This window comes from Pinus tabuliformis, chromosome 2_2, assembly GCF_031772625.1.
Source record: "Pinus tabuliformis cultivar Carrire ecotype Pingquan chromosome 2_2, CPIR1, whole genome shotgun sequence".
NCBI classification, from domain to species: Eukaryota; Viridiplantae; Streptophyta; class Pinopsida; order Pinales; family Pinaceae; genus Pinus; species Pinus tabuliformis.
The window spans coordinates 1,141,920,298-1,141,992,386 of NC_142300.1; the positions used below are offsets into that span (position 1 = coordinate 1,141,920,298).

Genomic DNA, 72,089 nt, shown 5'->3' on the forward strand with positions numbered 1-72,089 from the left:
AAAAGACAGCTTGCGTTAAACTATAATATTAACGACTAATACTATCACAATGAGAAGTTTAAAATCAACCTACAGAAAAAGCTAGAGCAATTGTAATTTTTTCATTTCATAAACTTCAAAATCCTAGTATTTCTTAAACCATCACCTCCAAACTTCAAACTTAATAATGCTGCAAACAAAACCAACCAACCCACCTTGCTCTTTTTTCACTACCTTTCAAAAACCAGGAAAAAAAAAAAAATTATACCAAATTAACTTCTTTTTTACAAAATGCTTAATATAAACTCAATATCCCTTTTCCCAAAACACTTCTAAAATAAATAAATTAAAAATAAAAATTGTAATATTGTGTTTAATAGCATATCATATAAAGTTTTGAAAATTTAAAAATAATTGAGTTTCATTGTGATGCAATCAGTAGATTCATTTACCCATAAATGATTAAATAATCAAATATTTTGAGATGCAAATGATTTTTAAATGAAAAATTTGAGGAAAGGTTTGCACTTATAGAGATTTGATTTCTCTTGACTATTGGTAAATCTATAGATTTATATTGATAAACTATTTTAACTATAAATTTTTGACATTAAATTATTTATGTTTCATATTCTCTACTTTAAAATGTGAATAAATGCCACATATTTGGAAATAGAAAACATATATCCATAAGGTTATATATATAGGCTAATAAAAAATAAAAATATAAGAAATTTTTTAATTTAAATTATTTTTTTTCTCTATATATAAAAAATTATGTTTTTAATATGAACATGAAAATATTTTACTTATAATTATCATAAATAAATAAAAGTAAAATAATCAATATGTGAAAATGTTTTGGTGAAGCATTTTTATAGGATAAATGAAGAAATGTAAATAACCAAAATAAAATATTTAAATAAACTTAGTATATATTAAAGAAATAAAGTGATACTACAATTATTTTAAGGTATATAAAAATAGATGAACGAAATTATAAATTTCATATTTAAATTAGGATAGAACCATTTTGAATCAAGATTTACCAAGCACATAGAGAATCAAATCTGTCAAATTGCAAATCTCATTCTAAGTGTAAAACTTGAGTAAAGGTTTACATATGGAGCTTTGATTCCTCTAAGCTCTTGGTAGATCTAGAATTATGATGAATCTATGCTAATATTGAGCAACACAATAGTAAATTTTTAACTTAAAAAAATTATTTTTGTTCACTTGTCTTATATAATATATACCAGTGTTAAGATGAATCTATGCTAGTTTTGACCAACACTCTAATCAAATATTTTAACTATAAGTTTTTTTTTTTTTTCCACTTGTTTTATATAATATATAAGTAGTTCACATTAAAATATTTTATTTATGACTCTCAATCTCCACATTAAAATGTCATTACATATAAAAATCTAGTCGATATGATCTAATCTCTCTCCCCATATATATATATATATATATATATATATATATATATATATATAAACCAAGGATTGAGAGGGATCAAATATCTCAAAATGCAAACATTTTTTAATGTAAAATTCAAGGAAAATTTTGCACCTTTAGAGATTTTATTCCTTTGGACTAGTATTGGTAGATCCATAGTTAAATGGATCGAGGTTGGTTTTGGGAAACACACTAAAAAAATGTTTTAATTATAATATTTTTTATTTTCACTTGTTTTATATAATTTATAAGTAGTTGACATTGAAATATTTTATTTATGATTCATATTCTCCACATTAAAATGTTAATACAAAGAGAAAACATCTATCTTTATAAAATGCTATACATTTTTCTAAAACCCCAAGTTATTATAAATCCAAGGCAATAATATTAAACCCAAGGGATTAATATTATAAAACCAAAGCAGATAAACTGAAATATAAATATTATAAACCCTAAAATAAATATGGTTGACCATGGTTCATTTTCATATTCAGAAAATATTTGTCACAATGTGGCATTCGACCATGGTTGACCATTCTTGAGCATGATTGATTTTCAAATCAAGCCAATCTTTGTGACAATTTGATGTTGGGCCATGGTTAATTTTCATATTGAGAAAATCTTAGTCACAATGTGACATTGTGTTGAAAAAGGTGTAACTAGGTTCAATCTTCATAATGAAATGATCTTTGTAAATGATGAAATAAAAGAAATAAAATTATTTTTGTATGCCTTGTTGCATGGGTTTCATGAGCAATAGGTTTTTTTGTTAGTGGCTCACATTGAGAGCCTTAGGATTTATTATTAAGTCAAAGAGTCAATTTCATGTACGAAGAAGCTCTTCTTGAGCATATGTTTAATATATACAAGTCTATAGAAATGTCAAGAAGCCCTCCAAATGATAAGCACAATCTTCTTCGTCATGTCGGCCTGCAAAATGAATAAAAAACAGTCATGTCGGCTCAAATAAAGAGACACAATGGTTCCCTCTCTCATGTCTGCATATATACAAGGCAAACCACTATATATAGGCGTGAAAAGGATCTACATTATAAGAAGGATAGGAACTCGGATCCTTTGAAATCTTGGACAAGTACAGTGGTTCAGAAATATCCGATGAGTACAGTAGTTCAGTGTTGTGGATGAATAAGGATCTCTATGTTTTTCAGTGATGTCTCAGCCTCCTCATAGTCTTAATGAAGTAATGTCTCGACATACTAAGATGTAGTCCCATTGTCCACATATGTGTAATGAAGATCTCTCAATAATATACTCTTGGCATACCTTTGTCTCAACATACAGTCTTGACATTCTTGTGAAGAGGAGGATCTTAAACTATCACTCTCTGTCTCGGCATACATTTAAGATGCAGCTATAATTTGAGCATAGAAGTAATCATAGTTAATACATAGTCATAAGTATGATGAAGATCTCGGTATATATATACATATCTTAGTATAAAGATCTCAGTGTTATGGTGAAAGTCTCAATGGAGGAGCAGCAATGATCTTAGTGGAAGAGTAGCAATGATCTCAATAAAGGTGTTGCAATGGTGCAACTATAATGATATATGCGGTGCAATAATGATGACCTCAGTGAAGCAACAGTGATGATGATGATCTTAGCAGCGACAAAGAAGAGGATTGGTGTCTTGGTCTTGGAGTGGCCTAATAGGTCAAGGGTAATGGTCTTGGTATTCGCCAATCGGAATCTCTATAAGAAAAATTTTGTGTGCTGGGTTTTCCTCTTAAAGAGTGAGAGGTTTTGGCGCTGGCAGAAAGCCAACATCTTGTGTCCTTGTCTCTTTTGTTTTGGTAACTATTGATGAACTAAGAATGCACTTTAATAATAGAAAGCGAAGATAGTGCTAATAAGAAATAGTTAAAAATACCTCAAAAATAGTTATCCTAGTGAGAAGAATCTTATTAACATAATTTTCCCTAGATTCTTCAACATGGTATCAGAGCTAAGGTGCTAAAGTCAAAGGAAGGGAGGCAAAAAGAGATATTCAAGGATCATTTTTCAAGAAGGGCATCAAAGAAAGTTGAAGGGTTTTTTGTTTCAAAACCTACTTCAGGGATTGAAGGATCAGTCTATAATAGCAGTATACAATGGTAAGGGATTTTGTCTATATAATTAAGGAGAAAGTCTATAACAACAAGACAATTTAGCCCTACAGCAAGGCTGATTTGGATCCTCATCTAAAGTTCTAGGATCAAGTAATCTTAGTCAAAAGATGAAGCGTTCAAAACTCGAGTACATATCAACAATTTTGGTGTCTCCTACAGTTTCAGTCTATGTTATACAATGATCTCAATAATAACATGATGGCATCATAATAGTGACAATCACTACCTCGGATTGAATCATTTTCTATAAAGAATACAGTCTTGACAGCTCATATTCATGATACTCGATGGCATATTGAAGCAGATCATCTGCAACATAGCGCTCAGAAATAGGTCTAGGTACTATAAGGTGATCATAGAAAGTAACCTTTATATTCTATGATTCTACATGATGATGAATACTACAAGGTTCACATGTGTGACAACAAGAATTCCTGGATGTCTTTCTGAAAAAAATTATCGGGCTTCCCACAAAAAGAGAAATTGATTTCAATATAGAGCTAGTTCCAGGAGCTACCCTAGTGTCAAAATCCCCTTACTGAATGAGTATGCTTGAATTAACAAAGCTTAAGATGCAGTTACAAGAGTTGCTAGATAAAGGGTACATCCGCCCAAGTGTATCACCTTGGGGAGCCCCAATGTTGTTTGTGAGAAAGAAAGATGGGAACTTGCACCTATGTATCGATTATAGGCAACTAAATAAATTAACTATTAAAAAGAAGTATCTGTTTCCAAGAATCGATGATTTATTTGATTAAGTCAAGGGAGCGACTCAGTTTTCTAAAATTGATCTATTGTCAAGGTATCATCAAATCAAAATAAAAGTGCCAGTAATCTGCAAGACAACATTCTGAACCCATTATGGTCATTATGAATTTGTCGTCTTACCGTTTGGGCTTACTAATTCCCTCACAACTTTCATGAGTTAAATGAATAGTATTTTCACCTTTACCTAGATAAATTTGTTTCGATTTTTATTGACAACATTATTATATACTCAAGGAACTTAGAAGAGAATAAGGAGCACCTTCAGATAATGTTGAAAACCTTAAGAGAAAATTAGCATTATGCTAAGTACAACAAATACGACTTTTGTGAGGATCCAATTCAATATTTGGGACGGAACAAGTGAGTGAACACAAGCTATTAAGTGACGGATAAAAACAAATAAACATAAGTACCTTATCATTGTAGGATAGCTACTATGATTTCGAGGAGGGAGGCTCTAAAATGAAGCGAAGGAAAAATTTTGAAAGGTGATTGTAGCTGCTACAATAGGATTTTATAATAGGCTTGCCCAAATCCAGAAAGAAAAATTATTCTATCATGGTAGTGGTGGATAAGTTGAGAGAAAAAACTCATTTTTTCCCTATCACATATGCTTACAAAATTATTGAAATTGTAGATATATTTATGAGGGAGATATTTTGGTTGTATGGCATGCCAAAAGTAGTTATTTCCGACCAGGATGTAAAATTTACTTATGTATTTTGGAAATCCCTTTTTACTGGGTTAGGCACTCATATTCAATTCAGTACAACATACCATCCACAAATATATGGGCAGACCGAACAAGTTAATCAAGTCCTAGAAGATATCCTACGAATGTGTGTGATGTAATAACCAACCAAATGGGAGGAATACCTTCACTTTGTTGAATTTTCATACAAAAACAATTATCATGAATCTTTGAAAATGAGTCGTTATGAAGTGTTGTAGGGAAAAAGGTGCAGAACACTTACAAATTGGAACAATCTTGAAGATAAGTTAATCCTAGGGCTTGATATGCTTGTGGAAATGGAACAAACAGTGAAGAAAGTTTGATAGAATCTGAAGGTTGCCCAAGATAGGCAAAAAACATATGTTGATAAAAAAAAACACTTATAAAGAGTTTCAGGTAGGAGAGCATGTATACGTGTGAATTAAAGCCAAGAAAAGTAGCTTAAGGTCGGGTGGAAGTGCAAAGTTAGCGGATCAATATTTGTGTATATGAAGTGTGGGTGTAAATTTATGAATAATGAGAGTAAAGGTGTGCATTTGTGTACCTTCATCCAGACTCAATTGTATATAAGGAGAGAACTATGATATTTCAAAAATTGTAGGTAAAACAAGTGACTACAAGTTTTTATCCAATGAATTTCTAGGAGGGATAAAGAATCACACTTGCAATGGGCCCTATCATGGTACTGATGGTACTAGGTATATTAAGTTACAATCATGACTTCAAGGCATGTAACACAAATTATCATTTTGAATGGGCTATATCATGGTACTAGGTGTATCAAGTTACTATTATAAGACAACATAATTATTATGTTTATTAACTCTCTTTTTTCAAGTCTTTTTATTATTAGCCATTGTCATAATTTTGATTTGTTGGAAGTAAAATTATTTAAGCTTGCTATTAGTTCATTTTCTTTACATTAATTTTTTATATAGTTTTGAAAATTATATATATATATATATATATATATATATATATATATATATATATAGTCTCGAGGGTTAATTGGTTGAGTCCTGTTATTAAAGTACCATAGTTATTGAGATGTCACTTGTTCAATTCTTTTAGCATTCTCGAGGTCAGACTCTGTGGTTGAGTCGACAAGAAGTGATCCCTTTGGGTGGATTTGCATGTTACAAATATTCCATGGACGTAGCAGTTTTGTTTGTTACAAATATTCCATGGACGTAGCATTCACCGATCTCCACGGTTCATCAATTCTTTCTTGCCATTGTTTGAAGAGTATATTGATGGGATGTAAATCCTTAAATGACCAAGATAACTTGTAAGAGTAAAAAATCATAAGATAGAAATCATTGAACATGTTTCTTTATGCAAGAATGACATTTTGATATAACTTGAAATTGCATTAGAGTTATTTTTGTTTCCAGCACTATCAACCATGTATTGACATATTTGAAAATGGATATAAGCTCTCATTTTTCCTTGCAAATTTTTTGTTCATTCTTTAAAATGTAGTTGCAACCCTTAATGTTCTTACAAGTTACTTTGTGGCCTTGATAAATTCCATGGATTTGTGGACTATTTTTTATTGAGGGTAAAGTAAACAACCAAAGTTGAGAGCTAGGGTATCCCACTAGGCATAGAGTAAATAGTGACACGGTGCTATGTTAAGGCACTTCATGGTGTAAGGTCACTGGTTCGAAACTCTGTGGGCAAAAGTCCATACATGCTAAGAGTTGGTGTGGCCCAAGCCACGCGTGATCCCTTAGTAATTTTGATGACTTAGATGCCTCTAGGTTGTGGCTACTCAAACCATAGATTAGTCATGCAAGTCACAAAAACTAGCAAACAAAAAGTTGAGAGCTAGAGCGTACCAAGATTGTCATTGGCAATGTCAAAGCCAATATGGGAATCAATTTAGGCATCATTAATATGGGCATAGCTCATAATGTTGATGGAAAAGTAAATCTCATTTATAAGGAGTTGTTGATGATTTTCAATTACGGGTGAACACTTTCCTAGTTTGAGTTTTCTTTTTTTTATTGCTCATGTATTTTGGTATCTACCTTTGTTATTTTACATAATCTATTTTTTTTTATATTGTGGGGTTTAAACATTTTCCATATATGTTTGTAGTAAATTATGAATCAATATTGTCTTTGTGTTATGACATGAGCATTGTTGGATTGTTTATTTCAAAATAAGAGAGAATGGACATTTAAAATGTTCAATCAATTAAAAATTCCTTACCAAAGAACTAGCTTAAAGCTATTTTTTTTTTTTCATTTGAGTAACTAGAATGCATGCTCGAATTAACTAGAATTCAAACCTTCTAGATCCATCTTTGGTTCCAAGCCCTTATCGCATCATAATATCCTTTGCCCTTATATATTATTATAGGGTCATATTTTTATTGCACAATCAACTTTGTTCAATAAAATTAGGGCATTGTAATTTCTAGCACTCCAAAAATTTATATAGCTTACATTACATCAAGAACTGTATAAATCTAAACATGAAGTGAGATGTGTAACTCTCAACCTAGCCACTTACCTTTTCATTATGATGCACCCATTGAGGCAATAAGTTGAAATATCCAAAATAAAATAAAATTAGTGAAGTGCTTATTCAAAAAGCCAAAAAATCTAAACATGAAGTGTGATGTGTAACTCTCAACCTAGCCACTTACCTTTTCATTATGATGCACCCATTGAGGCAATAAGTTGAAATATCCAAAATAAAATAAAATTAGTGAAGTGCTTATTCAAAAAGCCAAAAGTCTTGCTTCTGATACAAATGGACAATCAAAAGTCTTGATTTGGATATAATTCGACAATGGAATTTTACTTTAGTATCTACAACATGTTGGAGGAGGATTTGTTGAGGGTTAAGGAAAGATAATGGAATTTTATTTGGGTATCTATAACATGTATTTTAGTAGCATAGATCTATCGTAAGTACGAATCTAACATGAGCTAAGAGGGGTTAAATTTCTTCAGGTGCAAACTTATTTTAGAATGCAAAAACAATGTGTAGCATTTCATTGTCTAATTGTATTTTTGAATGCTATAGAGATTACATAACTTAAACTCGTATGTCCAAAAAATCTTTGTTGGATTTGAACAAATATATATATATATATATACACTAAAATGTAAAATACTAACACCATACCACTTCAAACTTTTTATTTTTAAGTATAGTTCAATATTAATTCATATTAAAATATTATTTTCATAATTCACATTGGATATTTTATTATATACAATAGTAAAGTTTTTCTTTTAACATTTTTTTTTTCGTATACAGATATATATGAAGTTTCAAATACCATTGGTTGTCAAAACTTGGGAACCCAATAACAAAGGTTAAAATTTCATATATATATATATATATATATATATATATATATATATATATATATATATATATATATATATAATGTTAAAAAAATATTTTAATGTTGTGTATAATAAATATCTAATGTGAGTTACTAATAAAATATTTTAATATGAATTAATATTCAAGTATACTTAAAAATATATTAATATCTGTATTCAAGCTTCTGTGATCCATAATAAATTAAGCAAAGTCTTTCGGTAGAAATCACATAAGAGAAATTTTTAGCACTTTGCTTCACACTGGCTATAAAATGAAGATATTTTGTGAATTTTATGAATTACTATTCACTTAGAATTAAAAATATATTAATAACAAACAAAAACCATTTTAATGTGTGTTGGTCTATGTTGGTTATAGCCAACATTGCTTTTATATTTAGAGAATATTTTATTTTTATTTTAAGAGGGACATGTGTCAACTCCAAATTGAGCTCGGACATACTTACACATAGCCCATTGTTAGAGGAAGATTTGTTAACGGTTAAGGAAAGATAATGTTAGTTTATTTGGGTTTCTAATGTAAGTTTATTTGGGTTTCTATAACATGTTGGAAGAGGATTCGTTGGGGGGTAAGGAAAAATGATGGAATTTTATTTGGAAAAGATAATGGAATTTTCTTTAAGTTTCTATAACATATTGGAAGAGGATTTGTTGAGGGGTAAGGAAAGATGATGGAATTTTATTTGGGTTTCTATAACATCTTGGAAGAGGATTTGTTGAGGGGTAAGGAAAGGTGATGGAATTTTATTTGGGTTTCTATAACATGTTTGATGAGGATTTGTTGGGAGTTAAAGAAAGAGGCAAAGGTTTTTCTTCAAACACACTTCGACAATGAAATTTATTGGGGTATCTATCACATGTTGGAAGAGGATTTCTTGAGGGTGAAGAAAAGATAATGGAATTTTATATGGGTTTCTATAAAATTTTATTGGAGACTGATTTGTTGAGAGTTAATTAAAGAATCCAAAAACCCTAAATCTGACATTTAAAGCCCTATTTCTAAAGAAAAATCTTTTGAAATCTTTCGAGGACTATAAACTAATTTCTTAATTACTCAATTTATAAGATCATCACAAATATCCTAACAAATAGCTTGAAGAATGTATTATCATAGTTATCTTGGAAGAATAATTTGGATTTCTCTTCAACCAAGAAATTCAAAATGTTATAGGGTCATCTTAAGATGCTATAGAGTCATCTTAGGAAATGAGAAACTATGTGGTAGGAATGATCCTTAAATGAGATGCTCTATACAATGGAAGTTTCATGAATCTTAGAAAAATGACACTTTGTCAAAATCAAGATATTTTCAAATTTGTATACATTTTGTCAAATCAATATATTTTCAAATTTATACATGTAAATGCTTAGTGTTTAAATTCCTAATATATATATATATATATATATATATATATATATATATATATATATATATATAATTAATTTTAAACTAAAAATATTTTGTAGAAGACCAATAATAAGATGTTATTTCTTCTTCATTATTCTTTTAATTCAAAATCAACAACTTAATAATAAAAAATTATAATAAAAAAATTTCACTAATATTTTTTAAATATTACATCCTATTTTTTATTTTTTTTAAATAATTATAATATTTTTATCTAATTTGTATTGTTTTCACCCTCTCACATAATTGTTTTTTGATCTTATTTTTATTTTAACTGATTTATCTTCTTCCACTTTTATCTTAATATATAAATTAAAAATAAAAATTATAAACCCCTTTTATAATTAAAATTTAATATTAAATACATATCAAATACAACATCTCTACATACGACTTTAAATGATCATCATTTCTCTCTTTTTTATTATCGATTACAATCTGTTTTAATTTGCTTAAGCCTTCATAAGCTAAACCGTTTCTCTTACTACTTATCCATAATAATCTATTTTAAATATGTTCAACTGTTATCTCTGATCAAAGTACAATTTATTTTAAATTGGTCAGAGATTCCATAAGCCAAACGCTGCAATTTTTGGTAAACTCCAAATTTACAGTGTCGTTTGAAGGATGTTCAACTATCAACTCAGAACTTTTCTTAAATCAAACTTACCTATACTTTCTACTTTACAAAGTATCATAAAAAGCAGACTGGCTCTATCAATTCAAAACGCCCAACACTTTTCTAGCATGATTGTCAACCTGTGTCTAACTGCAAAAATATAAATAAAAGCGAAAGAGAGCGAAATAAGATCCCTCCAAGAATAAAACAGGCCAGTAATTCCATGTGATTATGTCTTGTTCCTTTCTTTTGATGATCAGAGATGGCAGATGGTCAGTGGAAAGAGAGCAACAGCGGTGAACGTGAAAGGAGGGCGTGAGGTAGGTTAATGAGTTAGGGCCAAAAGTGGGCGTAGAAGCCATGCCATCTGAGATCTGCAAGAAGCTTTTTTCGCATTTTGCCTGGTGATCTTACCAAGTAGTTCCATGTCGATGGGTGATTGTAGTGAACCTCCACAAAGAGCTCGTCCACAATGAGAGGCATCTCTGGATTGCTGAGCCATCGCCTCAGAATCGGCCACTCGCTTCCCTCGATGTCCATCTTTACAACCACTGTATCAGTCGCTTTCAATTGCAGCTCCCCTTTCATAAACCTCGTTATATTTATGACATTGCTGGCTTTATCATCTCAGTCTGACACAAAGCTGTAGTGCAGCTGGTGCGGAGGTTGGGGAGTGGCCTTTACAGTGAGGGAGGAGGGATTCGTCTGTGCCACGTTACTCTTTGTCAAAACCAAGCGGGCTCGGCTTTTGCAGGAGCTTGGAATCGACTTCGAATGCGTGAATGTCGATGAAATCGAAGGGGTACATGTGAAGAAACCAGGCTAGGCTGGTGCTGAATGCATTAGCACCCAGATCCAGCAGAACCCGTCGCTGTCTGCGATGGAGATCGATCGCCTTGGAAGGCAGAAGCCACGACAAGATGTGCGTTTTGTCCTGCACATCGTTGGAAAATCGGAGGGCGAAACCTCTGCGGAAATTGTTGCGATCGTCGAGCTTCTCAATGAGATGACCTTTTAGAGGGCAGGCAGCTGCCTCCTATCCACTTCATCTGCCGCCATGGATTCTCAACCTGATCTTAATTTTTGTCCAAGAATCCTTCTCTCGTCCCGCACAACTCGCTGTTGTTTCTGGCCATGGCTTCCCATTCATTATGCTTAAACACTTGCGTAGTGAAGCCTTGGTGTTTGCAAGTCACAGAATCGCCAAACCCAATGCCAAGAAAGCCAAATCTGTGCATGTGGTTCACATAAATATCAAGAAAAATATATATGAACAGTATGAGGACCAAGGCGTAGAGCAGCTACAGATGAATCGTTTTGCTTTTTCTGGTGCCCTCTGTGTCTGAGAATGAGAACGAGAATGAGAAAAGCAGATACATTGCAAATTTTCATAATGAATGCACATAAATTCAAATTTCAAATTGATCCACTTTTCAGCGCCCGCCCAATGCGTCCGGCCCACCCAATTCGCGTCAGTGTTTTCCGGTACGCTGGAGTCCTTTCCCGGCCAGAGAGTTGTCCCGTTAAATGCCCATGCATGCATGGTGAAGTTGTCCCGTTACATGCCCATGCCCATGCATGGATGGCCGACTTGAGATCCCATCATAGTACTCTTAAACTACATTGAATACCCAATAGCATAGGAAATATTGCTCGCGGGGATCGAAGCTTCTAAAGCGTGTCACTTTGGGGGTTTTGGAGTAAAACCCATGAAAAATTGAACGTCTTGTAGGCTTGTACTAGATCTGATTTGTCATTGGCTTTGAAGACCAAGATTTGCTTTGATGGAATCATGATCCTAGTGGTTGCAGTGCAAGCCCAAGCTTCTCAATGGGGTCCCGTCAATTCAATCTAGTGATTATCCCTCCTGGAATAGACCAGTCCAGCCTTATCTTGCTTCGCTGATATAACTGTCGATCTAACAAACCATTTGGGTTCCGGTGGCTAGAATCAGGGGTTAAATTTGACGCCCGTCTGCCCATTTTTAGGTATTTTACACGTAAAATACGTTCTAATTTCAAATATCCATGTCAGCGGTAACGTGCTATTAATTTTTAATACCGTCAATATGACGGGCATGTTTGAAAATTAAAAGTTTTAAGTTTTTTTTAATAATTTTTTGATATATATATATATATATATATATATTTAACATCCAAGTCGGGATCGGTATAAATAGTGAAGACTGAAGTGACTGTAGTCTGTGGACAGTGGCTCACTGGCTGTAGGCTGTAAGTTGGCGGCCCGCGGGCGGCGGGGGCAAGTTGCAACTGCCGTTACCCAGAGACTACAAATGCGTGACGCGTCACGCGTCCACCAACTTTCACGAATGGAAATAAATTCTGAGCCTGGAGCATTTACCACTGGTGACTGTTCCGCCGCCCGCGTGTTCAAGTCTCAAGATATGGAAAGATATCATATCATGTGCCGATGATTTAGAACCTCGAACCATTAACTGTCAACTTTCAAGTCATATTTTTATACAAGCAAACCATACGTGCGATTTTCTGATATATTGAAAATGTATAGCTCCTACGGTTTGGAGCGAAAAACAAATTGCAATATTACAATTAATAGTGCTTCGGTTTCTAATATGAAGATCCTACTTACTATTCTGGTGCGTCCCTGCAAGGGCTTTTGTACCCCAAATCTGGCGGCCTGTTGCTTATCCCCGGGACCTAAATATTTACATTGACCCTCTGCTTGGCTCGTTGCAAGTTATATGGAAACAGGAAACTTAATTAACAAGTTACAAGCCTCTTACAAGGTGAATCGAGATTCAGAATGTATGCTCGAGCGGCGACTGCGAGGCCGAGTTGATCATAGATGCTACTGTGCTACACAGTGAAAACCAACATCAACCCTGGTCCCCAACAGAGTTCTGGTCGTGTGTCTGGTGCGATTTCTGTTGGGTTTTCAGCTTCTGTCATCAGTTTATATACATCACCGATTCGCCAGCGTTGCCAGGTTTTTGAAATCCCTCCCTCTCTCTCTGTACAAATAACAATAACAATTACACCATTCCAAAAACATGCATCCTGAAAGTCCACAATTTCAGTATACATTTAATGGGTATTTTATTCTTATTAGAAGTGAAAAATTTGCAAAATTTTGCCCCGGAATGCCAACTATTAGTGTTTAGGTTTGTAACAGTTTTCATTATAAATATCTACTAAGTTTGATTTTTTTTTAACCGCTCCTAGATTTAATATATAAAAAAACCAGTACAAACCTCAATCCATGTATCCTACCTGTTGGGAAAGGAGCAAAGGACTTCCCGCATCCTTCCTGTAAGATGGTTGGTTCGTCAGAGAAAACGAGCGACCCATCAGCCGCTGTCCCCCAAAATAATGGCACTGATCCATCTCCATCCTGCCAACAAATACAAACCCAAACCAATTGTAGATTTTGGAAAATTTCAAAAATATAATGGAAATCAATTCTCTCAATAACTTATTTCAGTTAGCTTTATCATTTTTTTGAAATATTCCTAAATTTAAAATAGTTATTAGCTTCAATTAATATACAGCAAATTTATGAGGCTAGCCCCTGCCCCAACTCAGCCTAGTGAGCCTACCAAAGAGAGAAAACGATGCCATAAAACTTTAAAAGCAGTACTCACCAATTAAAGTTATGTTTTTCTTGGTTGTTTAAGATTTATTTTTCATATAAAAATGAATTTAGTTTTTGAAAAACCTAAAGCATATAATACATACAAAATTCAGAAATCAAATTTGGAATGTCAACAAATTTATACTAGAAAACCACCCAGTAGTAGAACAATGAGACCTAGGTAGACTATGGCAAAATTTATAAACAATTACACCAAATTATCAGAACTTATCTTAAATTAATATATTCTGAATACTGATACACTTAACTCATAATAACCTTAAGTAAACAACATCTCCATAAAATGACAGGCATTATAAAATATAGGATTAAGTAGGGTTAAGATAACTCCAAACAGAGGCACACCCCATAGTCACCTAATTTGCCAAAACTGTCCAGGAATAGAACCTGGTTCTAATTCCCTGCAATATTATGTGACTCTGTCAGGCGATCAATCTGCATTTTGATTACCATCTTAAACGATCATCAATTTTGTTGTCTGGAATTAAAACAATTTGTTATTATTACAGAGATTGCATGCTTGCAGAAATCTTCTCAACACATTAATATTCTGTCACATTTATTATTATTATAGGTAAGCTCTGTCCTCAGACGCATGACCTTTTTGTTGGTAATTCCCCTGGGCCCTAATTCACTGTTTTGTTTCACTGGCACTGGCCCCCTACAATAAAAACTTATAAATGACCTCTCCTTGTAACAGCTGTTATATTGTTTAGTTTTGGATTTTTGTTGTAAAATTTCATTTGTTGGATTAGTTAATTGAATTTGTTAAAGATGTATTTTTATAGTTTTATTAAATGATTTATTTAGATTTATTTTTAGTGTTTGTGATTTTCAGTAGCGTAACAGTGCAATATTAATTTTTTAATATGGTTTTAGTTGATGAAATGAAATTCATATATACTAAATACTTTATTTTTTTTATATAGGTATTATATATCAAAAATGTCTTCAAAAAAAGGAAATCAACTTTCTATCAAAAAAAATTTTGGATGGTCTAATACATCTCAAGCTTCATTGCCTGATAAAGAAGATCATGATTTTGATCTAAATGAAGATTTAGATGTCTTGGGGCATAATGAAGAATATGATATCTTGGAGCATAATGAAAAAAGTGATGAATAATTTCACCACGGAGAACCTACCACCCAAAAAAAAAGAAAAATGAAAGTAAAAAGAGAGTTTCGTGATCAGTGGAAAACTAAGTATAAGTGGTTGAGAGAGGCAAAGCATGAAGGAAAAACAGTTATGAAATGCATATATTGTGAAATGCATAAGGCAATGGGGCCATGGGGAATTGGGACTGGTTTCTCTACATTGCAGCATGATTCTATAATTGTTCATGCTAATTCAAGCATTCATAAACTCTCACAGGCAAAGTGGATATGTGGAAATGAGAAGAAGGCGAAGTCTATTACAGAACACATGGCATGCATTGATGATATGAACAAAGAAAGAGTCATCACTACTATGAAATTAGTATATTGGATGGTACAAGAGGATCTACCACTTTCAAAATATGAATCTCTTTGTTTGTTTACAATGTCTTTACACACGCCTAATATGCCAAAGAACAAAGAGTACACATCATATACAAATCACATGGCTGCAAAAGAATTCCTTTTTGCTATATCTCAGTACCTTGAAGAGCTACAAACTTCCAAAATGCTAGATAGCCCTTTTTTTTCATTGATGTTAGATGAAAGTACAGACCGTAGTTTAGAAAAACATCTTGTGGTTTATGCCACGTTTTTAAACTCAAAAGGATTGGGTCCTCCAATTTCACAATTTTTAAAGCTCATAAATGTTTGCGATGGAAGAGGGAAAACAACTTATGATGCAATCAAACATTTAATGGAATCAAGGGGCCTTTCAACAGAAAGATTGATAGGAGTTTCCACAGATGGCGCTTCTTCAATGGTTGGTAATGAAAATGGTTTTATCACTTTCTTGAAGAAAGATGTACCTAATCTTGTAGGTGTTCATTGCATTGCTCATCGTGAAGCCTTAGCTGCATCAGATGCTTCAAAAAAAATACCTGAATTATTATTTGTTGAGAAATTAGCAAATAAGGTATATTCTTGGCTGCAAAATTCTACGAAAAGAAATAGTCAACTTATTGCACTACAGGAACTTATGCAACTTGAAACTCTTCAAGCTCTTCAAATCCATGGAGTTAGATGGCTTTCAAGGGGACAGGTCATTGAAAGACTTGTTGCACTTATGCCTCCCATATTAACATTGTGGAAAAATGAAAGAAAAGACTCATGGTATGATAAGGCAAGAATCTTTTCAGTACAATTTTGTTTACATATGCTTGCAGATATAATGTGTGAATTAAACAAGTTGAACAAGCAATTCCAAGAAGAGTACATTGATGTCAGCTCTTTAGGGGCAGCCATAGATGTCACGGTAAACACTTTGAAAAGGTGGTTTTTAAGAAGCGACACATTTGCAGATGGCACATGTTATTTATCTAAATTTATAGATGCCTCTAAATTTGGCTTTTTAGAAATTTGTGATAAGGAGGGGCTTGTTCACAAGCATGAATTACGATTTGTATCAATTCCACATGCATATGATGATTGTGTTGATATACAAAAACAATCATGGAAACCGTGTATTGAAGGTTCAATAGAAAGTTGCAAACAACTTGCAAAAGATTATGTTCAAGCTCTTGTAGAGAATTTGAACGGAAGATTCCCTGATCTTGCATTTTTCAACTCAGCAAAATTGTTTAGCCCTTGCCATTATTTAGAGGATGTTCATGGCAGAGAACGAAATTCAAAGCGTTGGCTCGAAAAGATTTTTCAACACTTACAACATCCTTATTATCAAAGTGAAGAAAACAAAACTACATTTGATTTTGAGGCTTGTTTGAAAGAGTTGCATCCATTTGTTGACACTCTTCGTGTTAATTGTGAGGGATCATCCATGAAAGATGCATGGAGGATTTTTTATGTTACAGGGTTGCATACAAATTTTCCTCACATGTCAAAATTATGGCAGGCGATACTTACTATTCTTGCAAGTACAGTTGCTTGTGAGAGAGGATTCTCAAGACAAAACATAATAAAGGATGTCCGAAGAACAAAGCTATCATTAGTTGCATTGGATGCCTTGATGCGGGTGTCTCTAACAGGGCTTGATTCATCTATGGTGGAATGGGATAGGGTATTTGACATCTGGAAAGATGCTAAAGAAAGGAGAATCTTAAATATTTAAAGTTTTTGCTTTTATTTTTATGTTTGTAATAGTGGTGTTTTCACAATTACCTCTTTTGGTGACACTGTCCAAAATTTAGTTTGTGTACATGGTGATATTGAATCTACTTTTTGAACATTTACATAGTTCATGCACATTATGTTTTTGGTTTGAAAATTATTTCAGAACTATTGTTCTTTTAATGGGATTAACATGGTAGACTTACACCACTTCACTTTCCCACGAGATTTTTTTGGGAGGCAAGACGAATAGATTCAGTCAAAGTTCTTTGCACCTGCATAATTGGAGGGGGCATTATAATGGGCAGGAAGATATATTTTTATAAAATGCTGCTGCGCTTCAAATTCTCATGCTTGCTCCTTTTCTTCTTCTTTTGGCTTCGTGCAAGCTTCCTCAGCTCAGGTTTGAAATCCAATAACACCCTTGTTTCTATTTTATAAGTGAAATCAATGGTTGCAGTCTGATATTCTTTATACCAAAATACACTGTTGCAATCTGATGTAAGTGAAATCAATGGTTGCAGTCTGATAATTCTTTATACCAAAATACACTGTTGAAATCTGATGCTGAAATTCAAACTTATACAGGTTTCTAAAAATATTGATTAAAGAAAAATATTGATCAAAAGATCTTAGCTTGAGTGATTTGATGAAAAATTTGTTTTTGAATTGTTTGGTTCATAAAAATATTGATTAAAAGATTTTAGTGTGAGTGGTATGGTGAAAATTTTATTTTTAGTAAAGTGATTCAAGATTTTCAAAGACATATTGTGACTGACCCATTTGTAAGCTTTATAAAATAGTTGTATTTGATATAAAGTCAATTTGAAGTAAACTTCAATGCCATACGAAATTACAGATTCTCCTAAAATACTCATTCTGATTAATAATAACAAAAAAAAATGATATCCTACCTGAGTGGTAGAGGTGCTCTGCATTCTGTCATGTGCTGAGCTGGGTTGATCTCCTTGATAGCTCATGTTTAATAAGTAGTATTTGAAAGTGCAAAATCAGAGGGTTTTTTTTGAATCCCATGAGTGGTTATCCAGGTTAAGATGTATCCATCTTCTGTTTTTTTATTTGAGATCCACTGTTAACCAAAGGCCGAGTAGTTTGAGAAATTACCTTATGCAACCTGAGCAAATGCCAGAGTGTCTTGAAAGTATTCAATTGAAATTTGATGGTAGTGATTTAGCAGTGATGGCTGTAACTACCTGCGTTCAATCCACTGAGTGGTCTGTCCAGAACGATGCGAATACCACCAAACGTTTCATCAAAGCTTCAGATACCTCTTCGTTATTTCAGATTGTAAAGGCGATTGACGGAGATGGTTACAATCTTTATTTGTGCCCTTGCAATTGCAGACTTGTTTGTAGCCCAGTCGGAATTTACGTTGACGATGGTGGGAACAGATGGCTGCTTATCGGTAATTCAGCGGAGTCTCTGCGAGTCCACTTTCATAAGAATGAATGAATGAGAGACAACCGATTAAAAGAGAGTCGTGGTGTCGTAGAGAGCTGTGTATATGTTGTTAGTGCTATTCCACCAATAAATAATGCGCTCTGCAGTTTTTTTGGGCATGTAAATGTCTAGAGAATGACCGTGTGGTCATTCTCTATTTATCCAATTTACAATAATAAGAAGAGATTTCAATTAAATTTATATGATAATGATTTCTTGTTTTCGTTTTCTTAAACGGTGGGAAACCTATCAGATTTGAGCAGTTAATCTGGCCCAGGAGAAGCAATTTAATGATTTTTATTTATAAATTAAAAAATAATAAACTTAATTAATTTAAAATTAATAATATTTAAACTAAATAAAATAATTTTTTAAATTTGGAAGAGAGATTGAAGCATCCTTGGTACTACCATAACCGCCGAGTAAATGCCCCTCCTGAAGTTGTCATCCTCTGTGAAAAAGCCGCATACAATTGGCAGGGATTCATGATCAGCAGGTCTCAAAACAAAGTGTAGCAATGAGACTTGAGCCGAATTGTACAACAAAAAATGAAAAATTTGAACAATTATGAGTACAATTTGAAATTAGATAAAACTTGTACAAATAAATTTTAAAAGTCATAGGATGGGCACTTTAAAAATAAAAACGTCATAAAAAAATTCCTTGATAGGTAGGGTTACCCGTCAAATTTAACCCCTGACTAGAATAATCAGTTGCCATGCTACCATGGCCTCCTCCCTAAGCTTCATACTTGTAGTTACCAGTATTACATGCCTCCTACTCCTCCCTAATATTCATACTTGCAGTTACCAGTATTGCATGCTTCCTACTTGCAATCAAACATGGATATGCCTACTCTATTTCAGAAAAAACAAGGATTTTGAAATACATACCAGCAATGTCACTGATGGCGATCTCGCACTGTCTCTAATAGTTGCAGGGGGAAATTCCACAACATACACGAATTTAATTGTCGCTGCATAATTGCTGCACCATATCACTCCACATGCGATCGGTCCAGAATGCGAGGAAATTAAGTAAAATCGCCCTTCGCCTTTTGGGAATTTTTTGATAATTCCAAAACAACAATGAATAGAGAATAATGCTCTGTTTTCAAGACAGAAAACAGAGTTTTTTTTTTACACAAAAAAAACTTGTATATATTAACAAGACTGCTGTTACAAACGATTCTAGACCAAGTAAAACGAGGTTTACATTATTCCCAATATAAACCTAACTCCATATCACCATATCACTCCATATGCAGTCGGTCCAGAATGCGAGGAAATTAAGTCCAATCGCCCTGCGCCACGCAATAGACGTTTTTCACCCCAACAATGATGCGCTCAAGCTCCTCTGCGTCCTTGTTTTCGTTGTCTAGATACGTTGGAACTACCTTCCGACAGCATGTCAACAATTTGCTTGGCCAACCAGGGGCCCGTGACCTTCCAAAATCGACACTTCGTCCTTTGTTGCCTCTCGGACTCCAAACGTGGATCGGACTTGGTCAATGAGGGGTCGGTGACTATATTCCATCATCAAGTAAGTCTCTTGGAGGCTTTGAACTTAATTATTTCCGAACAATATGTTGTCTATCCTTCTTCGTTGCACATATTTATGATTAGAATCCTAGTCCAAATGGCTCTAGCTAAAATTCTAAATCCGTTCTTTTAGAAGAGATTTACCGTTCGAATCCTCATGACTAAATTCAATCTAACTGGCGCTGACAATCATGTGTTCTTGCTTCAAGGCTTAGTAACATTTTCATCATGCCAAATTATACAATTTAAATCCATTGAAATCAAATCTACAGTTCTGTCAATTTATAATTTGCCTAATTTGGCCTCTGGTAGCTCCATTGAAATCAATCTACAGTTCTGTCAATAATTTGGCCTCTTGTAGCTCCAATGAAATCAATCTACAATTTTGTCAATAAACATAAACATTCTCATTCTCAGTGCTTTTCCCTTTAAAATTGTACAGTTTAACCTCTTGTAGCTCCAATGGAATCAATCTACAGTTCTGTTAATAAACATTCTCAGTTCTTAAGTATGGGGTTTTACGCAGTGCATTATATTAGATATCATTTTTGGGATTCAAAGTCATACAGACAAGTAAACATTCTCAGTTCTTTTCCCTTTAAAATTATACAGTTTAACCTCTTGTAGCTCCAATGAAATCAATCTACAGTTCTGTCAATAAACATTCTCAGTTCTGTTAAGTAGACATGGTGCAGTCTACTTTGAATTAGATTCAAAGTCATACACGCAAGTAAACATTCTCAGTGCTTTTCCCTTTAAAATTATACAGTTTAACCTCTTGTAGCTCCAATGAAATCAATCTACAGTTCTGTCAATAAACATTCTCAGTTCTGTTAAGTAGACATGGTGCAGTCTGCTTTGAATTAGATTCAAAGTCATACACACAAGTAAACATTCTCAGTTCTTTTCCCTTTAAAATTATACAGTTTAACCTCTTGTAGCTCCAATGAAATCAATCTACAGTTCTGTCAATAAACATTCTCAGTTCTGTTAAGTAGACATGGTGCAGTCTGCTTTGACTTAGATTCAAAGTCATACACACAAGTCAACTTTGAATTAGATTGAAATTCAAATCTAATATTTCTTAACCACTTGTTTTTACGTAGTTTAAAATCAAGAAAATTCGGTAAGATTTTCTAGGGAGTTTCATAAATCTAAATTATAATTGTTAAGTTTTAAAGTTTTGGATGCTCTAAAGATAATTGATGGTGCTGAATCCATTTTCACCATCAAAAATATAATTCAAATATTACCAATGCAAAAAATTTTAAATTTTTTTACCAAAATTCCAACCATTTTTAACTATCCAAACAATTCCTCCACAAAAACCCTCCCTATTTTAATCAGACATTTATCATCAATAGTATCTATCGTAGTCAGTAGTATCTAGTTTGCCCAATATGACTTGCTTATATCCCAGGTTTATCGTAGTCAGTAGTATCTAGTTTGCCCAATATGACTCGCTTATATCCCAGGTTTATGTAACTGTTTTACTTAATATAAAACTGAAGGGAGGGAAAAAAATAAACACGCAAGCAGTCCACATTGATTTCGCTTGTAATCATTGGAATGCCATTGAATCCCTACATTGTGGGTGAGATGCACATATTCATTGTTTAATTTTTTTAAAATCCTGAAATCATCAAGTTTGATATGTAATTTTATATAATAGAATAGTCTAAAAGAGTTTTTTTAGGGTATTGAATTCATATATAAAATCAAAAAACTAATTTAAATAATACAAATCAAAATTTCTGGGACATCAAAAAATCCAAAAAATTACATTAAAAACAATTTTTTTTATAACAAATATTATAAATTGCAAATAGATAATCAATTTAACTAACACAAATTAAGATTTCACTTTAAATTTGAAACATCAAAAATCCAAAAAAAACTATATAAAAAACAACTCCTTTTATAACCAATATTAAAAATTGCAACAATAGAACCAGAGTTAATTGGCTGGTCATGCAAAACATAAATTTAAACAAATACTTGATGAGTCATGCAATCGCTGGTCGTTAAATTTAAGTCATGCAATACTTAAATTTAAGTCAGTTTGCTGACGGAACAGCTGGCTGTATCATGCAACAGCTTCGGTTCTCTGGTAAGCGATGCAAAACGTAGAATGGGCAGAATCCCACCAGTGACAACATCGCCTGCCGTCAAATTCTTGCTTGCCACGTAGTCCGCCCAACACAAAAGATCCGCTGCTTGTCCATGGCCCGCTGCTTGTCCATCGCCTGAACCTCAGTCCAATTCTTGGCCCTCCAATATTTCCTTTGCCATCACCATCCATATCAATTATCGAAATCCTGCATCCGTTGCCTTCAGTGATATCTCGCTTTTGCAATGAAGTGAAGAATTCCAGACATGTGTGGGCTGAATGAGTTGGAATAATTAAGTGGCTGAACCTTCTATTTGTGTCACTGGCAGTCAAAGATTTTGAAAAACCTGTCCTCAATGATATCAACTTTTGGTGCACAAAATCTACACAACTTCTCTGCTCTGAGTTTAAAAATATAGTTTAGATAACAAAAAATACAATTTTACTCGATTTTTATTACTATAACTAATAAAAAACTTTAAACTTAACTTTGATATGAATAAAATCATTCAGTTCCCCAATGTTTCATGCAAAGTCGTTCTGACAAAGTTAAATTGAAACGCAAAACATACCGTTAGGAGAGTTTTTCAACGCCAGATTTTCTTGAGTTGGGTGGTTACATTGTGTTTTATTTACAACATTGTGTTTTGCCATATATAAAGTAGTTTTTTTCCAGATATTTTATAGGATAGGAAATAAGTTTAAATTCATTTAAAAAAAATAAAATCAAAAGTTAGATAAAAATGATAAAAAATTTATATTTCTATGAATTAGTAAAAAAAATTATAGCATTATTTAAAGTCTTTTAAAGAAAGTTTTGATTACTTTGTTAAGGCATTCCTAAATGTGAATTCACTTTTCAATTTTGTGTCTTATTCAGGTTTCATTTTTGGATAGCCTCACCAACCTAAGTTATAGAAAAAAAGAGTTTGTTAGGCAGCTAAATCTATCACTATTGGATAGAAGATTCACTACACTTCCATAGTTTGGTTGAGTTAACAAGTTAGGAGGGTGGATATTGTTATAGATATTTGGAAAATGATATTTAATGAGTAAATAGACATGGAATTTTATGTGAAAGTTCTTCCCATATTCCACCTTTTTAATATCACAAATATGACAAATTCTTTTATTCCATGTTGTTCTAGGGACAATCTACCACATTGTTTGGTTATGAAGCTTATAAGGGTTTAAACTTATTTTAACTATGACAATTTTCCTTCTTAAGTTACTTAACAAAAATATGCTTTTTCTTTTTTATATTGGAGTCGACCACCTCTTTACAATATCTTCAGTTTCTAAAATTCACTATCCTCTACCAAATAACTTCTGGCCTCAACTTCAAGGTATATATGGTGAAGGCTCTAACAAAGAGAAGATAGTGAAGCTCCATATCACTTTCATGACCAAAGACACAAGCTCCAATCTAATTATCATCAAATATAAATCTATGAAGTAAAAACTTAACAAAGGAAAATAATACATTACTTCTCCCTAATTAGGTACTTTTCATATGCCTTTAGAATCATGTCTCTTAGCTTGTTTTTTTATTCTTGTCCCTTTAGCCATGCTCCTTGGTAAGTTTTTGGATATAAGTTTAATTGACTTTTTTTAGAGTTATCTAATCTGTATTCTCACATGTTATATTCAAATAGAGGTTGGTTCTTAAAAGAGATGTTATTAGTATATCCAATCATAAATTAAATAACCGGTAAACATTAAAATAACAACAAATATTAAAGCACAATATACTGATAATTTTTATTATAATATGATAAACCAATATTATATTATTATATTATAAATTTTAAACAAGCCCCTATAGCTAAAGTTCTTTGCCTCTTAGTTTGATAATTGAACTTGAAAGGTATGAACAAATTCCTAGATTTGAAAAGGGGCTTTGTTTAACATAGTTAAATTAAAGTACAAAATAATAAGGATATAATGGGAATCAAAGATGGTGCACTAGTTTGAAATAGACACTAGAAAAAAATCATAGTAACTTGGAATGATATGAGATATTATTTTTGGGATTATATACATAGAGAAAGTCATGAATTTAAGACCCGTGTCCATCAATATTAGTTGCAAATGATCAATTTCTCATGATTTTGAATATTCATCTTAGCACAGATTGAATGAAGGAATGCTCACAAGGGTGAAGAAGTGAGATTCAAAGTAGAAAAATAAATAATGCAGCATCGATCATCACTTTTGGGACTTGCACCTTATGACTAGGACATCCTGGTAAGTCACCCATCTCAATACTCCTTTGGCTCAAGTGCACTTAAATTTGAAGTTCTTTTGATACTCAAACATATTTAACTTGCTACCCCATTTGTAAAACCATTGCAAGTATTGCTCTATATGAGCTATTCAATTAGAACTCCCTAGATCATTTTATTTATTGAGAAACTTTTATAATTCAACATATAAAAATAATATTTCAACACAAATATACACATAACTACGAGTCAATTTTTTTACTAAATATAATATGTCACAAAACCATTACTAACAATAAGCTAAAAATGATTTATAATAATAATCAATAATATCACAAACAATATAGGAAAACAGTTAACAAAATTATGGAAAATAAAAAATAAATATAAAAAAGAAGAATAACATGTAAAATTGACACCTAATTGACAATATAACCAAGATCTTACACTAAATATATCAATAAAACAATATAACTAAAATTTTAAAGAAATATTTAATTGTTAAAAAATCCAAACAACATAACGACATCTCTTATGCCTTATAAAATGTCTACTCTTACTTAATCTTCTTTATTATTTAAGTTGATTAAAATAAACTTTTTTTTATCTTTTGAAATGTAAATTTCTTATTTTTAAATTTTAGTAATTTAAATAATTTTAAAACAAGTTAAAAAATATTAAATTAAAGATTTTATAATTGAATTTTTCTAAAAATAAAATAAAATAAACAATAACTTTCTATAAACTTCTCCTTAAATTAAAACTTTTATTAATTATTAATTAAAATAACATGTGAGAAAAATATAATTAAAATATATATATATATATATATATATATATATATATATATATATATATATATATACATCAGAGTTGGGATAATAGAAGGTTGAATATTAATTGTTCAATGTGCAATAACCTCTCTCGAAGGAAAATGTAAAAGCAATTTTTTAAGAGTATCATGGAAATATTAGAGAATTGGATGGACGAGATGAAAAAGAAATGTAGCTAGATTTTAGAAATTCATTGATCTAATGTAACTATGACCTTGAATGAGCAGTTGAAATTCTATACCAGATATACATTCTATGAGGGTTATATTTAGGAAGATTGGCTATATTTAGGAAGATTTTCTTGCCATTGCTTGTGCACTTTACTACATCATACTAATACGTATGTGCACATGTTTGGTTTTTCAAGCATTTCAGATCATTGTTTTTATGGTTTTGTGTACATACTATTAGAACCTGCACATTGAATAAAAAAATCAAGTCGTGATAGTTTGGTGAAAATAAATGTGGTGAGATTGAATTTACACATTGAATAAAAAATCAAGTTGTGAGAGTTTGGTGAAAATAAATGTTGTGAGATTGAATTTATAATACGAAAATAAATGCAATCAGGATTTGAATCTACAATATGATGATGAATTTAGTAAGATATTTATCACGAGTTAGAAAAGAGAAGTAATATGGAGTAATGGCTTCCATATTTTAAAAAATCTTAAAATATCTTACATGGTTTTCTATAATTTGAAATAATTAAATCTTAAATAAATCTCCATGATTCTCATCATCTGTAATATATTTCTATCTCTTTCATCTTGTTTTACATAATTAGGAGTCATATAATTAAATATTTTTTTAATAATTAATGTATCAAACTCCATCTCATTATTATTAAAATTTATAATTATATTAATATTTAATAAAAAAAACTAAAAAACTTAAAATGCCTTACACATTTTTTCTTTTATAATTTTGATATAATAAACAAATCTCCATGCCCCTCATCATCTCCTCTTGCTTCTTGCTCTCCATGATTAGGAGTCATATAATTAAACAATATTTTTTAATAATTAATGTGATATATACCATGTTTTAAGTACCAAGAGTGTGATATAACATTTAGGTTGAAGAGTCACTAAATATGGGAGCATATTTTTATTATTTTATAGGATGAAGGATGTTGTATACTTGTGTTTGGATGAAATAAAATTTGTATATATAGTTAGTCAAGAGACTGAAAAAATAAGTTGCATTTAAATATGCAAAACATATTATATATTACAAAATTATTTAAAAATTTTAAATATTAAATATATTAACAATAAAGTAATAAAAATATCAATATTCAATCACATTAATAAATATTGTAGTAGTAAAGTAAAATCCGGTGGTAAGCCAAATATTGTATCTTATGTCATATTATATTGGATCTTATGGATCTTATCCATGCCTACATCGATCAAAATCTTATGGTTCATCATATGCATAGTTGTAGTAGGCAATATTTTAGGTGGCTATAAATCTCTACCCTTTGTGCAGTACGTGGATTTTTGGTTGCAATAGCTGTCTACTTTCCACAATTCACTTCTTTTTGGAAGCTTAGATGAAGTTTCTCTGTATATTTTTACACTGAAGGCAATGAAAGTAGACAGACCAATGAAAAGACATTTTGGGGTTAGTGAAAGTTGATTGGAGGACTTCAAATTCCACAAACTAATTTAGTCACTCTACAAGCAATAAATTGGATTTTTATATATGGAAAAACTTAAATAATATTATGTACTTTGTTTGAGATTGGATAGCATAAATGTTATTCGTGATGTAATACATGCACCGAATTTATTGTTTTGCAATCACTTTTCCCGAGTGGGTTAATTTAAATTCAAGGTGCATATTTGAGATAGTGTGATACAAAGAAGAAACGAAACTGCACATTATGAGGAAAATATCCTGTAGCCACGAATGGAAAACAAGATTTGTACTTTGCAGTGGCCGATGTGAAGTTAATAACCTATAGACATGTATGGAAAACAAGATGTGTATTGTGCAATGGCTGAGGTGAAGTTGTAATGAAAACGATCCAGTGACAGTCGTACAACAAACCATCTGGCAACAACGACATCATTACTAAATAAGACTTAAGTTCCCTTCACTAATGACAATTCAGAAAATTTTAAATTTAATATAATTAAAAAATCAATTAATCTGTTTTACAAAGTTAACATTGCAAATTTACCATTGTTTTTGGTCAACGAACAACTATTTCATATTAAAAATTATAAGTCATTTTATAATTAAAATATTTTCCATATTTTTATTTTGGTTAATTTGAAATTAAAATAAAATTAGCATAACTATTTTTTTCATAAATATCATTAATACTAATAAAATATTCGTGAAACCTTCTTAAAATACTGATACAAAAATGTGTTATGCAATTTTTTTGTTTTTAAGTTGAATTTTGTTTTTACTCTCACTCTTAATAAAATCTCACACTGGAATTTGTAACTTGCGAAAATAGATTACCGAGTAAATATTTATGCGGGGGTGCTGGACATAAATCATGTATTAATGTGTGAATTTGGGGCCTGTAAAGAAATGAATGTGTGAATTTGTTGCACATAATCGTTTCTATGCAGCCACAATAGTTTAATGCTTCGCAGATGAAATGTGTGGGGAAGGAACATAGGCGTTGGATACAAGTTTCCACAACTTTGTGAGGGGCAATTATTATAGAGTTTCCACAACTTTGTGAGGGGCAATTATTATAGGAAAGTCTTTTACGATGTTTTAGGTGCAAAGTAAATTTTCCTCCGAGAAGAAGAAACCTAGAGGTGAGTGAGAGCGAACTTTTTCCACGTGTCAATTTTTCATTTGGTCAAGGACGAAGAATATTGAAGATCACTCATTGGTTGCCGTGAACAGTCTTTGGACATCCAAAGCCTGCAGTGAAAAACTCCTTTAATGTAGTTATCATTTTAGAAGAATTCCATCCTAACTATCATTCATGAGAATTTCAGTATGAATTAATCAAAATTAAATACTAGCACTCTTGGTAAAATAATTAGATAGTCAAACAATTTATCATACATTTCATATTGCTAAGATGCAAGAAATATAAAAATCAATTAAATTTTAATTAAAATTAAAATTAATTATATATATATATATATATATATATATATATATATATATAATTATATATATATATATATATATATAACATGGATTCATCCACATTTTATCATAGATATTTTTAACTTTTAAATAGACATTGTTACAATACCATGACTTATCAGTACTTCATTCCCAACAAGCATAACATATTTATGTGATACTCATTCCATGTTATACTTGTCGCAAGTAGCAACTAATGACCAACTTCTAGGGAAGATGAGTGGTATCTATGAAAGAAATTTGTTGTTGGAAGTCATTGAGGCAAGCAGTGGTGGATAAATAATGGCAAAACTTGAACATGGATGAGTCTTTAAGGTGTTACGCTAGTTATGTGATAAACAAGCCCAACAATGTCTACCAACATTACTTGCCATCATTTGATATCAATTGACTGCAAGAAGAGGCATCCCATGGAAGTTCGTGGGAGTAGTTATAATGCATTGGACATGAGGCAACATATATTCTCGCAATTGTAGTAATAACACCCGATTAATCTTCATGTTTTCACTTTTCCTTTGCAAGACAAAAGGCATGCGGAAAAATATGTAGATCAGGTGGTTGTTCATGACTCTTTACTTCTCTCGTACCATTATTTTCATAATGATTGACTTGATTTGATGCACTTGATTTATGGAAATCAAGTAAGTGAATGTGGCTATTTCCTAAAGTGATTTGGTTGAAAAATTGAGTATGGTAGATATTTGGAAGTTAGGGAAGAGATGGTAATTGGCCTTTCAACATTTATTCAGTTCACTAGTACAAAATAGCTAATTAGTTACTAAAAAAAATTAAAATTTGCATATAAACGACCATTTTCAGTCGGTGACCAGTGTTAGCTAATTTATAGTATCTTATAACAAGACCAACTTTTAGTCATTTGTAACTTAGTCATTAATTGGTTGTCTCAAATGTACCGTCTAGTAGTATACTTAGTCATAAATTTGGTCATTAATTTAGTAATTTATTTAGTCATTAATTGTCACAATGAATGAGCAAATATACAACAAAATATATTACTATATGATCATTCGAGAAAACAAATTAATGACTAAAGAAATATGACCAAAATTTTGGCCGTGTTATAAGATACTGTAAATTAGCTATTAATAGTCATAAATATGCAAATTTTAGTTATTATTTGAAACCAATTAATGACCAAAAAAATATGACTAATTTTTCGTCGTGTTATAATATACTATAAATTAGCTACTAATAGTCGTATATATGAAAACTTTAGTAGTCATTTGTAATCAAAAATTTATCATTTGTAGTATTCATTATCTTTTTTTAGTAGTTTCAATTTCATTATATAAATGACTATTTTAGTAGTTTATATTCATTTCATTTATTTTCATTAATAATTATTATAAACGATTAATTTAGTCATATATTCATTTTATTTGTGTTCATCATTAGTTAATATAAACTATAAATTTGGTAGTTTTAGATTGATTTTATGTGTTCATTATTAGTCAGCATAAATTAATTAGTATGATTTTGTGACTAAATTAAAAAGTGTCATACAATGCACATGTTCATCTAATATGAAAACACAAAGTTACATATGTTTATTACAATGCTAAATAATATCAAATACAACTATAAATAATTTCAACAACGTAAATTATATTATATGAAATTTCAAGTATTACAATATTAGTTTTCAACTTAATATTGGTTGGACTACAATTCACACATAAAATAGTGTTTCATCACTTCAAAACTACATTATCATTATTTTTCCAAGGCATTGTAGGTGAATTCACCAACTCTAAATACTCAACCATCACTCTGTATGTGTATGTCTCATGCGAGATATTGTCTTTAAGGGAATCACTAGACTCGTTCTCTTCTCTCTCTTTCTGCATTAATGTTATTGTTGTCTTTCCTCAATTCATGCTTCTTACCATCAATATTGAGTTCATCTTCTAAAAATAAAAGAAGATACAATGTAGAATATAATTCATCAAAGACGATGAACATTGGAATATAAACTAAAGTAGACTATAAAGGATTTATACGACATATACCTCAACATCAATGATATCAATGCCATTTTTCCCTAAAAAATTAAGAAACTCAAACAAGTTTTCTTTAGTTGGGCGATAATATTTAGTTGGGCGATAGTGGCCACTATGTAGCTAGATGATCGGTATAAACAAAGCAAATAAAACTTTTCCATAAAAAATCACACCTTAGGAACTTAGTATTCAACCTTCAAGAAAATATTAGACATAATGATACCAACTAAGTTACATGCTAAGAATATCAAATAATAATCTATAACTTGTGAAAACAAATGGAAAAAAAGAAAAAGAAAAAAGACCAGTGTAAAAAATGTCCTTATTGCTTGTCCTAAAAGAGTCATGTTCCTTAAATTTGGAGATGCTTTTGCCCACGGTAAAAGTTCATGTCTATTATGACCTATATTTTTAGGATCATGAGATTGATAAAACATCATATTGGATTGTGGAGAAAAAATTATTCAACTTTCCAAGATGAGTACCTCACTTGGTTGAATGAAGGTGAAAAACCTTAGGGAAGCAGAACACTAAGGCATAAGAAAATATATCATCACGGTCCACTAAAAGAAAAAATTTCAATCCCACAATGGCCTCTAGTAGTACATTTCGTTGGACGGATATCACACTCTGTGAGGTTATTGTCTAATACAATGAGAAGTGTACATATATTGTCATAATTCCACTCACAATCAGACCGTATAGTAGTGTCCTATAATATTAATCACATTATACTAATTAATTATAAAATTATGACTATTAGATAATTATTAGTTTGAATAATTGTTCTGAAAATTGTGTTTTGAGTATTTATGTATACATAAAAATATTCGAAAAAAAAGGTACTTTTTTGTGAATAGTTAATTTCGAGTGAATCTAAATGCATAAGTAATTATGGTGCCTCATTGTTTCTCTAGTGGTTATCTTCTCACTGTACCAATTTCTCCCATGTCCTCTACTACTTTTGGTGAAGTGCTCTTTGATGATTTCCAATGCCAATGCAATGGACATTTATCTTGGATGTTTTCTGAGCCAAAGGGAAGCTCCACAAGTAACAACGAATAAGTAGCCTCAAATATATTATTGGGGGCCAAAATGCAGTAATTATATGACAAGCCAAGAAACACTACACATTAATCATCTTCCCTTTAATATTGATTAATAATTTTTTTGCATGATCATGTAATACTAGAGTGTCAAGTAGGGACATTTAAAGTTATTCATCCATCAATATCACCTTTGAGAGTGCTTAATAGTTAATAATTCCTATTACACACGTAATAGGTTGCAAACTTCAAGGATAACAATATAAACATGACTTAAATGAAATTAAAAGGAATGTTAGGAAGTCAAATACGACTACTCTTGAGTCAAGAAAATATCAAACCCTTCACATTAGTAAGGCATTCTTAGGCACTAAAATATAAAATCCCTCGATTACATCATTTTCACATTTTCTTTGATTTCCTTCATTGAGAACACAACTTTCAGAAAAAAAATTCATTGAAAAAGGTCTCAAAATCCTAGAAAATGTTGGAGTGATTGTCATATCAATTAAACAGAAAGGGAATTGTTCGATATTCTTTCCACTTGCGGAAGAGATTGAATAATATGAATCTTTCTCATACCTTGTCCCTAATCAAATTGTAATCTCTGGGTTTAAACCAAGTAATCAAGTTCCCTCCAAGATAGTTAAGAGATCACTTTGGAGAAGGGCTTCTAGAAGCACTGTGATAGTAGAAAGGGAATTAACTACAAGGAAAATGAAGCACTTTAGTGGGTGCTCAAAAATATTTGAAGGCAATTGAAAATGATTTTATACTCCCTCCATGAATTTTAAAACAGAAACCCTTCAGTTGCATCTGATTTATTTTCCACCTTTTCGTAATCTATAATTCTTTGAGAAAAAATAGAGCATTCATAAATATTCTCTTGAAAGAGGACTCTTCGTAATCCTAATAGGTTTGGCTTTAACAAATAACAATTTCATGTAGTGAATAAATCTTACATGGTATATTCCATTGATTGAAATGATAGCTTTATTCTTAATCTCATTACAACAAAAACAAATTCAACCCTAACTAGTTGGAATATAACAAATCAAGAATTTCATGTAGTAAAGAAAACTTACATGGTAGATCCAAATTGTTTGCAATGAAAACTTTATTCTTGATCTTATTACAACATAGATAAATTGAAGAGTACATATATATTTCGTTATCTGAGACAAACTTTGAACACATTCTGAGATTTCATAGAAAATATAATGATACGATTTACCTGTAGGACATGATAAAGCTAAATGATACGATTACTTGTAGGAGATGAGAAATCTATCTACATTTACCACCTGACACTAGACAATAGTGTTATTGAGGCACCATATCATGGTATTAGAATCATGTAGATAGATAGTGTTATAGAGAGACCTTGCAACATCTATTCAACACTACCTTCAAGCTTCAAACTCATCAATTGATTTACTTCAACAACAAATTCTAGTGAGATCTCATTAAATACAACCCGACAAAAGTGATTTATGACAGTTGTCATTTCCTTCTCTAAATATTTCCCCTATGGATATAGGATAAATAATCTTCTTGAAAATTTGAGGTACTTGCTTCATATTCAACACGGGATGTTGGGTTATTCACCTAGAAAAAGTTGCAAATATTAGATGCATAATGGAAACAAGCATGCAATTCAAGATTTCTCCTAATGTCTCTTACCTGAATTATTAAACATCATCTAGTTAAAACTAACTACCCAAGATCCCACTTAAGAATCACGACAATTTTAAGGTACTACCTACGGACAAGGGCACAAAGAGAACGATTGATACCATTTCATTATATCCAGACTCTAGACCAGTGAGAATCTGTGGGACCTCACACCACTACATGAGACCTCAGCAGCTAAACCGCTTCAGATCTATCCCTAGAAGACAGACTAGGTCCTCAAGACCTCAGCAGTGCACAACCTCCCCTGGACAACGAGTTAGTGACAATCCGTACCTCCCACTGACTCTTCATCAGGCCAACAAACTTTGTGTAATTTTTTTTAGTGCTCTTGGGTCAGTTCCAGATGTTAGGAGAGATTGGTATGATCCTCTTCGTTAGAGCATTCCATTCATTATATCTTTTATGGTCCTGCATTGTACCTTTTATATTCATGCATTGTATTTTTTATAGTAGATCATTTGGTTCTTCCGCACTTTATGGACATGATTGTACTCAACAATCCTTTTGACCTATTTTATGGTCATTAGTTGGACACAAATATAATTATCGTATCTACCTAGTGCATTTTCACGTTCTAGCAAGCCTGAATTCCAATAAATTCGTGAAAGTTGAGTTCCATGATTTCACCAAACACAAAGATAATGCTAATTTCTATAACATATTACTTGGATAATATCATGGAACATAGGTGGATGGATTAATAAATTTCCATTTCCACATCCAACAGAATCTAATCCATTAATGTGCGTGCCTTGGGTGGGGGGGCAGTCCCTTTCATCATGCACGTGGCGCAACACACAAGCTACAAATCAATACTACTATGGTTAGACTGGCACATGATGTTGCCATGGTACTGACACCTACTACTATTGCACGCTCTAGTTGGAAGGGCCAATTATTTTACTAGTTCTGATAAATTAGAGCCACTGCCACCATAGTAATAGAGGCGTTGAAGCCATTAGTTTGACTTACCGCATTTCCATTGAGGTTTGGATGTGGCTAGTTAGCTCAAGCTAGGCCTTGGTGTTATTGGTTTTAATGAAGTCTGAAGATCCTAAGGGGCAGGGTCTACGTTCATTGTTTTAAAAGGTACACCCTGGTCTTACAGTCCTAACAAGTTAGGTTCTGAAAGGCTGTAAGGTCCTGCCCTACCTTGGAAGGGAAAAGTCTTATCTTAGCTCTTAGCTAGATATTGGAAGGGAAAGGTCCTGAAAGATCAACCTAGATATTGTCTTGACCCTCCAAAAGTTGAGGAATCGATAGTGGTCTATAAAACATTTAGGGTCAAATTTGGTTTATTTTATACAACTTTTTCTAAATAGATTTGATTCTTCATTCTTTGTGAATGTTCATTTACTTGGGTAGATGGAACCTTTTGTTTCAATCCACTACCAATTCCAGAGAAATAGGATTTTGCACTGCAACTTCATTTATTTCCATGGGGATTAGACTTTGTCATTGATGTTATTTGAACTATGATCTTGATGTTGTTCCTTTTTTAAACAGACAACTTTGGTTGAGTTCATTTCTTGCTAAACAAGCCTTTTTTATGTTACACTGCCTGTAAAGGCTAAACTATTAAATTTGGGGCTTTTCTAGTGTAAGATGGGCATTGCATAAGAATGGGATTTTTCTATATATCTCAAAAATGAATTCTCTAATTTTCCAAATATGCAAATCAATTCCCTTCCATGTCTTAGAACTATTACTTGGATATGTCTCTTTCATTGATATGGCAACCTTCAATCTTAAAATTAATCATCTCATTTTTATATATGGGTATGGACTCTTATATGGACATGGGTGTTCTTCTGTTTTAAACTGAATTCATTTATAGTGTTCTCTCATATTTATGCCCATGTCATGTTCTTGCAATGGGAAATTCTTGTTTTTCATTCTTATTTTCTTTCAGTTATTAGAAATTGTTATTTGTTTTGGTCTGATATGCATTTCCAATTCCTACAAAAAAGGCATTGTTTGGAGAAAAGGAATGGCATATTTTCACTCCCTGGGACAAGAAGTATCCAAATGGTTCTCGCCCCAACAAGGTTGTTGGCTTAAGATACTGGAAAGCCACATCAACAGATAAACCCATCACTGCTAAGGGCAGCACCAGGGATGTTGGCATCAAGAATGCTCTGGTTTTATATGTTTGAAAAGAACCTAAAGGAAACAAGACTAATTGGATTATGCATGAATATCGCCTTACTGATTCTATTCATGTATATTCCTATGTGTCAATAGACATTGTAGGTGTTTCTTGGTTTAAAACACCTGTTAGGTTGGATGCTATTATGGCCTAGTCATTACAAGGCCCACACCAATTGGACTTTAGAGGATGAATGTATCCGGGAAAAATCAATTTGGGAAACAGGGGGTTGTTTTCTATATTATAGAAATCAAGTGTTTTCTAATTTAATCCAAACGCTTTCAATAAGGAAAAATATAAATATAAAATATTATTTTTGTTTTCCTCAGTCCAGTTTAAAAATGAGGGCTTGTGACGGGTTTCACTGATGTAAATTTAGCTCAAAATCCTTTATTTTCTCTTTTGGGTTATCCATATTTCTAATGAGAAAATTGCTTCTTGTTGCAGTTGGACGATTGGGTACTTTGTTGAATATACAACAAGAAGAGTAGTATGGAGAAGTTAGCTAAGGAGAAAGAGTGGTCCATGGAAGAAGAAATGGAACAATTCCACGAAGAAATTGATGAAAAGGTGCCAGGAATACTACCCATGAGGAATACTATAATGAACTCGAACATTGAGCATTCAGAAATAACTTCACAAGATGCAATGAAAACTGCCCCGTCTCCATATTGTGGAATGATCTCTAACCATGATTCAAGAACTTCTGCCATTACATCCATGAACCACAACTCAAGCCCCATTTTTTAGCAGAATTTGAAAATTTCAAATGCGAGTATTGCTCCAATGGACCTTCCAGGACTTGTCCCATTTTTCAACTCTCTGACTAATCATAGGACAAATTATGATTCAACATATTTAATTCCTCCTATTCTTTTCATTCATTCAATTTGTTCCATGCAATCATTGCATGATCTTAAATGAGATAGAGAAGAAGTGCAAAGAAGATGTAGGTTGGAAGAATTGATGTTGTAGTAGCAACAACTGGAGGAGAATTCTTGTTTGAACCAATCAACGCTCAACTTTTTCTTCGAGGCTCTAAAAAACCCATTCCCGTAGTTAGAAAAAATACAACCTCCATCCAACAATGATCCTCTCTAATGCTGGAGCACACAACTCAACAATTTCATTATGTTCTAGTTAACTTAAGGGGTCTTGTGTTTTCAAGGAAGTTGGATTCCTATGTATGTAATCATTAATGTTTTGAGTGATAGGATAGGAATTAATTAGATATTGTGAGGATATTTGTAAATGATCTCAAATGTAGGAGAACGTGAGTGATGATGAGAGAGTTGGAAATTAATTGTAAGTCTTAGACTATAAAGTGGTTTCATGATTTGAGGAACTAGAGAGGATTCTTAGGGATTAAGTGGAGTTAAAAGTGGACTTGGAGGTACTCAATATTTGGTAAAACAGATTAAGGATCAAAACCAGAATTGGTTAAACAGAACCTTTTTGTATAAATGTAAGCCAAAAAGACATAGAGTTAAGTCCGGAGTCAGTCAGTCAGTGAGTTCAGAGGTTAGATTGGTTTGACTATAAGCCTACAGGTAGGAAGAAAAGGACACTAATATAGAAGATCAGGCCGAGAAGGAATTCACTGTGTAAATGTTTGTTATTAATACAAATAACTCCATTTTGAGTCCGGGTGATGTGTATTGAGTAATTGAATTATAGATTGCGTGTGAACTAGAGTAATTCTGCGTAACATAGGTTGTGGGTGAGAAGAACCAGAGAAGAAGTGCAGAGAGCAGTGTTATGGTTTTACACACAAACAGTATTGGAGAAATCCTTTAATGTTGCAGTGAAGGTATGACTGCAAGGTTTCCTAAATCCTAAGGATTTATGAAGGAAGCATAAAGGCGTGAGTGAAGGTGGAGATCAGAACAAGTGAAGATTGTAAGATGAAGCCAAATACAGAGGCAAAAGGTTGAATGGGCGATTACACAGTAAGAACCAAAAGAACGTAATGGTTCACAAGAACCATTGGATCCATCAGATCAATGAATGAGAACGAGGGAGACATACGGTTAACATTAAATCGATCAAATAAAGTCAAGAAGATGAATGGCAGAGATTAAGTTCTAACCCTTTATTAATTTGAGTTTCTTAAAGGGTTTGATTTAAGCACGTGGGTGGTTTCCAAAGATGGGAAGTAGTTTCTCACATGCCCTAAAGGTGGTAAGTGGTCTTTCAAAATTTCACGTGATTACCTTTAGCAGCTAACACGTAGCAAATGTTGGAGAGAGAAAACCACTTTTCTCGCATGCTCTTAATCTGATATCGGTCATGAAAATATATCCGCGAGATTGTGCGATAACCATTGTATCAAGTGGGATTGATCAATGGCGGAGATCAACCAAGCTTTTTGATGATCGGGTGACGTGACAACTGTTGGATTGGGCATAGCAAATCAATGGTAAAGATTGTCTGGTTAGTTGATGATCGGGTGACACGATAACCATTAGATCAAGGAATGAGATCAACGGCGAAGATTTAACATGTTAAAGAGAGCATCGATGTGTGTGCAAAGGTTCGTGGAATGGTGGAAAGGTAAGGTTTGTGTGATTTATGAGATATTTCTATTATAACGGAATTATAATAGAAATAAACGGACTAATGTATTATGGGTTAAGTTTTGGTTTTAACCAAAGTCTAAAGACTAGGGTATGGTTGATAAGCATTGGAGGTGAAAAGTAACCCAAAGTCATAACCTGTGGGAGAGTTAAATGAATATTTCCGCATAGAGTTAATTAAGGAGCTGTCAACCTTGATTTGTGAAGATTTTACTAAGTATGGAATATTAGAAATTCCTAGGACACATACACAATGTATATGACATGTAATTTTATTTGCATATTATGGGTATATGCGGCTTAGGATGCATCATTATGGTATGAGCAGCTTAGGCTGGCATGAATTTGGTATCAGAGCAGAACAAGGAAATTCTGTGTGTAAGAATTCTTTGAGAAAACTTAGAACAGAGTTATGTTTTAAAGGTGTGTCTGCAGGCAAGAGGAGATCAGATTTTAAATCTGACAAACAGTAGGAACACAAATATAAAGTGTAGCAGAATTTGCAAATGGAAAGGAAACAGAGAACAATCCATTCAAATTGCATGTGAATTGTTGAACAAGATCATGCAGATGTCTTCAAGGTAGCAGTAAAGAAGGTGAGAAGATTGCAACAACCTAGGGCAAGGAGTGCTCAATTGGTTCCAGAGGAGAGAACCAGATAGATACCAAAAGATTGAGCTGAGAAGAGAGCAGCTTAGTGAGGCATGTGTAGCAAGAAAGAGACTTGTTACTGCAGGTGATCCAAATTTAAATAGGAACGCAACAAATTATAGAGATAACCATAAACACAGAGATGCAACGGGAATAATACTTCATTTCATTAATTTAAAATATTGAAATATGCTTACAGACAGAAATGGAAATAAACCAGCTAGGGCCATGGTAGCTTATCTCTGAGAAGAGATGTGGCGGCTACATGCCTCTGAACTGTGTTACAATGAGGCTCTAAGGCCTATTTATTGTTGAGAAACAACATAAAACCCTTAACATCCAGAAACCTAACCATAGAAGATGAAACAACAAATTGTGGACCCCGTTTGGGTAAATTGGTACATCAATTTCCTGGGGTTGTAACTTTGGCACCTGATCTCCGTTTGACGCGTACAATAGCTCGTTAGAAATATCTATCTGTGAAATATAACTTTGGGAACAGAAAAATAGGATTATGGATCCGTGTTGCTCCCAGATTTCCAAAATTTTATGCTCTTAACCTGCAAAATAATACCCAGATACAGAATATACGAAGAAAAGATACCCAGAACACAGAATATGCGAAGAAAAGATACCCAGAACACAGAATAGCAATGATTTTATTATTCAAAGAGCAATGTTCACATGCCTTTTCGAGGGGGCAACCTCCAATAGAGTAGAGCTTGATTACAAAATAAGACACGATGCTCCTCGCAGGGAGTCTCTATCCTTTATATATGACTCATACATGCAATACCACGGGCCAATACCGTGGGTTTTATTAATACCATCTATCTAATACTACGGCCCATTTGCAACTAACTATGGTCCTGTTATTAATTGCGGGTTAACCACTTACAAATATTAATATGGGCTTTATTGACTCTTGACTATGACGTGATCCCAAGACATAAATAACGGGGTTAGGGTGGGACCCTAACATGCCCTCCCCCTTAAGACTAGCCTTGTCCTCAAGGCTGAAGCTGTGGAAACTGCTGAAGAATAGTGGCTAGTTCCCAAGTTGCATCTTCCGGAGAGGTGTCTTTCCATTTGACGAGGACTTCCTTAATCATGCGGCCGCGCAGGTGCTTGTCTCGTGTGTCTAGAACCTGTTCGGGTTGAAGCCAGATTGACCCTTCTTCGTCTAATTCAGGTAGACTGGTTTGAACTCGGCAATTGTTCCCAATCACTTTCTTGAGGCACGATACATGGAAAACTGGATGGATTTTTGCCGTAGGTGGCAAAGCCAACTTGTAAGCCACTTCTCCAATGCGCTAAAGTACTTGGTATGGTCCGTAGAATTTTGGAGAGAGCTTTTGACAACCCTGATCCCCTTCTTGAAATTGGCGCTCTGAGCGATGTTGGTCGGCCTGTTGCTTCATGCGGTTCTGAGCTTGATAAAGATTCTCGCGAAGATGGGTGAGCATGGTTGCGCGGTGTTGTAGGAGTTGATCCACTGCTTGTACTTTGGAGCACACCTTGAGATAAGAAGTAGGGGAAGGTGGAAGTTGACCATAGACTGCTTCATAGGGAGTCATTTTTGTGGTGGCATGATAGTTGGTGTTATACCACCATTCAGCCAGAGGTAACCACTGTGCCCAAAGGTGTTGCTTTTCTGAAGTGAAACACCTAAGGTAGGTTTCTAGACATTTGTTGATGGCTTCGGTTGACCATCTGTTTGCGGATGATATGAAGTACTGAGTTTGAGTTGAGTGCCTTGTATTCTGAAGAGTTCCTGCCAAAAATTGCTGGTGAAGATCGGGTCGCGGTCGGACACTATAGAAGTGGGCATGCCATGTAATTTGAAGATCTGATCCATTAAATATTGAGCAACTAAAGTTGGTGTAAACAGGTGGGGTAGGGCGCAGAAATGAGCATACTTCGACAGTCAGTCCACAACCACCATGATGACTGACTTGTTCCCTGACTTTGGAAGACCTGTAATGAAATCCATAGAAACCTCCATCCAAATTGATGCTGGAATGGGCAATGGTTGTAATGTGCCTGGTGTGTTGACGGTTTCCCCTTTGTGGCATTGACAGACATCACATTCTGCTACGAAAGTAAGGATGTCCTTTTTCATGCCTGTCCAAAAGAATGATCTTCTGGTGCGAGCATATGTCTTCTGAAAGCCCGAATGTCCTACAATGGGAGATGAGTGCAATTCTGCCAATATGTGACTTTTGAGGGTAGATGTTGGTGATATTACGACTCTGTCCTTGTAGCGAAGAATATCATTTTGCCACGAGTAACCCTTGCTGGAATTAGGATCTACCTGCAATTGAGAAATGGGTTGGGAGAGCCTGGGTGTGAAAACCATTCCCTGCGAGCCTCTTCAATCCAGTCTGGAATGGGAAGGGAAATTGCGAGCATAGTACTTTCCTCCTCAAATTGGCGCGATAATGCATTTGCTACACTGTTGTCTTTCCCTTTCTTGTAAATGATCTCATAATCATATCCCAGCATTTTGGCTAACCATTTATTTTGTTGTGGGGAGGATAGGCATTGCTCCAAAAAATATTTAAGACTGTGATGATCTGTGCGGATTTGGAAACGTCGCCCCAATAAGTAAGGTCGCCAGGTCTCGACTGCATGTAAGATGGCCATCATTTCCTTCTCGTAGGTAGATTGGCCCAGATTCCTCCCACTGAGTTGTTGGCTTGTGAAGGCCAATGGTCGCCCTTCCTGCATTAAGACCGCCCCAATACCTGTACCCGAAGCATCACATTCAATGACAAAGGATTTGGTGAAGTCAGGTAGTGCTAAGACTGGAGTGGAACACATGGGGTTTTTGAGAGCGGTAAATGCCTGTTGTGCTTCCTCGTTCCAGAAGAAGGAATTTTTCTTTAGGAGTTGAGTGAGGGGCTTCGCTATGCGGCCATAGTTGCAGACAAATTTACGACAATACCCTGTGAGACCCAAAAATCCTCTCAAGCTCTTCAAAATCTTAGGTTGAGGCCATTCTTGCATTGCCTGGATCTTTTTGGGGTCCACCTTGACACCTTCACGCCCCACAATGTGGCCCAAATACTCAACTTCTTCCATGCCAAACGAACACTTAGACATCTTGACAAATAATTTATGCTTGCGGAGCAGTTGCAAGAGTAGATCTACATGCTCAAGATGTGCCGCCCAAGTGCCACTATAGATGAGAATGTCATCGAAGAAGACAAGGACAAATTTTCTAAGATATGGTTTGAGGATGTGATTCATAAGACTCTGAAAAGTAGAAGGGGCATTACAGAGACCAAATGGCATGACCAGGAACTCATAATGGCCTTCATGAGTTCTGAAAGCCGTCTTGGGAATGTCGACTTCCTTCATGCGAATTTTGTGGTAGCCGGAGCGAAGATCCAACTTAGTGAAGAATTGAGCCCCATTGAGTTCGTCCAGCAAATCGTCAACCACTGGAATGGGAAATTTATCTTTGACTATCAACTTGTTGAGGGCCCTGAAGTCGGGACACATCCGCCACTCCCCATCTTTCTTGAGGACCATGACCACAGGGGATGAATAAGGACTAATGCTGGGACGAATGACACCTGCTTCCAACAATTCCTTGATGATTTTTTCTATTTCATTCTTTTGAGTGAATGGATATCTGTATGGTCACACATTTGGGGGTTGGGCCCCTGGAACCAAGGTGATGCTATGATCATGTTCCCCTCGCGAGGGTGGAAGCTCATGAGGCTTGTCAAAGACCATCCGATGGTTATTTAAAATCTGCTGCATCTCAGGATGAATTGGCAAAGACATGGTTTCGACTACCTGGATGGCATTAAATTGAGCTACCACTCCATGATGGCCCTTTTTTAACAATTTTTCCATCCGATGCGAGCTGATGACAGATGGGGCTCCCGCCTAGAGTCCACGGAGGATATGTGTGGAGTTGTTCTGCTTAAAACTCATATATAACTCCTGGAAATCCATTGTGATTGGCCCAAGAGTGCGGAGCCATTCAGCGCCTAGGACAATGTCGCAACCCCCCATGTGTATGGCAAACATGTGGGTTTTCAACTGATAATCCCCCATTTGAAGTTTGATATTTTCACAGCGGCCTTCACATTTCATTGTGCCCCCATCTGCAATTTGGACTTGGAAGTTAGAAACTGCCCGTACAAAACAATGCGCTGCTTCGGCGATTTTTTGATGGATGAAATTATGGGTACTTCCACTATCAATCAAGGCTAGTACTGGGCGATGTTTAAGAAAACCCTTGATTTTGAGAGTTTGAGGGGAAGAAATTCCTGCCAACGCATTTAGCGAAATAACTGTTTCGTCAGATACAATCTCCTTTTGGTTGTCTTCTTCGATCGCCTCTGGTTCCTCAAGTGGTGGATCTTCCTCGGTGGAGCTGTAGTCAGTGGCATCTATTTGAAAAACTTGGGCTCCTTGCATTTATGACCCGGGGAATATTTTTCATCACAGTAGTAACATAGTCCTTGCTTCCTTCTTTCGGCCATTTCCGCAGGTGACACCTTTTGAACCTTAACTGTCTGAGTCGTGTTGGGAGCCTGTGGGGGACGACCTTTAGCGGGGAAGTTGGGGTGGCTGGATTGGGCTGTTAATGCACGTTCCACCTTACGAGCTACCTGGCAAGCCTCTGTCCACGTGGGAGGGTGGTGGAGTAGAACTTGAGCTTTGATGGCTTCTTTAAGACTGCTGATAAAAAATTCCATGTAGAACTCATCTGTGAGACCCTTAGTGCGGAAGGCTAAGGCTTCAAAAGTGGTAATATATTCATCCACTGTACCCGTCTGTTGGAGCTTAGTGAGACGCCCCAAAAAAGAGTCTTCCTGTTCAAAGCGATTTCGAAGAGCTTTGGTAAATTGGGCCCAATTCTGAAAAGTTCCATTGCAACGCTGATGCCATTCCCCCCATTGCCATTGTTCATTGTCCAAGTACATGGTCCCCACCATAATCTTAGTCCCATCATCTAGGATATGATTGAATTGGAAATACTGCTCCATTTGTGCTAGCCATGCGGACGTGTGAGAACCATCAAATTTATGCATATCCAACTTGGGAGGTCGCTGACTGGGTGGTGGATGGGTGTGCCAGACGTGAGGAGAGTGGCTAGATTCACCCTCATGGTATTCATGGCCCTTATACGCCTCCTCGTGGGCTGGCTCCTTGCCCTTCGAGAGTGCTAGCTGTACCTGGAGACTTAGTCCGCGAATCTCAGTTTGGATGTTGTCCATCACAGTTTGGATGGAGGTCACCTTGTCTTCAATTTTGTCCATCCTTTCATTGGCCATCGCTTGAGCGCGAGTTTCTACCATACACCAACCTGATGAAAAATTGGGACCGCCTAAAATTTTTTACTAATAAATTGAATGGTACCACCTTGCTCAGCTCGTCGTCCTGATTTTGATGGGCTAGATCACCAATAAGCGCCTTGGAAAACTCCTAACTTAGTTTTACTCCTTGATCAATACTGCAGTCGCCAAATCCTCAAAATGTCAATGCTGCCAAAAGTCTTGCGAAAAGTATTCCCCTGTATAGGAACCCTGCACAACAACTCATATCTGGTGGATCTGAGAGATCTGAATGGTGGAACAACTGCTGCTGCGGATCTGATGGAGGTGCGGGACTGATGTCTACTACTGCAACACGTCTTTGCACACACGGATCTGATGTGTGATCCCCGATAGAAAAAGGAACTATGGTCGAGAGGAGTGTGAGGTGCTACAGATCACAATATACATAAGGGTCTGACAGTAGTACTCGGCCCAATGTTTCAGGGCTCTAACTAAGGAGGATCGACCGTACCCTTAGTCGTACAACCCGACTACCCTATCGTACGGGCGAGTAATCTCTCCAAGTGTTGTTCTCGGTGTACTGTAGCCACAAGACGGCCGAAGGTTTATCTATGGCGAGGTTTCAAGGGAGCCTAGGGGGCTTCCTATATACCCAGAGGGTACGTGGAAGACAGTCCATGCGCGGTTCTGTCTAATGCGCTACTACCCGAAGGGGTACCCACAGGGGTTACAAGGGAGTCCAACAGACGTGACCACCTCTTGTATTTCCTGCGTGCATGCCTCCCCAAATCCGCAGGTTTATGCGCTCAACAACAGATCCCGTGGTTTAAAGACGCCAGAACACGTCTCTAGCCAAAAAAAAATTTGCTAAAAATTGGAGATCCCACCGAGCCCTGGAAAGTGCTCTGATACCACTTGTTATGCTCTTAACCTGCAAAATAATACCCAGATACAGAATATGTGAAGAAAAGATACCCAGAACACAGAATATGCAAAGAAAAGATACCCAGAACATAGAATAGCAATGATTTTATTATTCAAAGAGCAATGTTCACATGCCTCTTCGAGGGGGCAACCTCCAATAGAGCAGAGCTCGATTACAAAATAAGACACGATGCTCCTCGCAGGGAGTCTCTATCATTTATATATGACTCGTACATGCAATACCACGGGCCAATACCGTGGGTTTTATTAATACCATCTATCTAATACTACAGCCCATTTGCAACTAACTGTGGTCCCGTTATTAATTGCGGGTTAACCACTTACAAATATTAATATGGGCTTTATTAACTCTTGACTATGACGTGATCCCATGACATAAATAAGGGGGTTAGGGTGGGACCCTAAGATAAAAAAACGTCGTTTAGGGCCTGAAAATTGCTCCGGAAGTTCAGGGCCTGAAAAATTGCTAAAAATAGTAAATTGTGCTACAATTACAGAAACTGAAAAAACTTAAAGAGACAGTTTTGGGGGTTCAAGTGGGATAGGTGGGTGGCTACCAACATCCATCTGGATCATTCCTCCCCCCTTTGGAATAAATGGTCCCCATTCCATTGAGTTCCTCCATCTACTAAACTTGGTCCTTGGTGAGTTGTTCTGTAATCTCTAATGTGTCCATAAATGGTGGGAAGCATGGTCGATGATGGTCTACATTGAACATTCAGTGCAAGCGAAGGAATGGGGGAATGTTGTGCTTCAATGCATTATTTCCCACAACCTTGGTAATGGTGTGAGGACCATGTCGGCGTGGTCGGAGTTTCTATTGGGCGCATTCTTTCTGCAAATGCAACCAGACTTTGTTGCCCACCTGAAGCTTGTGTGGTACCCGTGTAGGTGAGGAGAAGTCGTTCCTATGTTCTTTCATGACCATATCCCTCTGTTGCTGCTGCTGCATGGAGGAACCCTTTGCGTGGGTCATGGATGTGGTGACGATCTTCCCCTTACTTTAGGAGCAAACCAGATAGAAAATGAATTTCCTAGTCTAGGAGATGAGCTTGTTGCCTTTCTTGGCAGTGATAAAAGAGGTGGCAGTAGGTGGGGCTACCTCCGATATTCTGTATAATGAATTACAGAAAGAAATAATGATAGCACGAGGCCTTGACTCATACAAAGCATGTTGCCTCCACAAGTATGGTTGGCCTAATAATACATCAAAAACATCTAGAAGTGTAACATCACACAATACCTCGTGTGTGAAGGGCTTGATGTTGTAGGGAAGGCAGAACTGCAGGAAAACTTTGAGATCTCATCCTTCATGAAGCCACTTGATACTGTACAGCTGTGGGTGTGGTGTAGTCGGTAGGCCCAACCGCTTCACGACCTCTACTGAAATGAGGTTCTTTTCGCTACCACTATTGACAATGAATTACAATGGCGAACCCTTCACCCACATCTGTGAGTGGAAAAGACTCTCCCCCTCCTCTGGGTCTTCAGGCTCATTCTTCTTGATCTCGGTGGTGGAAATAGTGATGCTGGGCTTCGCATCAATGATTTGCTTCCCTTTGCCATTCCCCTTGTCGGGTTCTGACTCAGGGTTGGAACATGCATCTGATTTTGAAGCCTTCAACTTGGCAACCAACGATTGCTTGGCACGGCACTCACTTGTGTTGTGAGTGGGGCTCTTGTGGAACTCACACCACTTTCTTGTGTCCTTATTTGACTTTGGGGTGTTTTTCTTTTCTTGCGGCTTCAATGGGTTGTCATGTGTCACCCCACCTTGGCTTTGTCCTTTGGTCTTCATATTTGCAGATCCAAAGTCTTGCTTCTTCTGTTTGAAATTTTGCTCTATTCTAACAGTGTATTGGTACACTGTGCCGAGCGAGGAGGTGTTCAAGAACACCATCTCTTCCTGGATGTATCTATGTAGGTAGTTGTGGTATTTAAGTACCAAATGCAGCTCAGAGTCCTTGATACCCAATTGTGTGCGAAGGGTATGAAAACTTTTTGTGAACTCCGGCACATCTTGGTCCCTTCCCTGCCGCAATGTGGTCCATTTGATGTATTTGTCCTCATAGCTTTTGACAGGGTAGTACTGCTCCTTGACAGCATCCCGGAATGAATCCCAAGTGGGTGTAGCTGAAAATAGTGAGCCCATAATTTCATTCTTCTGCTCGCAATAGGTTTCCCGCTAGTCCTTGACATGGGGGGCTACTTTGAGATGAGCGAAAACAATCTTTTCTCGACTCGAAAATTCATGAACAGAAAAATACCCATCTAGCAGATTTAACCATTTATCTATGACATGTGCGTCTATTTGACCCTTGAATATGGGTATTTCAAAATTAACTTGTACCTTAAAAGGCATGACATTTCTAGAGTAGCTGCTGGAAGTCGATGCGTCACCTCTGGGTAGTCACTGAAGGATCTGCACAAATTTGTCCATCATTGCATTCCTTTGTCGCTCAAGTGCTTCTTCGAGCAAGGTTTTGATAGGATCTCCTACCCTCTCGTATTTCTTCTCATCTGCCATTGGAGGCTGTCGGGATTTGCGAGGTTGGTCTTGCAAAGTTTCAACCAGTTCAATCCCTAACTCCTTATATCCCGACCGCGTTGGGGACATGCAAAGAAAAACAGAAAAAAAACGCAGACCGCTCTGATACCACTGATCCAAATTTAAATAGGAACGCAAAAAATTATAGAGATAACCATAAACACAAAGACACAGTAGGAATAATACTTCATTTCATTAATGTAAAATATTGAAATATGCTTACATACAGAAATGGAAATAAACGAGCTAGGGAAATGGTAGCTTATCTTTGAGATGAGATGTGGTGGCTACATGCCTCTGAATTGTGTTACAATGAAGCTCGAAGGCTTATTTATTGTCGAGAAATAATGGAAAACCCTTAACATCCCAAAACCTAACCGTAGAACATGAAACACCAAATTGTGGGCCCCATTTGGGTAAATTGGTACATCAATTTCCCGAGGTCTTCACTTTGGCACCTGATCTCCGTTTGACACGTACAATATCTTGTTAGAAAGATCTATTCAAGAACTACAACTTTGGGAAGAGCAGCATTAGTCCATGCACCCATGTGATCCGGATTTAAACAGGAACGCAACAAATTACAGAGATAACCATATACACAAAGATGCAGCGGAAATAATACTTCATTTCATTAATGGAAAACACTGAAATATGCTTACAACTAGAAATGGAAATAAACCAGCTAGGGCGATGGTAGCTTATCTCTGAGAAGAGATGTGATGGCTACATGCCTCTGAACCGTCTTACAATGAGGCTCGAAGGCCTATTTATTGTTGAGAAACAGTGGAAAAACCCTTAACATTCCAAAACCTAACCCTAGAAGATGAAACGCCAAACTATGGGCCCCGTTTGGGGTAAGTTGGTACATCAACTTCCCGGGGTCGTAACTTTGGCATACGATCTCCGTTTGACGCATACAATAGCTCGTTAGAAAGATCTATCCGAGCACTATCATTGTTGGAACATGCAACATCGGCCCATTCTATGGACCCATGTTGCCCCCGGATTCCCCAAAAAACGTCGTTTAGGGCCTCAAAATGGCTCCGGAAGTTCAGGACCCGAAAAATTGCTAAAAATAGTAAGTTGTGCTACAATTAAGGAAACTGAAAATGCTGAGAAGAACAATGGTGGGGGTCCAGGTGGACTTGGCAGGTGGCCACTAATATCCACCTGGATCATTCCTCCCCCCTTAGGAAGCAATGGTCCCCATTGCATTGAGCTCCTCCATGAGATGAGGAAACTTTTGCTGAACTTGTTCCCTGGTGAGCCACTTGCCCTGCTGAAGGAGTTGGCTTGCTTTGACAACTCGATACAATTGGATATTCTGTTGGTGAGTGTTCTTGATCTGTGTGTCCATGATCCGATCAGTTGCAGCTTGTTCCATGCAATCTGGATTTAATTCTGTGGGTTTGAGCTGTTCTGCAACGTCGGATGTGTCTAGCAATGGTGGAAAGTATGGCTGAAGGCGGTCCACATTGAACATTGGGTGCAGGCTAAGGAATGGGGGAATGCTGAGCTCAAATGCATTGTCTCCCATAGCCTTAGTAATGGTGTAAGGACCATATCGAAGTGGTCTCAATTTCCGATAGGCTCCAGTAAGGCGTTCCTTTTGCAGATGCAACCAGACTTTGTCGCCCACCTGAAACTTGTGTGGCACCCGATGTTGATCATGTCGCTTCTTTTACTTGGCATTTGATTTCTCAAGAATGTAATGGACCTGCTGGCAAATGTGTTGGATGCGCTCAATGAAGCTGGTGGCCTTATCTGTTTCGGACTGGACATGAGCTGAATTCATGTGAGTAGCTGCAAGTGGCATGGCCACATAAATGGGGCATAGTGGCTGAAATCCCAAACCCACCTGAAAAGGGCTATGGCCAGTGGAGCTGTGAAGAGCTCGGTTGTAGCTGTGCTGAACATAGGGGAGGCTCTCGTCCCATGTGCGTAGATTCTTTGAGTTATACATGCGTAGAATGTGCACAATCATCCTATTGACAACCTCTGTCTGGTCATCAGTTTGAGGATGGAAGGCTGTGGAATTCATGAGTTTGGTGTCCAGCATTGACCAGAGACTGGACCAAAATGTGCTGAGAAACTGATTGTCCTGATCTGAGATGATAGACTGTGGGATCCCAAAGTGCACCCACACTCGTTCAAAGAAGAGTTTAGCAGTGGCTTCTGCTGTGATATTCTTCTTGCAGGCCACCATAATGGCCATCTTTGAGAACCTGTCAATGACCACAAAAACACAGTCATTTCCATGCTTAGTGGAAGGAAGGCCTGACATGTAATCCATGGAGATGGATTCCCAAGCTCGACTAGGGGTAGGCAACGGGGTATAGAGGTCGTGCTTCTTAATGGTCGGTTTGGCAATGGCACAGGCAGTACATGATCTGATGTACTTCCCAACATCCTGTCGAAGATTCGGCCAATAGAAATAATTTTGCAGAACTGCCACTGTTTTCTCGACCCCGAAATGCCCCACAGCCCGACTGTAGTGGGCTTCCCAAATCATCTTGGCACGCTCGCTTGAAGGAACACAAAGGTGACCGAGGTGGCATAATAGGGCATCCTGGAGGTGAAAGTCTGGAACATGCCGACCCTCCAAGAGTGTCTGGTATGTGTGGCCGAATTCTGGGTCGCTTTTGTAGAGAAGTGGCCAATCAGAAGTCTCGTGCCCACAAGAGTTGAGCACGGTGGTTAACGCCATGATCGGTGGTCGATTGAGGCAATCTGCAACATTATTGGTGCTGCCCTTCTTATACTTGATATTCAAGTGGAACTGTTGCAGGTATGTAGACCACTTCTGATGGCGATCATTCTGCAATTTCCCTTGGGTCTGTATGAACTGCAGGGGTCGGTGGTCTGTGTGGATGACCGTTTCCTTCCCCAAAATGTAATGCTTCCATTGTCGGCAAGCCTGTACAGTGGAATACATCTCTTTATCATAAGTGGGGTACTTCCGGACTGTGTTTGAAAGTGTTTCACTGTGATATGCCACTGGATGTCCTTGTTGAGTAAGGACTGCCCCAATAGCATAGTCAGAGGCATCTGTCTCGACCTCAAATGGTTGTTGTAAATATGGTAACACGAGCACTGGTGCCGTGCAGAGGCGATCCTTCAACTCCATGAATGCCTTCTGTTGAGATTCAGACCAAAAGAATTTTGCTTTCGCCCCTCCCTTGGTGACTTGACTCAAGGGCCAAGAAATATGAGAAAACCCCAACACAAATCTGCGGTAGAAGTTGGCAAGACCTAGAAAGCTGCGGAGCTCTGTTAGAGTGGTGGGAGAGGGCCAATCCCGAATGACTTGGATCTTGGCTGGATCGACATGCACCCCCTGTTCATCAATGATGTATCCTAGATACTGAACTTGGGTCATGCCAAAAGTGCATTTCTCCAAATTGGCACATAGCTTGTGTTGCCGCAGTGTTTGGAGAACCTGTCGGATGTGGTGGAGGTGCTCTTCGCAACTCTGGCTGAAGATCAGAATGTCATCCAAGTATACTACTACAAAGGAGTTGGTGAATGGCCGCAAGATGTCATCCATTAGCCTCATGAAGGTTGCAGGAGCATTCGTCAATCCGAAAGGTATAACCAACCATTCGAAGAGGCCCTCCTTGGATTTGAAGGCAGTCTTCCACACATCAGAGGATTCGATTGGTACCTGGTGATATCCTGACTTCAGATCGATCTTGCTGAAATATTTCGCCCCCTTTAGTTGGTCTAGGAGGTTATCAATCCGCGGGATCGGGTACCTATTACGGACAGTGATCTTGTTCAGCGCCCAATAGTCAATACAGAGTCTCCACGTCCCATCCTTCTTCTGTGCCAACACGATCGAGCTCCCACAGGGTGACGAACTCGGACGGATGTGACCTTTCTGCAGGAGCTCCTGAATCTGCCTCTTGATTTCGTCGTTCTCTAGAATGGAGCACCGATAAATTGGTCCATTGGGTAGCGGCGCACCTGGGGTCATATCGATGGAGTGCTTGACTTGACAGTACAGAGGAACCCCTGCTGGGGAGGTGAAGATGTCCTCGTACTCCTCCACAACCTTGTCCATCTGTAGTTGTCGTGTAGAGGGACCCCGTCTGGAGGCCGCGACCACTGTCTTCTTCCTTCCTTGAGGGCGTATCATCAGGAAGACAAATTTCCTGGTTTTGGAAATGATCTTACTGCATTGTTTTACAGTAATCAAAGAGATGGCGGTAGGTGGTGCTACCTCTGGTATCCTGTACAACTTATTTCCCAATGTAATAATAACAGCACGGGGCCTTGATTCATACACAGCATGTCGCTTCCACAAGTATGGTTGTCCTAGTAATACATCACAAACTTCAAGGGGAGCAATGTCACACAATACCTCATCCGTGAAGGGCTTGATGTTGTATGGAAGGCGACACTGCTGGCTCACGCGAAGATCTCGTCCTTGGTGAAGCCACCCAATGGTGTATGGTTGTGGATGTGTTGTGGTAGTACTGCTCTTTGATCTCATCCTCATAGCTTGCAACAGGGTAGTACTGCTCTTTGATGGCATCCCGGAACGAATCCCAGGGGGGTGCAGCTGAAAATAGTGAGCCAATACTTTCATCCTTCTGCTTGCAGTAGGTTTCCCACCAGTCCTTGACGTGGGGGATTGCTTTGAGAAGAGCAAAAACAATCTTTTCCCGACTCGAAAATTCATGAACAGAAAAATAACCCTCTAGTATATTTAACCATTTATCTACGGCATCTGTGTCTATCTGACCCTCGAATATGGGGATTTCAAAATTAACTTGTACCTTAAAGGGTGTGGCGTTTCCAGAGTAGCTGCTGGAAGCCGATGTGTTGCTTCTGGGTAGCCGCTGAAGGATCTGGGAAAAGCTATCCATCATCGCGTTCCGTTGTCGCTCGAGGGCTTCTTCGAGCAAGATTTTGATGGGATCTCCTACCCCCTCGTATTTCTTCTCATCTGCCATGGGAGGCCGTCGGTATTTGCGAGGCTGGTCTTGCAAAGGTTCAACCAGTTCAAGCCCTAACTCCTTATATCCTGACCTTGTTGGGGACATGCAAAGAAAAACAGAGAAAGAGCAGACCGCTTTGATACCACTGATCCGGATTTAAATAGGAACACAACAAATTACAGAGATAACCATATACACAAAGATGCAGCAGAAATAATACTTCATTTCATTAATGGAAAATACTGAAATATGCTTACAACCATAAATGGAAATAAACTAGCTAGGGCGATGGTAGCTTATCTCTGAGAAGAGATGTGATGGCTACATGCCTCTGAACCATCTTACAATGAGGCTCGAAGGCATATTTATTGTTGAGAAACAGTGGAAAAACCCTTAACATTCCAAAACCTAACCCTAGAAGATGAAACAGCAAACTATGGGCCCCGTTTGGGGTAAGTTGGTACATCAACTTCCCGGGGTCGTAACTTTGGCATACGATCTCCATTTGACACATACAATAGCTCGTTAGAAAGATCTATCTGAGCACTATCATTGTTGGAACAGGCAACATGGGTCCATTCCATGGACCCATGTTGCCCCCAGATTCCCCAAAAAACGTCGTTTAGGGCCTCAAAACGGCTCCGGAAGTTCAGGACCCAAAAAACTGCTAAAAATAGTAAGTTGTGCTACAATTAAGGAAACTGAAAATGCTGAGAAGAACAATGGTGGGGGTCCTCCAGGTGGACTTGGCAGGTGGCCACTAATATCCACCTGGATCACCATGTTGCTCCCAGATTTCCCAAAAAACGTCATTTAGGGCCTCAAAACGGCTCCGGAAGTTCACGACCCAAAAAAATGCTAAAAATAGTAAATTGTGCTACAATTACAGAAATTGAAAAACTGAAAGAGACAGTGTTGGGGGTCCAAGTGGGATAGGTGGGTGGCCACCAACATCCACCTAGATCAGCAGAGGTTTTGTTGCAGCTCAGAGAAAGATCATAAAGGTAATTCCACAGAGGATGTGGGTAGAATTGCTAAAGGATAAAGAAAGCCGGTACAAATTTCTGAGTGAAAGAAGAGGTGGTCAAAATCTAGTATTTTATTGTGATGAAAATACAAGAGGACAGTTGTGATCTTAAAATTTGTAGATAAGTTGAAGCCTGGAAGGAGAAGAGAGAAGTGCTCAAAGAGGTTCAAGAGAATAGAGAACCAAGTGCTTTCCAAAAGACCAAGTATAGAGGAAATCTTAGTGAGGTAAGTGGTAGCAGTGAGGACTTGTTGTTGCAGAGGATTTAATGTAGCGCATAGTAAGTGAGTGAGGAACTCATGAAGATAGAGAAGAAGATGACTACTAATAGTCATAACAGAGGTAACAAAGGTTCTGAGGAAGAAGTGCGTGACAAGGAGATTATAGAGTTAAAAGAACAACTCAATGTATTAAGCATGATACTAGAGTAAAACCAAAGACAAGGTTGGGTCATGAGGAAAAAGGTAGTGAAGTGGTCTAAGTTACAGAGAAGGCTACAACAAGAGGCAAGTGAAGTGGTTGGTGGAAGAACTCGGCGAAGCTGAGTTGGAAATGGAAGTTTCCATTTGTGAAACAGAACAAGATGAAGTTCTAGGGGAAGATGAAGACTGGATATCTGTGGAAGATCTTATGAATTATTGTGAATTCAAGGCAGCAAGGAGATATGATGACTGAAGCATCAACTGATGCCACAAGGCCTTATGTTTTTAAAACTGATAGTTTACGTATGATCGCAGATATTGCAGGAGAAATGTAACCTTTTGAAGATGTCTTCAGAATGGATGAAGATCTTGAAGTAAAAGGTGACAAAGAAAATTTCTCAGAAGAGAAATAGTTTGACTGGTTACAACAGAAAGGGTCTATGGGGGAGTTACTTAATGAGAGAAGACAATCATTAAAAGCTATCATAGAGATGGAAGATCAAGATCTTATTCTAATGAAGAATGAAGGAATATTGTCTCAGAGGTAATCTAATGAATTTAATTAATGTTATTGATGAAGAACAAATGAAGGACAATATTAATGTAGATGATGAGGCAAGGATAGCTCTTGAAGAAGGTTTACAGAGAGATGACAAGACAAAGTGTATTGAAGAAGAAGGGGAGCCAGATTTGTCTCAAGGAAAAGAAAAGACAATCACAGAATTGAAGAAAGAAGAATGACATCTATTGAAAGATGTGAAGAAAGAAGAAGACCATGCAAAAGATTTAACAAAGGGAGAAATCACATCTAGTGATTGGTCAATAACAAATGAAGGTATGGAAAATTGTGTAAAATTTCCAAATCCTACTCCAATTGAGATTATTGAGTTATATAGAAAATTAGACATTCAAAGAAGGGATTTGGAAAAGCAGAGGATGTATACTCGGGATAAATTGTTGAAGAAGGAAGACAAAGAAATTTTCATAAATGACAATCATAAGGAAAAGGGGATGGTAATAAAAGTTCAGCAAATTAACATTATAGAAGGAGGAGTTCATTATTGTGAACCAGAACCGAGAGATATCATTGAAATAGATGATATGAAGGAGAGTTTAAATCAACATACTGATGTGTTGACAAAGGAATTGTAAGAAAACTCATAGTAGCATATTGAGATGTATCTAGAGAAGGAAAAGGTAATGAGGTCTTATATTTCTAATTCTAATAATTGTTTTATGATTACAGGATTTGATGAAGATGAGATAGACATGATTCAAGTTGAAGAGTCAGTTTTAAAATGAGGAAGATTGGAAGTTTCCAGGTCGGACTTTCTGATGAGGAAAAAGAAAAGAATGAAGATATCAAGCTTGAAGAAGTTAAACTGATTGTCAGAATCAGTCAAGGAAGTGAAGGACAATTACTGAGGGTTGTCAAAGAAGAGGAAAGAAAATATGTGTGAATCAATGAACAACATAGTGATGTATTTGAGAGGAATGAAGTACAAAGAAAATTGGAGGAAAATTTACTTTTTGAAAGTAAATTTACAGATATTTAATAGAGGTTCTTTAGAAAGTCACAAGAGGGTAAGGATGAAAGGGTGGTAGTACAAATCCAACAACTTCAATGAGAAGACAATAAACTGAAGTTTGAACGTGAGTGGACAGAGTACATCAACAAATGGCAAAGTAATTATCAGTCAAAAGATAAATTGGACATAGAGATTGAAAGAACCATAAGATTGATGATGAAGGAGCCTCAGAAGAAAACAATAGTAAGAAGGCCAAGGAGAAGCAGAAAGAGAAAGACAACAACAGACTGTGAAAGCATAGCCAGTGGAGAAAAGTAACATAAAGTGTGGAAACCTAGAGAACAACAACCAACAACCAAAGACAAATTACAGAACAAAGTATGGGATCTAGGAAGACAAAGGTCGAAAGCACATGATCAAGAGATCATGATTCTTTTAACCTTGGAAGTTTGATGCAGGAGCATACAGCTCAATAATTTCATTATGTTCTAGTTAACTTAGGGGGTCTTGTGTTTTCAAGGAAGTTGGATTCCTATGTATGTAATCAATAATGTTTTGAGTGATTAGAATAGGAATTAATTAGATATTATGAGGATTTTGTAAATTATCTCGAATGTAGGAGAACGTGAGTGATGATGAGAGAGTTGGAAATCAATTGTAAGTCTTAGACTAGAAAGTGGTTTCATGATTCGAGGAACTAGAGAGGATTCTTAGGGATTAAGTGGAGTTAAAAGTGGACTTAGAGGATATTCAAGATTTAGTTCAATGGATTAAGGATCTGAACTAGAATTGGTTAAGCAGAACCTTTTTGTATAAATGTAAGCCAAAAGGGCACAAGGTTAAGTCAGGAGTCAGTCAGTCAGTTAGTTTAGAGGTTAGATAGGTTTGACTGTAAGCCTACGAGCAGGAAGAAAAGGAAACTGATATAGAAGATCAAGCCGAGAAGGAACTCTTTGTGTAAATGTTTGTTATTAATATAGATAACTTGATTATGAGTTTCTATGATGTGTATTGAGTAATTTAGTTATAGATTGTGAGTGAACTAGAGTAATTCTGTGTAACATAGGTTGCATGTGTGTAGAACCAAAGAAGAGGTGCAGAGAGGAGTGTTACGGTTTTACACATAGATAGTATTGGAGAAAGCCTTTAATGTTGTAGCAAAGGTATGACTGTAAGGTTTCCTAAAACCTAAGGATTTATGAAGGAAGCATAAAGGCGCGAGCAGAGGTAGAGATCAAAACAAGTGAAGATCATAAGGCAAAGCCAAATACAGAGGCAGAAGGCTGAATGAGCAATTACACAGTAAAAACCAAAAGATTGTAATGGTGCACAAGAACCATATGATCCATCAGATCAATAGACAAGAACGAGGGAGATATACGATTAAGATTAAATTGTGCAAATAAATTCAAGAAGATGAATGGCAGAGATTAAGTTCTAACCCTTTATTAAGTCGAGTTTCTTAAAGGGTTTGATTGAAGCATGTGGGTGGTTTCGAAAGATGGGAAGTAGTTTCTCGCACGCTCTCAATATGATATCGGTCATGCAAATATATGCCCGAGATTATGCACTAACTATTGGATCAAGCGAGATTGATCAACGGTGGAGATCAGCCAAGCTTGTTGGCAATCGGGTGATGCGACAGCCCTTGGATTGGGCGGAGCAGATAAACGGTAGAGATTATCTAGTTAGTTGATAATTGGGTGACACGATAAGCATCGGATCGAGGAATGAGACTGATGGCAGAGATTTAATGTGCTAAAGAGAGCATCGATGTGTGTGAAAGGTTCGTCGAATGACAAAAAGGTAAGGTTTAAGTGTGATTGATGAGATATTTCCATTATACGGGAATTATAATAGAAATAAGCAGATTAATGTATTATGGGTTAAGTTTTGGCTTTAACCAAAGTCTAAAGACTAGGGTATGGTTGATAGGCGTCGAAGGTGAAAAGTAACCCAAAATCGAAACCTGTGGGAGAGTCAAATGAATGTTTCCACATAGATTTAGTTAAGGAGCTGTCAACCTTGATTTGTGAATATTCTAATAAGTATGGAATATTAGAAATTCCTGGGACACATACACATTGTATATGACATGCAATTTTATTTGCATACTGTGGGTATATGCGGCCTAGGATACATCATTATGGTATGAACAGCTTAGGCTGGCATCAATTTGGTATCAGAGAAGAACAAGGAAATTCTGTGGGTAATAATTCTTTGAGAAAACTTAGAACAAAGTTATGTTTTAAAGGTGTGTATGCAGGAAAGAGGAGATCAGATTTTAGATATGAGAAACAGTAGGCACACGAGATAAAGTGTAGTAGAATTTTCAAATGCGAAGGAAACAAAGAACAATCCATTCAAAGTGCAGGTGAATGGTAGAACAAGATCATGTAGAGGTATTGAAGGTAGAGGTAAAGAAGGTGAGAAGATTGCAACAAACTAGAGCAAGGAGTGCTCAATTGGTTCTAGAGGAGAGAACAAGAGAGATGCCAAAAGACTTAGCTCAGAAGGGAGAAGCTTAGTGACGCATTTGTAGCAAGAAGGAGACTTGTTACTGCAGAGGTTTTGTTGTAGCTCACAAAAATATCATAAAGGTAATTCCACAAAGGATGTGGGTAGAATTTCTAAAGGACAAAGAAAGCTGGTAAGAATTTCTGAGAGAAAGAAGAGGTGGTCAGAACCTAGTTGTTATAGACATTTCTGAGCACCGCAACCCCAAGCATAAAATGTACATAAACCAAGGGCTCCTAAGTCCCTAAAAGTGTTGCTCTAATCCCTAAAGGAACAAGGTCAACTGATTACAGCTTCTCCCATAAGCTCTCCATGAAAAACTGCTCAGAACTGGTCAAAACAGGATCATTTCAGCTGCTCCATAGGCAAAGTGCGTTGCATCTCACCTAAGTACACTCTGTGGGTGCGTTGCATTTCAAAAATCCCTTCTATGGGGTGCGATGGGTGAGAAGTGACAAATGGTAGTGTCATCCGCGAGGTGGAGAGGCATGGAATCTTCCAGAAACTTCTCCTGTGACACTTGCCTCTCTAAATTCGACCAAGGATGAGTAAGAGATCATCAATCTCCAAGTGGAAGCAAGAACTATCAGAGGGAAGACACTAATCAAATCACAAGCTGACTCATCTCCCTTACAAATATCTATATATGGATCCCTCATCCTAGAGATCCAGGGGCTGGAATTTTGCATCTTGTAAGGAATTACTGTTGGTTTCTTTAGACAACATCATAGTGTTGGGTGATCTAAGCTTTGTATGAGGTGAAGAAAGGCTTACTTGCTGAGAGGATGATGCTGGGTCAGAACCACTGGTTGTAACTCCCTTGGCTCTTTCTTGATTATGAATAAAAGCTATTCAAGTTTTTCCTCCATACTCTTGTGTCATTTATGTTTTATGCATTTGTATGGTCAATTTACATTTGATCCTAGATTTTTTATGATTATAGATCCATATTGTTGTATAGTGTTATGCTACTTTGATCCTACAGGTACTTTGTGAAGCTGGGCGTACAAGGGAGCAAGTAGCGAAGGACTATCAAGAGAGAGAGGAATCGAACTAGGAGATAAACGCAAGACAGAGGTTGGTCTTCTTTGTTCTTCTCTCATCTATATTTCATAAAGGAAAAACGAAAGTAGCTTTACTTTGTTTGTTTCTAAGGTAGCTACCACACCTTAGTGGGATAAGCAGTTCTGTGTAGACACTTTTCCCTGTAACAAAATGGCGACTCCGCTGGGGAACGATTAGGTTGTTTCTTTATCTTCTTTGTTGTTTATTTTATAAACTTACAGACGGAGCCTAAAGTCGAGCCAGGTAGCTTTCGAACTGCATTTGCTATGCAAATGCAAAGTAGATAAATGCCGCTTCAGACAATCTCTGGGATTTGTTTATGAATTAAACAACTGATTTACAAACTCTCTAATTGCCCTCATGGTAGCTCTTGGAACCTCCTTAGATCTACCCCTGATTGTTGATTTACTGATTACCATTTGCTCGGCCAAAACCCCTGAACTGAACTGCAAATTGTGACCCGGAACCCAAGCAAAGTCTCGTCTTTGGCCCAGCGCAGGCTCTGTTCTGTGAATCTGAAATTTAGCGCACTTCCCGAGTGTAGTAGGTGCGCTGCATTTCAAGTTCCCTGTGTTACAGGTGTGCTGATCAGACTAGGCATTGTTCCTGAGTTTTGGTTTCTGTGTTCATTCTTTTCAGTTCTATTCATGAGTTTTGTTGTTTGTAATCAGTATATCTCTATTTGAAACCCCTTTCCTTGCTGATATTCTACCTCCATTGTGCAAAAGAATTGTAAATGTTTTTGTGTATTTGTTGAGTCATTTTCAGTTCTCCTTTGCAAAAAGTAACGTAACTGTACTGTCGTTCCTTGATTTGAAAGTGTCGCAAGTGTCATTTTCAGTCATGGGAGAGAGTTTTGTTGCTCTTGATAGTTGATTACCTCGTTGCTATTGTATTTGGTCTGATTTTTAGTTTTTCTAGTATCGAAAGTAAGTATTCATTTCCGAATCGTATAGTGTTGTGATTGTCTCCATTTTTTATTTTGAAAAGAAACTTGTTAGTAATTGTCGGTTGAAAAGTAATTCAGATTTGCGCATTAGCTTTCTTTTTACCATTCACATACTAAGAAAGCCGAAAACAAATACATGCATGTGCATTTGCATTTAGACTGTTTGATTGGTTTGATTTAGGACAGTGCATTTAGTGTGTGCTCTTTTCTCTTTGTGAAAGAATACTGTCTCTCTTTCCTTAGTAGCTAGGATTTTCATTGCACAAAGAAGATAAAAGACTGTTTATCATCTTAGATTGCATTTTAGAAATTGTACATCTACATCTCGCGGTGAGCTTGAAAGGAAAATTTCTTAAGCAAGATCAACTATAAAATAAATTTAATGAATCTAACAACGCTTTGGAACCTAACGCACAACATCTAGAAGTCTAGGCTAGAGACATATTTCTGCATCGTAAACCCTGGTAACTGTTGTTCTCACTGATGGTTGGGTGATTCGTCCACTTTGAGACGATAAGTGCCAGTACGGACTTGTGCTCCCACGTACCGTCGAGTATATTTTGGGAGACCAAAATAGGCTTAATCCTTTATCCATAGGAAGCCGTGTCTGCCGCCCTATCGATCACAATGCACTGAACACAGCATTTGGGAAGATTGACTGCCGTACCGTAAAAAGTATTCTGCAGTTTTGCGATTGGTTTGGTAATCCCTCTATCTAGATTTCCAAAGCAGTCCTTTTAGTTCCTTTTCAGACTCCTTAACGGAAAAGGTCCATTTGAGCACTTGTCACTTCAGGCTCATTAAAAATCGAAGGCGACTAGAGTCATCTTTTGTTTTTTCTCGACTCTTTAAAATTGAAAAAACAAGTTGTGTCAAAGCGTCTAAAATTTATTTTAAACGGAATAATCATCACCCTTTCCTACGTTGATCTTAGGTTGAGAAAATGGAATCCACCAACCAAGGAATTCCTCTTGGAGGAAATCCTAGTCCCTTCTCCTCTTGGGGAGATGTTGGTGCACCCCATATGGACACATTGTCACTTCCAGGACTGACAATCGGCTTGCCCGTATGGCTCTTCTCAACCTCTGTCGTTCAGAACACCGCAATTCCTGAACAATCGAGGCAGCAACTAGATGAATCCAGAGTTTCCCACCAACCTTCTACTTCCTCCAATTCTTCCTCTCCTCCTTCCTCTTCGCTTGATGGGGCTGGTAAAGCCAAAAATCAAGTACCTGAGAAGAAGAAGAAAAACAAGAAGAAAGAGAAGAAGAAGAAGGAGCCAAAAGCGAAAGGGGGAAACCAAGCGTCGTCTAGCGAAAATCCACACACTGCACCGACCAGGCCTAAATCGCCATGTGTCATTTGCAAAGGATACCACTATCATAGAGATTGTCCCTGCATCCCTCGGATCTTAAGGGACTGGTCTCCTCGTTTGCACAACCCGGTGTCGTCAACCTCTGATGATCATGTTGAAAACACACCGTCGACTAGTGAAAGTGAAGCCCCATGACAAAAAGGAAAATATAGATTTCCTTGTAAACTGTGCGAAGGCGATCATGCCGTCCACCGTTGTCCCTTCTTAGACGAGGCTAAAAGAGTTTTGGACGATCGTCCGGTTTCACCGTTACGACTTCCTCCTGGATATAAAAAACTCTTGCCGAGTCCGTCACTAGTTGAAAATCCGGCTGACACGCCCAAGCGGTCAGCCAAAGCGTTTATCATTGAAGACAAACCATCTAAACCCATACCAGATGAAAGTCAAAAGTTCGAGGTGGCAGTTGACCCGGTCTTGCCTTCAGAGGTTCCATCTTCATATGATATAGTCACAGAAGAGAATAAGGATGACACCATCCAAATTATTTTCGTAAGCACAGACTCCGATGAACATGGGGGCATTTTACCCATTCCTTTACCGCAGGAAGGAAGTTCGTCAGAGTCGTACCCGGCCGTCTATTTGATCCCACCTCCAAGCAACCTAGTTGTTTCCTTCGACTGGAATCAACTAGGCAGACCCCGTTTACCAGCTAGTGTACCATTTCGAATTATTTCTCAAATATATAGAATGGTTATGGCTGATACCATCATAGATGAAGGGGCTTCTGTGAGTATCCTTTCCTCGACTGCTTGGAAAGTGCTTGGTTCGCCATCACTTTTGCCTGAGATGAGAAATCTAACAGGCTTTGACAAAGGAACCAGTCAACCGTTAGGGATCCTTCCCAATGTGCCCATAACATTGAGAGGGAAAACCGTTCACATGAACATAATGGTAGTTCAAGGACCCCTGGATTATAATATACTCCTTGGAAGAGACTATATTTATTGCATGGGAGCCATTGTCTCATCACTCTTTAGAGTAATGTGTTTTCCGCACGAAGGAAGAGTGGTCAAGCTCGTAGACCAGCTTTCATTTCCTGGATGACACAGAGCAAATAGTCATATGCCATCCCTGAATTTTCTTTTCACACAAGGAATGTCTCATCAATCTCTAGTCCGTCCACCTGATGAGCACGAGTGATTCGGAGGACATGACTGAAACCTAGGGGGCATGCACCCTGGTCTGCTTCGGCAGGAAAACTTCGGGTATAGGGTAGGTTTCCACGAGAGATATATGACTAGTCTGTACTCCCGTCTGTGATTGGAAAAGGGGGTTAGACTGGAATAATATTCCCTTGTCAAATTTATGTGAGTGGATTGTCTCACCTTTGTCTATTTCAGTAGACATCGCCGAAGAAGTGTTTTGTTTGTGCTGTGAATAGAACAATCTTTGGTAACCTGAAAGAGGTAGACCTTTCCTGATAAAACAAATGTTTTGTTGGAGATTTGAAAGGTGACCTTGAAACTCTGTTTTATACCTGGGGGCATGCAAACCTTTTGGCGTGCAAGCGAAGAGCGACTATTTATTTTTTAAATTTGTAGGTCGTCTAACCCTTTAAACTCGTAGGATTGGTCGTTTCCTAACTTGCATAAAGAAAGGATGTGGGGCAAAACTCTAAAAATTTCCGTTTTCATATATGAGACATTCTTATTAAACGACTGGATTAATCGAGCAATTTTAGCACATAGTTCAAGCTCGTTAAAAAATAAACATAAGTCATGAGAAAATGTTTCTCGCCGCATTTAATCTCATTAAAAAATGAACTATTTCCCGGTAAATAACCATCGTGAATGTAGTACTTCAGCGTTTAAATCCTTGGTCGTGTTCTCATCATCACCTCCACTCTGTATTGGTCGATCATTCACCTCCATTTGATTGTTTACCCCTTTTTAGGAACAGCTACGAAGAGTGATCCCACTAGCCATCCTTGTAACACTACCGTGATTGGAAAATTCCAAACCTTACCTGGAATCAGCTGCTACCCAATTTTATCACTCGTTCCTCAAAAGACGAGTATCCTTTAAGCTCTTTTCAACTGACTCGTAAAATATGAAAAGATTGTCGAGCCATTGGCCTCTCCAGCTCGTTTGAGGGACCGAAAGCGTTATCCCTCCTTTAGATTTTAATCTTTCTGGACCTAAGGGATTATTACACAAAAAGATCGAGCGCTTGTTTTGTTTGGCTCGTTAAAAGTATAAAAAATTCATCCCTTCTGTATTGTTTTATACTTTTTCGAACTTAAGGGATTAGATGACGAAAAAGGAATTTTGGAGTTTCCTTTACGTCCCCTTTCAGACTCTCTAAAATTGAAAAGGACCGAGTTATCTTTGTCGTTAAACTCGTTAAAACTTAATAGCAACAAACTTGTCCATAGCAGACAAGAACGAGTTTCACTATTGCTAGGCTCGTTAAAACATAGCGATGGGTTTGCCCGAAGGGAAAATTATAGAACACACATATGTTATCCTCCTGAAGCTTGACAAAGATAAAGAGGTACTGGTCAGCAATGACTGGGGAAAATTGGGAAGAAAACTTGAAGAAACTTTGTTGGTAGCAAGTCACTCTTGAACATGACACTTTCACTCTGCATCCAAGTCGGGTTGGGTTATTTCATTCACCATCACATCACCATGGTCTCATCACACCATCCACATTTGGGGTTAATGCTACCAATCCATCACGTCAGTGTCGCCGATATGTTCAAGAGAAGTCATTCAGAGAATTCACCTGTGTCTCACCCGCTACAATACATTTACACTCCATTCTTTCATGACCGCCACCCTGAACCTTATGTCATCAGATCGTTTTCACCTCCATTAAAATCATTTGCTCTGTTCCGTGTCATTGATGTGGGATTCAGTAAGGCCCTCCTGTGACGGATTGCTTCTTCTCGACATCAGCTCATTATCCAAGAAGTCGATCTAGGAACACCCTGTTCAGTACTTTGAAGCTTGCATGCCTCAATGGCAAGTTTCTCACTTCCGGCGACAGGTTTACATCAATGGCCTTCGACCGAAAGATTTTGCATGGTGTTCAACTCCAAGTCCTTTATTCAAACCACGTGAATTATACTGCAATACCTTGAGGGTCATTATCATTATCGGTGATTCCTCTCACGCCTGTTAACAGCTTACATCATTGGCTGGTAATCAGGCGATGTCTTTCCATGTTCGACTCCAGAACATCTCTCACATGGATAGACTTGTACTTCGAGTGAAGATCGAACGAGATTGAAGACCCCAAATCTAGTCTCATCCATTCAGGCTGCAATATGTATTCAGGGAAATAAAGACATCAAATGTACATCATTGCTGCACAGATAATCATCCAATCAAAGGGATGATGGCTCTACCAGAATCATCAGTCTACACTCAGACGATTTTCTATCCTATGTACATGAAAACGAATTTATAAAGTTGAGGATGGGAATGCCCGCCTCATCTAGATCATGAAAATATTATGAAGATAATGTATAGTATTGTATCTTATTACAGGTCTCCTCACAGCTTGAAAGAACTTCGGATCCTCATAATAAAGCATTTCACCCGACATCAAGAGATTAACGACCTCATGATTTAGGGGGCAACTGTTATAGAAATTTTTGGGCACCTCAACCCCAAGCATAAAATTTCCATAAAACAAGGGCTCCTAAGTCCCTAAAAGTGTTGTTCTAACCACTAAAGGAACAAGGTCAACTGATTACAGCTTCTCCCAAAAGTTCTCCATGAAAAACTGCTCAGAACTGGTCAAAACAAGATCATTTCAATTGCTCCATAGGCAAAATGCATTGCATCTCACCTAAGTACACTCTGTGGGTGCGTTGCATTTCAAAAAGCCCTTCTATGGGGTCCGATGGGTGAGAAGTGACAAATGGCAGTGTCAATCCGCGAAGTGGAGAGGCATGGAATCTTTGAGAAACTTCTCCTGTGACACTTGCCTCTCTGAATTCGACCAAGGATGAGTAAGAGATCATCAATATCCAAGTGGAAGCAAGAACTATCAAAGGGAAGACACTAATCAAATCACAAGCTGACTCATCTCCCTTATAGATATCTATATAAGTATCCCTCATCCCAGAGATCCAGGGGCTGGAATTTTGCATCTTGTAAGGAATTGATGTTGGTTTCTTGAGACAACATCATAATGTTGGGTGATCTAAGCTTTGTATGAGGTGAAGAAGGGCTTACTTGCTGAGAGGATGATTCCGGGTCAGAACAACTGGTTGTAACTCCCTTGGCTCTTTCTTGATTATCAATAAAAGCTATTCAAGTTTTTCCTCCATACTCTTGTGTCATTTATGTTTTATGCATTTGTATGGTCAATTTACATCTGATCCTAGATTGTTTATGATTATAGATCCATATTGTTGTATAGAGTTATGCTACTTTGATCCTACAGGTACTTTGTGAAGCTGGGCGTACAAGGGAGCAAGTAGCGAAGGACTATCAAGAGAGAGAGAGGAATCGAACTAGGAGATAAACGCAAGATAGAGGTTGGTCTTCTTTGTTCTTCTCTCATCTATATTTCATAAAGGAAAAAGAAAGTAGATTTACTTTGTTTGTTTCTAAGGTAGCTACCACACCTTAGTGGGATAAGTAGTTCTGTGTAGACACTTTTCCCTGTAACACTAGTATTTCATTGTGATGAAAATATAAGAGGACAATTGTGATCCTAAAAGGTGCAGATGAGTTGAAGCCTAGAAGGAGCAGAGTGAAGTTCTCAAAGAGGTTCAAGAGAATAGAGAACCAAGTGCTTGCCAAAAGACCAAGTACAAAGGAAAGTTTGGTGAGGTAAGTGGCAGTAGGGAGGACTTGTTGTTGTAGAGGCTTTAATGCAGCTCATAGTAAGTGAGTGAGGAACTCATGAAGATAGAGAAGAATATGACTACTGATAGTCATAGCAGAGGTAATAGAGGTTCTGAGGAAGACCACAATAGAAGAAAAGTGAAGAAGGAGGATGCCAAGGAAAATGGAAAGAGAATGAGTCAAGAAGAGCGTGACAAGGAGATTGCAAAGTTAAAAGAACAACTCAATGTATTAAGGATGATACTAGAGGAATACCAAAGACAAGGTTGGGTCTTGAGGAAAAAGGCAGTGAAGTGGTCTAAGTTATAGAGAAGGCTACAACAGAGGCAACTGAAGTGGCTGGTGGAAGAAATCAAAGAAGCTGAGTTGGAAATGGAAGTTTCCATTTGTGAAATAGAACATGATGAAATTCTTGGTGGAGGTGAAGACTAGAGACCTATGGAAGATCTTATGAATTATTGTGAGAATTCAAGACAACAAGGAGATATGATGATTGAAGCATCAAGTGAGACCACAAGGTATTATGTTTTAAAAACTAATAGTTTGTGTATGATTACAGGTATTGTAGGAGAAAAGTAACCTTTTAAAGATTTCCTCAAAATGGATGAAGATATTGAAGTAAAAGGTGACAAAGAAAATTTCTCAGAAGAGAAAGAATTTGACTGGTTACAGCAGAAAGGGTCTATGGATGAGTTAATGAGAGAAGACAATCATTTAAAGTTGACATAGAGATGGAAGATCAGGATCTAATTCTGATGAAGAACAAAGGAATATTGTCTCGGAGAGGTAATCTAATTAATTTGATTAATGTTATTGATGAAGAACAAATGAAGGAGAATATTAATGTTGATGATGAGGCAAGGATAGCTCTTGAACAAGGCTTACAGAGAGACGGAAAGGAAAAGTGTATTGAAGAAGAAGGGGAGGTAGATTTGTCTCAAGATAAAGGAAACACAATCACAAAATTGAAGAAAGAAGAAGGACATCTACTGAAAGATGTGAATAAAGAAGAAGACCATGCAAAAATATTTAACAAAGGGAGAAAGGACATCCAATGATTGGTCAATAACAAATGAAGGTATGGAAAATTGTGTAAATGTTCCAAATTCTACTCCAATTGAAATTATTGAGTTATATCGAAAATTAGACTTTCAAAGAAGGGAGTTGGAAAAGTAGAGGATGTATACTCAGGATAAATTGCTGAAGAAGGAAGATAAAGAACTTGTCATGAATGACAATCATTAGGAAAAAGGGATGGTAATAAAAGTTTATAAAATTAGCATTATAGAAGAAGGAGTTTATAATTGTGAACCAGAGCCGAGAGATATCATTGAAACAGATGATATGAAGGAGAGTCTAAATCAACATACTGATGTGTTGATAAAGGAATTGGAAGAAAACTCATAGCAGCATACTGAGATGTTGGTAGAGAAGGAAAAGGTAATGAGGCCTTATATTTTTAATTTTGATAATTCTTTTATGATTACAGGATTTTATGAAGATGGGACAGACATGATTCAAGTTCAAGAGTTAGTTTTAGAACTGAAGAAGACTAGAAGTTTCCAGGTCGGACATGCTGATGAGGAAAAAGAAAAGTATGAAGATACCGAGCTTGAAGAAGTTAAACTGATTGCCAGAATCTATCAAGGAAGTGAAGGACAATTACTAAGGGTTGTCAAAGAAGAGGAAAGAAAATATGTTGGAATCAATGAACAACATAGTGATGTATTGAGAGGAATGAAGTACAAAAGAAAATTGGAGGAGAATTTACTTTTTTAAAGTAAATTTATAGATATTGAAGAAAGGTTGTTTGGAAAGTCACAAGAGGGTAACGATGAAAGGGTGGTAGTAAAAAACCAACAACTTCAAGGAGAAGATAGTAAATAGAAGTTTGAAGATGAGTGGACAGAGTACAACAACAAATAGAAAAGTAATTATCAATCAAAAGATAAATTGGACATAGATATTGAAAGAACAATAAGATTGATGATGGAGTGTCAGAAGAAAACAATAGCAAGAAGGCTAAGGAGGAGTAGAAAGAGAAAGACAACAACAGACTGTGAAAGCATAGCCAGTGGAGAAAAGCAACATAAAGTGTGGAAACCTTGAGAACAACAACAAACAACAACAACAACCAAAGACAAATTACAAAACAAAGTATGGGATCCAGGAAGACAAAGGTCGGAAGCACATGATCAGGAGATCATGATGATTTTAATCTTGGGAATCTGATGTAGGAGCATACAGCTCAACAATTTCATTATGTTCTAGTTAACTTAGGGGTTCTTGTGTTTTCAAGGAAGTTGGATTCTTGTGTATGTAATCATTAATGTTTTGAGTGATTAGAATAGGAATTAATTAGATATTGTGAGGATATTTGTAAATTCTCTGGAATGTAGGAGAACGTGAGTGATGATGAGAGAGTTGGAAATCAATTGTAAGTATTAGACTAGAAAGTGGTTTCATGATTCGAGGAACTAGAGAGGATTCTTAGGAATTAAGTGGAGTTAAAAGTGGACTTAGAGGATATTCAAGATTTAGTTAAACATATTAAGGATCTGAACCAGAATTGGTTAAACAGAACCTTTTTGTATAAATGTAAGCCAAAAGGGCACAAATTTAAGTCAGGAGTCAGTTAGTCAGTTAGTTCAGATGTTAGACAGGTTCGACTGTAAGCCTACAAACAGGAAGAAATGGCCACTGATATAGAAGATTACGCCGAGAAGGAATTCACTGTGTAAATGCTTGTTATTAACATAGATAACTCGATTCTGAGTCTTCCTTATGTGTATTGGTAATTGAATTATAGATTGTGTGTGAACTTGAGTAATTCTACATAACATAGGTTGCAGGTGTGCAGAACCGTAGAAGAGGTGCAGAGAGAAGTGTTATGGTTTTACACACAAACAATATTGGAGAAAGCCTTTAATGTTGCAACAAAGGTATGACTACAAGGTTTCCTAAAACCGTAGGATTTATTAAGGAAGCATAAAGGTGCAAGCAGAGGTAGAGATTAGAACAAGTGAAGATTTTAAGGTGAAGCCAAATACATAGGAAGAAGGCCGAACAGGTGATTACATAATAAGAACCAAAATAATGTAATGGTGCACAAGAACCGTTGGATCCATTAGATCAATGGATGAGAATGAGGGATATAGATGGTTAAGATTATATCGCGCAAATAAAGTCAAGAAGATGAATGGCGGAGATTAAGTGCTAACCATTTATTAAGCCGAGTTTCTTAAAGGGTTTGATTTAAGCACGTGGGTGGTTTCAAAAGATGGGAAGTAATTTTTCACGTGCCCTAAAGGTGGCAAGTGGTCTTTCAAAATTTCACACGATTACCTTTAGCGGTTGACACGTAGCAAAACGATGGAGAGAGAAAATGACTTTTATTGCATGCTCTTAACTTGATATCAGTCGTGAAAATATCTATGCGAAATTGTGTGATAACCGTTGGATCAAGCGGGATTGATCAACAGTGGAGATCAGCCAAGCTTGTTGGCAATAGGGTGACGCGACAGCCATTGGATTGGGCGGAGCAGATCAATGGTAGAGATTGTCCGGTTAGTTGATGATCGAGTGACACGATAACCATTAGATCTAGGAACGAGATCGACGACAAAGATTTAACACGCTAAAGAGAGAATTTATGTGTGTGCAAAGGTTCGTGGAATGGCGGAAAGGTAAGGTTTAAGTGTGACATATGAGATATTTCTATTATACAGGAATTATAATATAAATAAGCAGACTAATGTATTATGGGTTAAGTTTGGGTTTTAACCAAAGAGTAAAGACTAGGGTATGGTTGATAAGTGCCAGAGATGGAAAGTAACCCAAAGTTGTAACCTGTGGGAGAGTTAAATGAATGTTTCTGCATAGAGTTAATTAAGGAGTTCTCAACCTTGATTTGTGAAGATTTTACTAAGTATGGAATATTAGAAATTCCTGGGACACATACACAATGTATATGACATGCAATTTTATTTGCATAATGTGGTTATATGCGACCGAGACTGCATTATTATGGTATGAGCATCTTAGGCTGGTGTCACTTTCAAAGTTTACTTAGCCAACCTCACATATCCAGGCTATTTACCGAGGTGTTCTTATTATAGGGATTGGAATTCGAGTCTAAGTTACAGGTCATCATACAAGAAAAGTAAAACATAGAAGTTAGCGTGTATAGATGTAGCAAAATTTGTTGAATCGAAGCAAAATTCATTCATTCTTTCTCTGATAGAGAAATTGAGTGTATGTGCAAGCCTCCTTTTTTTTAATGCAATTCATGCAATATACTCCCTTGATCATATTTTACTTGTGTTTTATGTCTGAATTCATTAAAATTGTTTCACATCTCATAATTCTCTTATATGATTGCATATTTTAGAGCCTATCACAAAGGTCTCATGTAGCTCGATTACTATTTTTCCAAAGTGATGGTTGTTGAGTAAAAGGGGCAACAGTTGCCTCCATGCAAATGGGGAAGGGATTTCACTTTGGAATTTTTAAGTAAGGTTACAATTTAGAAGATTAACTTGTATACAATTTGTCGGGAACGCTAGAGAGCAAGTCAATTTTATTTTGGGAAAAGATAAACAGTAAACAACTGGGCCATTAAGTGTCTGAACACAAATTCTGATTATGAAAGAATCCAACCACAACATTCAGTTGAACAGATACAGAGTAAAAATCCACACAATAGTTAGTTAAAGAGATACAAAGGGAAATCCCATAAAAAGAAAGAATAAATATGAATTTTGCTCCTAATACCAACTAACTACTAAAATCCGGAAACTATTCTTAGAATAGTTACATCGGTTAAACCTTTGCATAGTACAGTGTTCTAAAATGGTATAAGGATTATCTAATGGTAGATAGTAAGCAATGGGAAATACAAGTGTGTTGAACACTGGGTAGTGGCCAATACAAATCTGAGTCAAATGCCAATCATCATGCTTTTTATGCCACATTCTGATGTGTTAACATTTGCTGCCAGAGAATTGATCAATGAAGCCCATCCTAGCCAGTACAAGGCTATTAAAGTTGGGGAGTATGTAACTAGCTATAAAAGCCAAGATTTTCATGGAAAGGGCCCTCTTGATGCTCTTCTTATAGACCAGGCAAAGGAACCCAATTTCTAATCATTCAATTACATTTCCATAAGATGTGTATACTATGTTGTAAGTTTTGAATGGAAAGTATAATTATAAAATAGTTTGGTTTGGGAATTATCAGTTTTTAAATTCTACAGAAAAAAGGAAAGAAATTTACTAATTGTATATTCAAGTTTATTTCCATATCCATATATATATATATATATATATACATTGAAAATTTATATAATAAATTTTTATTATGAACAATATATCAATAAAATGTACTCTTTTAATGTGTATGGTGAAATATTTTTTTATAACCTAAATTGAAATATTCTATATATACACAATTTAATTTATAGAGAAAATGTTTTTTCACTCAAATCTGGTAAGACAATTTCAAACATACATTTCCAATAGTAACTAAAATAATAAGATTTTATTGTAATTATTTACAAGTATATGAGGAATATCCGACCATAGAAAAAAATAGCAAATGCAATTTAAGTGGAAGCAGGATGGACAACAACATAATTTTATGGTAACCCGGATTTATGATGGACAACAAATCACCATCTATTAACCTAAGAAGCAAAAGGTGGTGAGGGAACTGGACAGAAGAGATGATTTTTTGGAAGGTTGTGTTGAGTAGTTCTTACATAGTTAATAAATTGGTGAACAATCGTGGAAGAACAACAATAGAACCAAGTGCAAAAGTTTTTAGGGAAATGAGAGGATTCACAAGTGTTCAATATGGTCATTGAGGCATAATATTTTAATGGTGGAAGGAAATATTA

The 72,089-nt window shown here is 36.4% G+C and overlaps 1 pseudogene; it reads right to left on the bottom strand.

Annotated features, from left to right (window-relative positions):
- Positions 1-10,566: 10,566 nt before the first annotated feature.
- LOC149197427 (uncharacterized) lies at positions 10,567-11,847 on the bottom strand (annotated as a pseudogene).
- Positions 11,848-72,089: the final 60,242 nt, after the last annotated feature.